This window comes from Mytilus trossulus, chromosome 3 (genome assembly GCF_036588685.1).
Source record: "Mytilus trossulus isolate FHL-02 chromosome 3, PNRI_Mtr1.1.1.hap1, whole genome shotgun sequence".
Classification (NCBI taxonomy): domain Eukaryota; kingdom Metazoa; phylum Mollusca; class Bivalvia; order Mytilida; family Mytilidae; genus Mytilus; species Mytilus trossulus.
The window spans coordinates 76,059,371-76,131,459 of NC_086375.1; the positions used below are offsets into that span (position 1 = coordinate 76,059,371).

The 72,089-nt window shown below is 31.4% G+C and overlaps 2 protein-coding genes across 6 annotated transcripts in view; both read left to right on the plus strand.

Moving 5' to 3' along the window:
* The first annotated feature begins 2,796 nt into the window (after nt 1-2,796).
* LOC134712444 (mitogen-activated protein kinase kinase kinase kinase 5-like) lies at nt 2,797-55,722 on the plus strand. Of its 4 annotated transcripts, XM_063573979.1 has the most exons (32): nt 2,797-3,022; nt 5,692-5,749; nt 6,402-6,492; nt 6,804-6,868; nt 7,596-7,699; nt 8,060-8,102; nt 10,388-10,460; nt 10,876-11,007; nt 11,824-11,886; nt 12,947-13,028; nt 13,319-13,423; nt 14,523-14,601; nt 15,038-15,066; nt 16,129-16,179; nt 16,433-16,476; nt 16,746-16,784; nt 19,021-19,077; nt 21,908-21,947; nt 22,445-22,711; nt 23,018-23,077; nt 23,641-23,725; nt 25,349-25,428; nt 26,637-26,697; nt 28,029-28,134; nt 28,948-29,110; nt 29,447-29,547; nt 30,572-30,648; nt 31,651-31,716; nt 32,900-32,992; nt 46,151-46,221; nt 47,781-47,836; nt 50,126-55,722. In XM_063573979.1, exons 1-32 carry the CDS (start codon nt 2,915-2,917, stop codon nt 50,211-50,213), a joined length of 2,637 nt encoding a protein of 878 aa, XP_063430049.1. In that variant the 5' UTR covers nt 2,797-2,914; the 3' UTR covers nt 50,214-55,722. The 4 variants fall into 4 exon arrangements, with proteins under 4 accessions (XP_063430049.1, XP_063430051.1, XP_063430050.1 ...); XM_063573981.1 differs by lacking the exon at nt 19,021-19,077; XM_063573980.1 differs by lacking the exon at nt 16,746-16,784.
* A 6,667-nt stretch (nt 55,723-62,389) lies between these two features.
* The window catches only part of LOC134712445 (cyclin-dependent kinase-like 1), a 24,521-nt gene continuing 14,821 nt past the window's right edge, over nt 62,390-72,089 (plus strand). The window contains exons 1-3 of one of the 2 annotated variants that reach the window (XM_063573983.1): nt 62,390-63,138; nt 70,746-70,867; nt 71,591-71,663. In XM_063573983.1, the coding sequence (XP_063430053.1) occupies nt 62,971-63,138; nt 70,746-70,867; nt 71,591-71,663 (363 nt within the window). In that variant the 5' untranslated portion in view covers nt 62,390-62,970. The remainder of the gene's footprint in view (nt 63,139-70,745; nt 70,868-71,590; nt 71,664-72,089) is intronic. The other variant, XM_063573984.1, reaches the window with a different exon arrangement.

Here is a 72,089-nt window from a genome sequence, read left to right on the forward strand (position 1 = left end):
CGGATAATAACGAAAATATTCTATTAGTCACATAACTACTATGATTTAACAATTCTAACCTATCAAAATATTAAAAAAAAATATATCGAATTTACGACAAATACTTTTGTAATTCATGCGTGAAATTATGCGCAGTCGAATAGTCCCGAGCCACCTTAATGATGCTAGTATCCGATATATGTGCATTGTATTGTCAAAAACAGACTAATATTTATGAAGCAAAAGCATTCAACTTTCCAATAAATAGCTAAAAGTTACTATTTCACAATTCTGTAAATATGCTATATTTTGGGGCCACAAAAGGGTCTTACTGAACCTACTCCTTTGGTTTTGTTTGTGTATTTTTATTTTTAAAAGAAATCCGTTTTCCCAAAAAAAACAAAGAGAAAAAAACTGCGATCGAAATTTTTGTAAAGCTTGTGAACAGAGTTCGAAATTAAACAGAAATATTAATTTTCAACCCAAATAATTTTATGTTCCTTATTTCTTTCTATTTCAACTTTCATGGAAGTTCGGAATCCCATCCATGCATATCCCATGCACGTAAATATATCAAAGTGATATCGACATGTTTACATAATTATGTTACGAAAGTTGTTTCGATATGAAAATATACGAATTATTAACAAATTCAATGCATATAATATACAGGTTTACATATATTATGAAATTTGTTTCGAAAACCAGGAACCACGGAAAGAATTCTGACGCACATTCAAGTAATTATAGATATGAAAATATATATACGAATTATAAATAATTCACTGCATAGAATTGAAATTTTCTAATTGTCTATATTCCCATATGTAGTCTGACATAGGACAAAATTGTTTTAAAAAAGTTATTTTAGTTGTCAGTTGGTTGAGATATTATGGTATTTGGTGTGGTTTCCTGTTACAGTGACTATTGATATATCTTTTCAAAAATAAGTGAACGGGGTATAGAGGGGACAAGGTCGTTGCAATAAACTTACTAGATTTTCCTTATTAACAACTAACAATGAATCGACGGATTAAACAAGTGACGCGTGATTACCTTAAACTGTTAAATATTTTTAATCACAATATATATCATATTTGGCTTGTCGTTGTATCAGTTTCAAGGTTGTTTAGATTTGATTTCGCCCTTTCATACGAAAAGCGTAAACAAAATGTTTACGGATGGATCAAATGATATACACGAGTGTATATATGTATGGTGAATAGTAGATCCATTCAACTAGATCTTGTTCTTCCGCATTCTTAAATTGTAAACTACCAGAAGTTTTATCTTATGAAATATAGAAATTTTGAGACATTATTGCTATGATCAAAGTTAAGGTTCAAGGGTGTCTACTCTTCAATATTGTGCTATGATTTAGGTTCAAAGTTTTACAAAATTGTCAAAGTCTAACTACTTCACAAAAAGAGCAGATATTAATAAAAAAAAACTGGGACCCCATGCACACCTTCAATTTATGATCTGGGACTATTGTAAAAGTCCTAATATAGAGGTACAAACAGTCAACAAGCTTCCTAGAATTCAAACTGAAGGAGGAGTTTTCTTCTTTTTAGTATTTAATGTTTACAACTATTTTAAAGCCAGATTTCACAGAAATACGGAAGATGACCATACTGGCGTGGGTATTTCTTATCGTTTATATATACAACAGTTGATACTACCATAATACACTGGAGACAGTAGCACCGAGATTTATGAAATAAAATACAATATGATTTTTTGTTGTTGTTCAATCATTAATGAAAGTGAAATAGTGAAATGATAAATGAATCGCTTTTAGCAGCCAATAAAGTTCAAATTTTCAAAATAAGCTAAGAAACGTGGGTGATGAATTATTCACTTGCAAGTGGATAATTCGACCTCATTGAATGATCAATCCATATTCATGTGACCTTTAATCTAATCCCTTTTTATCGCTAGAGATGGATTACGTATGAATTATGCATGTTCGGTTATCAATGAACGGAAAATAATGTCAACTTAAAAAGAGCCCGGAACAAAGGTAAATCATATTGTATTTTATTTAATAAACTGATTAGTTCGTTCACACCGTGAAAACTCATTCTTATTCAGATAAAAACGACGAGTAACAGATATTTTACACCTATAATATGAAATTATAAATATACCGTGCTAAAAAATCCAATTACAAGAGTTCATTATCTATTTTATATCTATAATTATGTTTATGTCGCTTTATATATGACCGTCGGTAGTCTTCGGAGGTCAGCTCGATAGTGAATTAGATGGCCGCGTGACCCGTCAACTAATTAAGATACAAACCAAAATACAAACAAACCGATTATAATTATTACCCGAGACTACTATGAGGGAGGGTAGGAGGAGTCCTGATCCCGAAATCCCGGGCTTAAAAACAACATAATCCCGAGGTCCCGAAATTCGAATAAAGAATTCCTGGATCCCGAAAGGATCAATCCCGAAACCCCGAGCTTAAAAACACCCGTTCCCGGAGTCCCGATAAAGGTCATATTCCCACTACTCAGGTACACTACTATATTATACTTAATAAAAATGGCTATATACACAAGGATCCTTGATCTATACAGAGACATATAATACAGTTATGTATTATATGTCTCTGATCTATATATTAAGCATGACTATGTGAACGGTTATCATAGTTATTCTATTAATGAAATATAAGAATGTGGATCAAATCGATGAAAATGATTTGACAGCAAATGCTTATTAGGCCTTATAATGGGAAGTTGGATATAAACTTGACAAAATAACCCGCGAAATTAAGTCCCTTTAAAAAAGAAAAAAAAAACATGAAAAAATTAACACTGCGCACGCACTCACCGGAACTAGAATACGATTTTTGGAATCGGAAAAATGACAGAAATGTTTTTATTTTAAATTTGAAGAAATACTATGTAGATAAAGAAGAATAATGGATTTTAACCGACAAGTGGATTCAGGCATCCTCCGTCGTAACCCACAGGATGATTTTGAGCTTATCCAGCGTGTGGGGAGCGGAACTTACGGCGATGTTTATAAGGTGAGATTCAGCGACAGTCCACTGTCAAGTGTTTCCGATTACAGATGTCCAATTTGTTTATGATGTATTTGTCCTCACAAATACCACGGAAACATTTTAGGAAATGAAAATATCAGATTTATAACAAGGCATATTTTGATTAAAAATGTACTAATTTTGACAGTGTTGATGAATCATAACCAATCTATCCAAAAGAATGTGTGAAACATGTAAAGAGGATAGTCATATAATAACAATACAGAGATATGCCAAGATAAAGATATACATTCAATATTTGTTTTCTTAATATTCTATTTATCCTTTTTTGTTGGGAAGTTTGAGTGTCTTGATTCTTATGTCAAAACATTGACACAACTTGTCTCTGACCATGCTGACATGGTGCATGTGTACATATACACCTTATCGCTATTTGTCCGCCATTACTTGATATCACACAGGTTCCCTTAAAATTTTGACGTCTTAAAACAAAATATCTGACGCCACAATGGAAAAGTGATTGTTGTTGACGTCAACAGTTCAGGCCGGGTCAGCCGGGAAAAGTGTTAAGGTGTATTATTTTCATCTAAATTTGGTGCTATAATTTCTCTTACTGATAATATTTTACAGTATATGTATAGTCGCCGTCACGTAAAATTGGTACCATTTTTTTATAAAAAAAAATTAAATTTCAGGCGAGTATACTTAATATGATGTTTTTTCATTCAACAGAAGTAAAATCCTGTCCAAAAGTCTACTAGGTACATACTGTCCCACCTTTTATTGTATTCTTTCTTGTTGGTTTTATGTGCAGTTGAATGAGTATTTTCCCACTTTTGTTCACCACAGTCAAAATACGGTGTCAGGGCTTTTCCTGGATTCATTTTCTTTTTCGCTACCACTTACTCCAAAACAATATGTATTTGCCCACTGTCAATTTTTGCTCTCCATCTAAAAAAAATATTACGTCTATATCAGATATTTTGTTTCCAAAAAATTTTCCTTCTTTCTTCATGTACAATAATGTATATGTATGCAATATAGACTTGCTATAATCTGAATTTAGTTAATTTAATATTGAAATGAATAAATAATTCTTGAATTGATTGATTGTTGGTTGTTTAACATCCAGTGGCAAATATTTCAGGATGAGAACAAATTAACAATGAATACAATATTTAGGTCTTCTAATTAAGGCCTTCAGGGGTAAGGTTGAGAAATTTTAACTGCCATTTGAAACAAGGGTTTATTAATTAGTTGGGGACAGAAATTTGGCCTTGCATCAGGTCACATAAGGACCCCTCTAGGTGTCTACAATGTAGGTTTGTTAACGTGCAAATAGCATGACACAATACATGTACATCAGATTAACCTACTTTGGCCAGGATTTCACTGCCTGTTGGAAGAAGACCTGAAGTGACCATATTCATATTATTCACCAGTCATAATCACCTTTGGGAATCTAAATTCTAAAAAAAACCTGTAAAATTGCTAAAAAATATCATGAAAGGTTAGCCCTGAGGCAAAACATGGGAACTTAATGTATCTACATTTTTATGTATAATAAGTATATATCAGATACTTTTATCTGGACCTCATAAAAAAAAAGCTTTATTTGATGAAAAAACTATGCCTATAACGTCTCAAACAACATTTGAAACAAGTGTGTTGCTTAAATGATTGTAAATTACCAACTTCAATACACTCATTCAAAACACTTATCTCTATAAAGGTTACAGGATAAAATTCAAAGTCAGAATTTCTTACTTTTTGAACATTTTTGGTCAAAACTAGTACAACAGTTTTCTTTTGAAGACCATCGATAAAAAAAAAGAAGAGTCGTAAACTAAGCATTAAAGTTAACATTGCATTGCTAAAACAATTGTGACGTATCCACTTCAAAAGAAATATTCCCATTAAAGATGTAAAAAAAATCCAAAAAGTGACATGCAAGCCACTCCATTTACAAATGTAGCCACACTATTAATTTTTCATTAAACAGTGCATTGAATCAGCTCCTTTATTATTTATAATCAATTGTTGCCCATACATGTAGCAATTAACAAGACTAAATTTTCTGTCAAAATTGTTATGATGTCAAGATTAGCTGAATTCCCAGTATTGTCTGATTAGGGGAAAAGTCCAAGAAACCCCATTGAAGTAAACAAGATGGACCAAGTCGACTGTTATACATGTATTTCTTTTGTCAATGAAGAATTCTAATCACCACAGTATTGATATTTTTGCAATTTGCTGTGGTTTAATGCATTGACTTACATGTATTTGACGGCAATACACATTTTCTCAATTCTGATACAATTTTTTCTATTTCATGACTTTGGAAATCAAGTTGTACAACCTTACCAATAGTTCGTTTTTTTGTAGGTACCACCTCATAAACATGTCTACCATTGTCACTTATATTCCATCTACTCTGCCATTTTATTTTTGTTGACATCCTGACATTGTTCAGCTGTTATAACATTGAATTAGTCATGTTTATACATGTAGTTATTTCAACCATGTACATGTACTTTCTGTTTTAGAATATTGTACATACTTGTATCATCAAAATATTGTGCACATTTTCATTTCATAAAGTCAGCAACATTGATCATGAGCTGCTTTTGAGCAGGTATAAAATAAGTCTGTAATAGCTCACAGTGCATCTTGTTATTTTTGTTTATTTTCAGGCAAGAAATCTCAATACAGATGATTTAGCAGCAATTAAGATGATAAAATTAGAACCAGGTAACAAATGTACAGTAGATTGTTTTGTAGGGTAGAATTACCAGGTTTGTTGTATAAACACTGTATCATCTAATAAATTATAATTATGTAAGTACATTTTACGTATAATTTCAGTTATAGAAAAAAGCTGGATACTGTGCTCCTGGGTCTTCTTCATACAGAATACATAGAATGTTTCTGAATTATTCCAGATGTGGTGTTGTTTTAATTCTTACCTCTACATGAATAGTGTACATGTTAACATGTATGCATACACTTCAATTAGGATGTGTAATAATGAATCTTTGTTTTTTTTGCCATTTCTCTTTAAGCTTTGACTGTATTTTAATGAAAAGATACAGATAATCTTAATTGCACAATGCCATTGTAATCTTACTTATAAATCCAAATAAGTTAGGAGTTTAGCTACCAAACAGAAGTTATACTCTTATAATGTCTACAAAAGAGCAAGGCATGCTGCTCCTTTAAAAGATCACATTCTATTTTTGTTAAAAGATCCACTTATTTTTTTTTTTTTATAAATAATGACCATTGTCATGATTGTTTTAACTATGATCCAATGATTCATGAAGACCAAGCATTTTGCCATATATTTACTAATATTTTGTGACCTATATATAGTGTGTTAATGTACTTATGTCATTTGTTTCAGGGGACGATTTTGCAATTATACAGCAAGAAATTGTTATGATGAAAGATTGCAAACATAAAAATATTGTGGCTTATTTTGGGAGCTATTTAAGGTAAGAGTTTAGCACTCTGTAGAAAGGAACTTTGGTGTTAAGATGAAATGGTTTCTTATAATAAAATCACATTACGAAATTACTTTGTATACTGTTACTACAAATGACTTCAAAAAAAGGCATATTATTCAGTGATACTAACTTTTAAAGGCAAATGAAATATTTCTGAATTTTTATTCTTGTCGATTTAACAATTACTTTAATTTCAATCAATTATCAATTTTTAGACATTAAAAAGTTTGCCATTATAGGGCATTATCGTTGATTACAGATCTGCAAACCATTTCTTCATCATGATATCTGTTTTTCAGGAGAGAAAAGTTATGGATTGCAATGGAGTATTGTGGAGGTGGATCTATGCAGGATATTTATCACAGTAAGTTTGTTGTAAATTTGATTTAGACATGGACAGGAAGACATACTTGCAAAATGTCAAAAATACATTTGTCTGGCAATATACCAAAGATAATTATCAATTTTACTAAGTCACATAATTCTGTTGTTCATGGACAACCAGCATACATCTTCACATACATTGGAAGTTTAGAAAATAATATAAGTTATGACAGTTATCAACATAACGTAAAAGCTCATTTAATACACTCACATAAAACAAAATATGTTACAAATGTTTAAAAATACAGTTATTCGGAGAAGGTTTTGTTACATAAAAAAGTTTCATCCCACTGCAAATGTTTGTACTTGTCCTAAGTCAGGAATCTGATGTACAGTAGTTGTCGTCTGTTTATGTAGTTCATATGTATTTATCGTTTCTCATTTTTATATAGCTTTAGTTAAGACCTTTGTTTTTTCTGTTTGGATGGTTTTACACTGGTAATTTTTGGGGCCCTTTATAGTTTGCTGTTCTATTAGGCAATGTTCCATGTCGAAGACTGTGCCTTAACCTTTCATGATTTACTTTTATAAAATTTTATTTGGATGGAGAGTTGTCTCATTGGCACTCATATCATATCTTCTTATATCTATATATTAAAAGATCTTCAGATATCATTTAGATGTTACAGTATTGCAGAGGCCCCATAACTTCTTTTAAATTATATATTTTTAAATATGTTAAAACAATTATATCCTCTATTTTACAGTCACTGGTCCACTGAACGAGTCACAGATAGCTTTTCTATGTAGAGAGACATTACAAGGATTGGGATATCTTCATAGCAAGGGTAAAATGCACAGAGATATAAAGGTGAGATCTAGGATCTAATATATTGCAGTGTTAAGGTGAGATGTATTGTAATGGATACTTTACAGCACATCTATTCAGATATAAGTTAATTCTACATTTTGGACATCATTTAGACAATTTAAGGCATCCAAATCTAAATCACATAATTATTTAGAAAGACCCAGGTGTATTATACAAATTAAAACTTCTGTTGAGGATTTTTATTGTTTTCCACCCTGGAATATAACATTGGTTAAGGAATTTGCACACTTCTTGATAATTTTTAAAGTGAAAAAGAGCTAAACATTATTTAAAAAAATGTATTTTAGTTTTTTTAGTAATTTGGATTCAGATATATATGTATGTTACATTTATTTTTAGGGTGCTAATATACTGTTAACAGATGATGGTGAAATCAAATTAGGTATGACATAAACAGTGTAAACATATAGAGCTGATCTGGTATGATCAAACTGTCTACAAAAAAATATGTAACTTATTGTTCATTTTACCACAAACTTAACTTGTAGTCCATTCAATCTAGCATAAATTTGACCCTAACCTTAAAGAGATTGCAAGAGAAGATTTTTCAGTTTTAATCTTTAGCATAAAGCCCCAAATATACACAGAATAAGTCCCATAAAACCTTACTTGAGGAAGACTAAAAAAAATCATGATTTTGAATTCCTATGAAGATTTGCATTGAAAAGGGAGAAAAATAAATAAAAATTGACACAAAATTATAATTTTACCGCTTCTATTCATCAGAATGTATTGATTCTTGATGTTTCAGTGGTCTTTAGAGTATAACAAACAACTCTACAGGTGTTTTCATATCTTTTATCAAGCTACAATCTAGATTTCATAATTCTATAGTTGACCAGTTATTGAATTTTTCAACATGTCAAGGTAAGAATCTCAAATTAATTTCAAAAATAATGAAGCATATATTCTTCTTTTTGTGGTTTAAAGTTTCTTTAAACTAGGTAGATGATGAACAAATATAAAATACAGATTTAATTAATACCAAATTTTCACATTATTTTTTCAAAATGGCCATCAAGCCACAAATTTGCAATTTCATGAAAAACACACACAAAATAATAAAAAAAGACATAACAATTTGAGTTTTTTTACATTTCTAGAGCAGAACATTATAAAATGTAGTCAAATACAAATTTATAACCCCATCAAAGTATCATACTTTACAACATTTTTTTAGAAAATAAACAAATAACTAAAAATCTCATTTTTTGACAGAATTATCTCCCCTTCCAATGTTAATTTTCAAAAATGATGATTTTAAGTTTTTCTGAAGTTAGATTTTATGGGACTTTTTTTCTGTGTATTTTTAGGGCTCAATGCTTTAGATTAGAACTTAAACATTTTCTGTGGCAATTAGTTTGAGGTTCAAACTTAGTTGACTGGACTATTGCACACTCACACTACAATGAGAAATTTTGTATGGCCTTATCAGTATAACTATCACAATGATTTCTTGAATTTTAATGTGATTCTGAGTGCAGATCTGAGGGATAGAGTTAACATCATATCTCAATAAAATGTTTGAGTGGACCAATTATTTTGTTTTTTCATAGTGAAACAAGTAATTCACTGTTGTTAATATCAGCACTAAACAACTTTTATTCACAATTCCTAATAGAAAATTAAATTTGCATAGACTTGTCAACAATCTAAACATTTATCCAAATTTTAGATAATTGTTTTTAGAAAATAAATAATATACCAGAATTGAGTTGGAATATATGTAGTCTTATTGTGTGTATTTTAATCTAGATGCCATCTAAGTAAATGTCGAGTTGACCTTCAATTAACCATTTGCCATATAATCAATATAAACATAAAAATAGATATCAGACTTGTGCATTTAGGTTTTTCATCATTAATGTTTCTTAGCTTATTTTGACAAAATTGAACCATACTGGCTGCTAAAAGTGTTATATAATTTCACTTTCATTAATGATTGAACAAAAAAATCACATATTTTATATTTTTTATATATCTCATAGCAAAGAGGGACGAAAGATACAAAAGGGACAGTCAAACTCATAATTCTAAAATAAACTGACAATGCCATGGTTAAAAATGAAAAAGACAAACAGGCAAACAATAGTGCACATGACACCACATGCATAGAAAACTAATGAATAAACAACACAAACCCCACCAAAAACTAGGGGTGATCTTAGGTGCTTTGGAAGGGTAAGCCTATCCTGCTCCACATGTGGCACCCGTCATGTTGCTTATGTGATAACAAATCTGGTAAATAGTTTTAATCGGTAGGTCACATTCATGAAAGGGAAGGGGTTATAGTTGCGACGTAAGGAACATATCCGATATCATTTGTTAAACGGTTATTCCATAATGGTCAACCAACTCAAGATGGAGCCCGTAAAATTTACGAAGGGATGATTTCAAGTTCACCATTTGGAACTCTTGGTTTAATAGCTTTCTTGAAAGCAGCAACCCTCTCTCAAGAAAATCATGATAGGAAATGCAAGCATGGGAATATCGTATCAATTGGGAGATATATACCCGTAGCAAATGGTACAAATGTATATACTTAATTTCCATGATATTAAATATTTTAAGAATTTCATATCAGCATTTTTGTATAAGAACAATTGTTTAAAAACTTAAAACAAATGAAATAAAGCAGACATAATTTAAGTTTGGTTGACATTTCAGCTGATTTTGGTGTGTCAGCACAGATAACAGTGACCATGTGTAAAAGAAAGTCTTTCATTGGTACGCCATACTGGTAAGTCTACAGGATAATTACACGTACTCATAATACAATCTCCCCTAATAGATATTATTGTGAACATATTATCCCACTTGCAAGAATTTAAAAAAAAAGGAATGGTTTATCACAGGTTGCATTTACACATGCTTAACACATGGTATAGCAGTTGTCCATTGTTGGGATGATATACATGTAGGGCCTTCATATGTTCTTTTGAACATGCTGTGTTGTTGTGGGTCGCTGTCTCAATAATGTATACACCATATATGTTCTGTTCAGTTAATGCATGTTGTGTTGATAGGTTCATGTTAAGTGTTACTGTTAATAGTTTAGGGGAAAAGATTGCACAGCAAACAAACCCAATGGTAAACTAGAAATATCTGTAAAATTAAACATTTAAAAATATTAATAAAAGTAATTATCTTTATAGGATGGCCCCAGAGGTAGCAGCAGTAGAAAGGAAGGGAGGCTACAATCAACAGTGTGATATATGGGCAGTGGGCATTACAGCAATAGAGTTTGCAGAATTACAACCTCCAATGTTTGATCTTCATCCAATGAGGTACAGTCATATTGTATGATGTGATTTAAGAGATTTTACAATGGTAGACATATAGCAATCAAAACGTTGACTAGTTCAATGGAGAAAAAATACAACAGAGAATAGGGATTTGAAAATATTTTATTTTTAAATTATTGCACCAATGGTTGGGAATAAAGGGATATGGTTCTTATACTATTACAAGAAATATTCAACAAGAACAATATCATTTTGTCTTGAGTATTACAGCTTCATTAACTCTAGAACTTTGAAATAAAAAAAATATTTATGCTGATACCTATCACATCCTAAAGAATAAAACCACAATTCTCATCAGGTTGTTGTAGGGATATGACAATTTGAGCATATATCTGCATCATGGGACCTTCTTGTTTATAAAAGATTTTTGTAATGTAATCTACTGATATTAAGTTTGTAATTCTGTTTGGCTCACCTTCACCTTGACAGGTGCTTCAGTAAATAAGGAAATATTTTATTACCTTTATTTTTCCTTAAATCTCTAAAGGACAGGTCATCTGTAAAAAGTTTAACTAATATGAGCCATGTAAAATATTGAAATTATGAAGATCCGATTAACAGATTGTAAATATTACACAGTATAAAAAGTTCTTGGTTTACAACAGTAATACATGTAACTATTTTTGATTGTATGTTTTTAGATAATAAGTAAAATATTTTAAATGAATCAGTAATTGTCATTAAGCCTATAGATAATTTACATGAAGGAAATAGAAATATGAGAAATAGAAAGGTATCTTCAATTTCCTGTAATTGATTCCCTGACTTGTACCACTAATATATCTGTTGTTATTTCAGAGCATTGTTTCTTATGTCTAAAAGTGGATTTAAACCCCCAACACTCAAAGATAAAACCAAATGGTAAGTAATGTGTGGGGTTTTATGGTGTTATTGTATCATAGTTGCGTTTCATTGCTCCTCAGTATTGTATTCTTTTCAACATTTACAATGACTTAAGGAAAACTTTAAAGCTATCAAATGAACAGTGGAAATATCAAGTGCAAAGTCTGTAATTTTATCTTGTAATTTGTATGATTTGTTCCTTCTGACCATTCATCTTTTCTTCCTTCCAATATCAGAAGACAGTTTTAGTTTCAGTTAGTTTGTGATCATATCAACTTTAATAATACACATGTTCATTGAGAAGTGCAATTTTAGGGGGAACAAAATCAAAATAAGATTTGTCCTATGAATACATATTCCTGCTTTTCTCTTTGCATAATTTAAAAAAAAACCATTCTACTTTTAGTTAAAGCATGTTATGAGTCATATTTTACATGATATACAAATACTTGACAATACAATTTAAAGACATCAAACCAACTTAACAATAAACAGCTAGCTTGCAAGAATTGCACATATGAGAGTGGTAATATATAGTACAATTTTCAAGGGGCATAACTCTTTGTTGTTATGCACTGATTATTTAACTTGTCTGAATACTGATATCAACCTTTATATAGATGATATATGCTTTAACAAAATTCAACAAGAATTGTACATTTAATATCGCTAACAAAACTGGAAGGACAAACAGAAGTTTTATTATGTTCTCTGCAGAATAGTCAATAAATCCAGATTTAAAAAAAAGAAGCAAACATTATCATCAAGAAAAGAACTGAAATTGTCAGTTGACTTAATATAGGAGTTAATGTCCTTTAATAATGATTTTTACCCTTATTTGTGTATTGGCAAAAACTTCAGTGAATATGTAGAAAAAAAACCAACAGAATAACAAAAAAAGAAATTTAAGTCGTGATTTTTATTCTATAGTCTACACTGTTATGGAGTGTTCATCGTTGAAGATTTTGTAGAGCTTCTAGTTTAGTAACTAATCCTTATCAAAACTGTAATGTGAAAACAAATATTTGAAGAGATATATACTTTTTTATGAAAATTAAAAGTTTACCTTATGTTGTAGGTCCCCAGTCTTTCATCATTTTATTAAAGTAGCTTTAACTAAAAATCCCAAGAAGAGACCCACAGCTGATAAACTTTTAGAGGTAAGATAGTTATTTACATGATATGCTTTGAGAGGAAGGAATAACTGAGCAATAAAATTTAATAAGTACAGTAAAAAAAAGAGAGCTCCAAGAGGCGTGTAGAAATTATACCAACCTTAACGAGAACAGTCAAACTTTGATGGCTCAAACTGCCAGGGATGTGCAGAAATTATTTGAATTATTATTGAAAGCCAACACAATTTATATACTAATGTGATTTTGAAATTAACTTCTCTGTTATAATTATCTGTGTCAGATCAATCTATTTATACTTTTAAATCTTATTACAGCATCCATTTTTCCAAGCAGACCTAAGTCGGAGGGTGACTAAAGAATTATTAGATAAATCACGGAATCCTACAAATACATTTGAGATTGGAGAAGATGATGAAGGGGTCTGTATCAATGATTGTATAACTTTATTTTGTTTTCATATACTGAAAAATTGTATTCAAATGAATGGCAGTGACTTATAGTTATTACTATGACTGGTCTTCACTCTTTCTTATTTCAGTATGTGTACTCTTACAAGTTATAAAGTTTAATAAAAAAATGAAGATTTTGACTGTATTTATTGGTTCATTGATCTGAATCACCTTTGGTTTAGATTATTTGTAAAGTTTGCAATAATCTCTTTGTTGTCAACAAAACATGTAATTATACCCCCGCTTTAAAAAAAGGGGGGGGGGTATACTGTTTTACCTCTGTCTGTCAGTCCGTCCGTCCCATGAAACTTTCGTCACATTTTTCTCAGGAACTACACATCCACCCTTTCTGTAATTTGGTATCAACATTTATATATGTCAGCCATACCGTGTGATGCGTTTTCAGATTCATCATTCATCGACTTCCTGTTTACCGAACACTTGTATGATTTTACACATGATAGCCAAGTTGAAAATTTTCGTCACATTTTTCTCAGGAACTACAATACAAGGATTTCTGAAATTTGGTTTCAGGGTTTATCTAAGTCAGCTATACTGTGTGATGCGTTTTCAGATTCACCACTTGACAACTTCCTGTTTACCGAACACTTGTATGATTTTACACTTAGCCAAGTTGAAAATTTTCGTTCGGGGGGGGGGGGGGGGGGGGGGGGGGGAGGGGGTATCATCAGTGAGCAGTAGCTCACAGTTTCACTTGTTTCATATGGAAACAATGCATTTTATTTATTTTTTTAAATATAAGGATGAGGATTTAATTGGATTATCATACAGTACCATAATTAACACATGAAAGTATTATCAGCATAAAATTTCATTCTTTGCTTGAACAGTTACCATGTTTTCCATATATACGTCAAAGGTTAAGGCTCTGCTATCACTTATGTATAGCAGATAACAATTTCATTGCCTGCAATAGGATAATACTTTTATCTTTCACTTACAAATAATTACTATCTTTGCTCTGTTCAGAAGAAATGAAACGCAATTCAATTCAATTCAATATTTTATTTATTGAATAAACACATGAATTTTTTATTTGTAATTACAGGTATTGAATGTTCCACAGAGAATACCTTCAAATAAAACACCTGGTAATGTTGCTGCTAGAAACAGTCTTGAATTGAAAGGTAACTTGAAGTTGAATAGAAATAGAGAAAGTAATTTTCTCACAAATAATGTTCATAAATAAAAGTCATATCAACACACCAAACTACTTTTACATTAAGTTACAATTATTTAAACATGTTACAAAAATAAGTGTATCTGAAAGTAATTAATATCATGACCACAATTAAATAAGACAAATTTAAAATGGAAATACAAAGAACAACAGATAAAGTTAGATTGAGCTGCCTGAAATTGATCATTTAGTAAAACTGGGAGGAATTCAGCTAATTTGGAATTTGGAAAAAAATATACAGCTGGAAAATATAGATAGTTTAAAATAAAACAAAACATTATTATCTTGGAAAACAGAACTTTCTGGTGTTGTGTGTTCTCTCTCTCACTCTCTCCACATATTGTATTCATATTATTCAAATGTTTTTTTTAATTTTATTTCAGTTAATATATCACCATCTTCATCAGGTTTGGTAAGTATTGACTTTATGTTCATTAAAAAAAAATGATATACTTGTTTTATATATGTTGTGTACAAGTTTTTGTACAAGTTAAAGTTTTTTGACACATACTTGCTTGTACCAGGTGATACAGTTTTATCTTCTAAAATGTACTAGTTTAATGTTTTAAATTCAAATTTATATACTTCAACCTAACATTTAGTACTATTCTACTTGTCATCCAACTGGACACGAGGATACCTGAATGGTTTAAATTCAAATCTTGTTTTTCTCCTGATACAATATGTATATCCATAAAAAGTCTTTTTGTGGTCTTATAATGATTTTTGTATCAATGCTCAGTATTAGATTGTATCATGTAGTTGTGAAAATATGACAGAAATATGCGAAACAAAAGACTGTGTGCTTGAATCGTCCATTTGTGTTGAGCAGTTTATAAAACACTGATATCTTTACAAAATATCTGTACAAATCATAATTTGTACAACATTACAACTTGTACACAACATATGTATCACATAACTTTCAACAAGAGTCCAAATGACACATAAATTAATAAACTAGTCACTGTATGGCCTTAAACAATGAGTAAAAACATATACCGCAAAGACAAGTAAAAGGGCTTTGAAATAACAAATATAAATCATATCAAAAGAGAAGACTAAAGGTCAAAGTGACCAAATATTTGAAAATTAGATCTTATGGATATTAATAATTGGATGGAACTAAACAAGTTAATATTTTATTCAAACAATTATTGAATGCCTAGAATCACTTTGGTAGCTACTTCAATTCTTTACCTTTCATTTGTACTTATTTTCTATACATTGTATGTTAATTTATTTGCAGTAAGTTTTCATGAAGTAAAAGCATGATATTTGGGCAAAATTATAAAGTTCAAAGAGAAAAAACAATAGATCAAAGGAAAATGCTGCCAAATAAACATAAAAATTCTACACTTGACAACCACATATTAGTGTATGGATCTATACTATTGTACTTGAGAATATAGATATATGGTATATGTGATTAATCACTGAAATAATCATAGACATTTTATATTTGTATTTACAGGGTCCTGATCAGTATGACAAAGCAAGACAGAACTGGGATAATGAAGATGGGGTAAGTCTGATCTCTATAAATAGGTTCTGGTCAATATAGGCAAGCAGCAGAACTCAGAATGTTGTGGGGTGGAGATAATCCCTGGTAACTGAGATAATGGAAGAATAAGTAGATTGTTAATGAGCTACTGTTTTAAATTAGTTTTACAGTTTAACTTTAGCTTTTGACAGCCACTTGTAGTAGATTTATCATTTGACTTTACATGCCCAATAATGCTCAGGACATATGATTTATTTCTATTCGTGTATTTCAGGAAGATCGATACAATACTGCCCAGCCAGACTGGCCAGACCAGAAGTAAGTTGTCATCAATGTAATAATTCTGAAACTATTTTTTCGGCCCAAATTTAATTTATATCTGGTTTCCAGAAATAGATTTTAAGAAAACTAAATTGACTAAACTGAAATATTTCTTCTGTAAATTTATTGTCTATGACTTTGTAAAAGACTCTTGCTGTATAAATGAGACAGATGTTAGAGGCAGCATGATAAACAATGCCTGTATAATTCCAATGGCTTATTAATAAGAGAAGATGAGAGTGGTTAATATGCTTTCTTTCTCTCAGGGGACTGTTGGAATCTGTTGGTGAGGAACTGTGGAACAGGTATAAAACTGTTCATACATTCTGTTTGTATATTGCCTCTTTGCTTTAATATTGAACATTATAAGGCAGATATAGGCTTTTCCAAAAAAAGTTCGACCACAACAATTTTTGTGATCCTTTAAGGATATGGTCCATTTGTTGTCTTTGTTGACATTGTTATTGAGGCACAAAATACGTTTAAATAACTGTTTTAAAACAACTTTCTCTTTTTAAGAAATTAAAAGATCATCCTTTAACTTTAATTCAGATATTGTGGACTTAACAGAGTTATGAATGCAAATAACCCTCTTGATGAACTTTTTTTTTTACAGAAATACAAAATTTGTCATTCATTCAGCAGAATGGGAAGATATTCTTACTGTCCTTACACATCTTTTTCTTTTTGAATGGTTTATTTAAATTCTTTATAAAGATATTTGGGAAATAAATTACCTTCTAATACCACAAAGACAAATCATTTAATCATCAGGAGGTGGCATCTTATGTATGATGTTAATTTATGAGAACCTAAATCTGCCTTTTGAATATAATAATTAACATTTATTTCATTAATTGTAAAAGTATCCTGTCCAGTTTCCAAATTTACATATGATATGCAGTTCATTATATATTTAAATTTCCGCCCACACATTTTATTGTACAGATCGTACCTTTCATTCATTATATTGTTTAGTACCTTAACATTTCATACAGGCCTTTTATTCCATTCATTACATTGTTTAGTACCTTGACATTTCATTCCATTATATTGTTTAGCATGGAATGTACTGTTGAGCATGTATACAATCTCTGAAACAGAGGTTTGCCCCAAACATTGTTTTACATTGAAATCTTTGACACAGAGACAAGTTCTCCATAAATTATCTACAATTATTTTGATATATGACCTAAAACAGAAGGAAAAAGATCACAACAATTTATCCACTTTGATGTATTGAATTGGCATGAAAATGTCTGAATTACAAATATTTAGTATCTGTGTCTAGGATTGGCCATCACATAAAAGTAATGTAGGATGTACCAATCAAATATTGATTAAACAAAACAATTTTAAATAGAGCACTAATGATTATATTATGTGTATTTATGTAATCTATTTCAAACAAACTGAATGTGATATAGCAGCATTAGTTTGAATAACACATACATGGTGGAGGACCACGCAGCTTCTTTTTCAGAGATGAGCTTTATGGCCTATATGCAAAATCACATTTCAAGCAATTCACAGTTAGTAAAGATAAGAGGTTTCTGTCCTGTGGAAATAATACATTTATTGATTTAGTGCAAATTTAAGTTACACTCTTATTGATGTTTTAATTTTGAGAAATAAAACATGAACAATTAGTCTTTACTGACTGTAGCTGGCTTTCATTTGTTAGTTAATAAGAGCTTTAACATAGAGGGATAATTTTGGTGTCTATAGAAATGTTTTTTTAGTTTTCTGTTAGGTCCATCTAGATATGTTGTATGCTTTGGATTTTACATTTAAATAGATTGGTAATTATGAAGACAAATTGTATTATCAAATTCAAAAATTTGATTTGTTAGTTTTCAAATATTTATTGAAATATAGCTGTTACTATGAAAAAAAAAAATTATAATGATCATATTTTATATAAAATTCAACAATATAATTTATTATACATAATCCAATGGTTATTTCCTGAATAACTTTTTATGCAAAACATTTGAATCATTATGTACATAAAAATTTAACTGATCTTGCTGAAGGAATTGAAAATGTTGTACCTAGTCCCAATTTGTAATTGCTATGTTGAAAGCTAATTAATTATAGTCTGGAATATTTGACAGCATTCAGAAGATATTAAAAAAATGGGGGCGTCATGCTTAATTTTCACAAATTCATTGTTACCTGGAAACCCCGAATTCAAATGGACAATGATTATAAATGTTCTATAAAAATGTATACAGACTTGACAAGACTATGAAATAAAATATCATCAAACAGTTTTCCTCAATCCGCCAAAATTGATACCCACGGAAATAAATGAATCCACAGTAATAAGGATAGATTAAAAGTTTGACAATGAGGAACATTGATTGCAAGTTGTGTGTAAATAAGAAATTTTTGATGATTTCAATTCCTTATATGCAAAACCTTAATTTGTGTGTTAAGTTGTTTGATTTCTAAGTTGATTGCTAATCCTCTTATGTTTTAGCTAATACTGCTTTATGTTGCTTATTTATTGAGTGTTTTATTTTAAATTTTCTACAGGGGTCATGATGGTAACTTCATCTTTAATAATGATGAAAATGTGCCAGTATCACAACAGTAAGCTACACAATATGTCTTCTTCCTATGGCATGCTCAGGATTCACAGACACATTAGTAGCATGATCTAGAATAACCTCGTTTTCATTGGACTAATCTCACTCTTCAGTAGAACATTTACATCAATAAACCTAATTTCAAAACTGATTTATGATAAGCACATTTAAATAAATTATTACTCAATTACAGGGGATAATTGCAATTTGATTTCATATAAACTATTAATGATCAGCAAATTTGGATCTGCATGATTAAAAGGAAATGCTTAAAAATAAAACAAATTAAAAGACTTACTACAGATCCACAAGGAGTTGGTTCACTTTTGTGTTAAATTGAAAATAGAATATGGTGTAAAAAAAGTTGAAATTGGTGACAAATGAGGGATAATATGAAGAGTATACATCTTGTTTCTGTTATTTTGTCTTTACATTTGATAATATTCAGGGTGTTTTATATGGTACTTTGGTTGTGGAACTTTCATTGAAATATGCATGGTTTCAGTAGCAAGAAAAATATTAAAAAAAAAATTAATGAAGACCTCTGGAAAAGAGATATAATTATGCAGACACAATTTTTCAAACAATAAATGTTGATGTTGAAAATATGTAAAATATACTCTTTTTTGAACACCATTTGAAATAACTGTTTATATCCTGTCCAAAATTCCAAAATCAAACATTAAGAACGAAACTTAAAATTAACATGTCTTGAAAAAACGTAGAATACTACCCTACGCCTTTCAATTGCAAAGTATGAAACAAATGGAAACTAAATCTGAGCATGTTGTTAGGTAGGGTGACAATTTGTGATGTTGTTTTGTTGACTTGTTTTGTACCTGCACCTGTAGTTACTATGTACTGTAAATACTCAAATCACAATCTTTTACCACTTTTATACTGACTTTGACAACAAAGCCTCACTTTCACATTAAAGCCTCACTTTCACTCTATTAACATCAGGTTCAAAATTAATAAATTGGAATAGTATTTAAGTTTATTGAAGGCAGCTTGTGCTTCTCCACTATCTGGGTCAAGCTTATGGCCTTTAAGCCATTTAAAGTATATTGACTTAGATTAACAATAATAGAATAAATGATATTTGATATTAGGATTCATCAAAGTGAGAATATTTCCATGCAGGTTGTTATATCTCAGTCATTGAGCATAAACATGCAAAAAAATATGCTGGGATCGGATCAAATTTGAAGTCAGTAAGGCAGCAACCAAACAATGAAACAATGCAAAACATATTGATTAGAATTTCAGGAATCAATCATTTTAGGAACAACTACAGAATACCACTATGAAATGTATTTACAGTACATTTAAAAGGGACCATATATGGTTTAATTTCTGCTAAGAAACCTTTTAAAGGAAATTTTGACCCTCACATATAGATATTAACTTTTGGTAAAATAATTTCAATTATTTAAGTAACCTCTTATTCCATAATGGCAAATACATGCCTAAACCTTTTTTAATGGGCTTTAAGCATATTTTAAAGTGTACTTAATTGGAATTTTAAGTTTTGAGTTTATTGATGTGTTTATTCTGACATTTACTTACAAAGTTGACAAGAAAGTCTGTTAGAATGATTAGGTATACGAGTCAGTTGGCAGAGTTTATCCATCAAAAGACATGAAAGATTTCTCAAAATAATCCAAAACATTCCTATAATGAATACACATCCATATATGGTCTCATTTAGTTGGCTTTGTTCCCTAGATCATAGATATCTTACTTTTTATTTTTGTAGATTAATAGATGAATAAAAGAAAGACATTGTTGTGTTTTCTTATTGATGAATATTTTGTAAAACAATGTTATTTTAACTACATTGGATTCATTATTATTCATTAAATACCAATTTTCGTGGCTTCTGTGGGTACAGTTGAACCACAAAATTAAAAGTTCAATAATTGACAAATTTTCTTAAGGCTTATACATGTTATATGCAGACTACGGTAAAACCATGAAATTGAATACCAACCAACATGTAAGTTTTCCTTCAACCACGAAAATTGGTACCCACAAAAATAAGTGAATACACAGTATACTGTACTGTAAATTCAGAAATTATTGCGTGCATTTATTATTGCGATTTTGTCAATTTAGACTTAAATGCGATTTTAATTTTTACGATTTCGAGAAAAATCATGTTAAATTCATATCAAATATTTCAAAATGCGAATTTAAATTATTGCGTTTACAACTCAGTCGCATTTTTCGCAATAATAAAAACCTCGCATTAATTTCTGAATTTACATTATTTGAAATCACCAGACAACCTAATCATAACTGAAATGAAATCTTGTTTTTTTTTAGTTAAAAAGTTTGTATTTGCAAAGTTTTGTTTAAAGTAAATCTTGCTCAAAAAGCATTTGGAAAATATGAAGATGGAGAAACACAGCAATGTTTCCTTTTACCTAACCCATTACACTATTGTGTATGGTTGTTTACATTCTTGTTTCCATGTATTTTGCATGTCTCTTTAAATTATTTTAATTTAGGGATTATAATATCTTTGTAAAACAGAGATTGTTACATGGGTTATATAATTAGATCAAAATTAATGTATCTTTGCTCAGGGAGTATTTTTATCTTTGAAATACAGAGAAATATGAGTATCAAGTATGAATCAATATCTAATGTCCATACTATATTCAAACAATTTTTGCAGTAGGAAATGTAAAAGGGAGTACATTACTATTCATGGGCATATTAGTAAATATAGTTATACATCATTACATGTACCAACTGTTTTTGCTACAGGGAGTTTCAACCTCGTACATGTATAGCATTTGTATAACAATATTATTTCTTTCTTCCAGATCTACCTTGCAAGTTAAACCTCCACCACTGCCACCTAAGGTATTGAACAATTTTTACTTATCATGCCTTTTATGGCTTTTTTTTTCATAATTTTTAGTGCAAATACTTTGAAGTGTTAAATGAACCAGGTTTGTATTTAATTGATATGTCATTTTTTGCTGCACATTATTTAAAAAAAAACATGTTTCTATGTTACCATAAAGTGATTGGCTATAATGAATATTTTGTTTTTAAAGTGTTGAAGCATTTTAAATGTTGACTGTCAGTCATTCATCCTAAACAAACAACTAGTGGACTACACTGAAAATCATCTAGATTTGTATGTATATCATATGTCATATCTAATTTTAGAAGTTTGTTGTGCATGACAAATGTTTTTCTCAGGAAAAAATAACAAAAGTTATATATTTAATATATATCTAAATTGCCTGAGGTCTTCTTTGTCTGTTATTTATTATTCCAATAATGACTTTTAATGAGTAAAAAAATGAACTTATACAATTAGATAATCAAAGACTATTATATTTACTATTTAGCCAAACATTAATGAGGGTTATCAAGACACTGACCAAGATGAAGATGATGAAGTAGATGAAGGTCCAGATCGTAAGTCATTAGAGGATGGTACAAAGACCTTAATTCCTAACACACAACTACAAACAGAAATGGACGACAGACCTCCAGACCTGCCACCTAAACAGAGCAGACGTTATCCTAATGGTGCTATTCCTGGGGTGGGAAATGGAAGTGCTGTATCAACGGAAGAAGTACCACCTGTATTACCAAGAAGGAAGAAAGAACAGGTATAGGGCTTGAATATTTATGGTCTGACAAGTCAGTGCATGTTGTTCACATTTTGTTCATGTTTTTTATACTTAGTTCTTCTGAACTTTTTTTTCCTGTGGAGTTGTATATGTTAAATGGTAAAAATGACAAGAATTACCAGTAGTTTAAGATGTGGATGGATTATAGTTCTTGAGCTGGCAATAACTTATAAATCTGAATTGAGCAAAGATTTCATCATCCTTATGAAATATTTAATTCTTATTTTATTATGCTTAGTATTCTATAACTTTAGTCTGTTTAAATAGATTTATCATGTTTTGCAGGATAAGACAGCATCTGGTCGACCTGTCAGCAACGGTCTCCCTCCTACACCTAAAGTACATGTAAGTGTTCAGCAACAGTCTCCCTCCTACACCTAAAGTACATGTAAGTGTTCAGCAATGGTCTCCCTCCTACACCTAAAGTACATGTAAGTGTTCAGCAACAGTCTCCCTCCTACACCTAAAGTACATGTAAGTGTTCAGCAATGGTCTCCCTCCTACACCTAAAGTACATGTAAGTGTTCAGCAATGGTCTCCCTCCTACACCTAAAGTACATGTAAGTGTATTATATTTTATAACCAGATGCAGTTCTAATTGATCTAGTTACATGGAATATTTCAAAAGATAATCCAATAATTTCCTCTTTTTACATTAAGACTAAAGAAGAACTATCTTATTAATTGGAAAAGTTAAAAGTGAATTTACACACTAATTCTCCTTTGACCACGATCATTCGAATTAATAATAATTTTCAAACCTAGAATACAATGACACATGATTGGTTGAATTTATATTGTTGAGTTTTTTGTTAGCCAATCTCATCGATTCGGTATAAGTTTTGAAAATATCCACCAGAGTTCCTGAAATCCTAAAATGTTTTTAGAATATTGTTTTATAATTCCAGATGGGAGCCTGTTTTTCCAAAGTGTTCAATGGATGTCCTCTCCGTATAAACTGTACAGCAAGCTGGGTACATCCTGATACAAGAGGTAAGACTTTATTTCAGTGTTTGTCATTTTCAGTATAATTATACTCAATGATGTGGAAGGGATGTCAGAGCTTTCTGAAATTTGGTATCGAGTTTCATCTGAGTCTGTTATACTGTATGGTGCATTTTCATTTCCATCACTCATCAGCCTCCTGTTAACGAAATACTTATAAACTCTTACAATTAATGGCCATATATGAAATGTTTATCTCATTTTTCTAAGGAAATAAGATTCAGAGCTCCTTTAAATCTATCAATGTTACTGTGTGATGTTTTTCCCATCCATTGTCCATCAGCTATCTGTTGTTCATCAAATACTTCTAGATATTTCTAGTGGGGGTGTCATTTGAAGCAATGGATTAGAGTACATCTTGTTATTGTCAGATAAGATTCTATAATTGGATGAAAACGTGGTCATTTTCTTGTGAAAAGGGTCCTGTCAATCCAATGGTGGTAAATTAGCTGTTTTTTTATGTGCATCTTTCTGTTAAAAATATCTCTTCCTCTAACTTTCACACCCCTTGAAATTAGGTAATGTAACTTTGAATGATTGTTCACCACTACTACTACTACTAGAAGGTGTTACAGTCAAGTTTCTTGTCAAAAAGTTCTTTCAATATTGTCAACCCCATGCAGGCTCGTAGCCAGGAATTTCCAAAGGGGGGTTCGTTGAACTCACAAACTCGACTTTAACAATCACAATTCGAACAGAACATTGACTTTAACAGTGCTTATTTGTTTTCAAGGGGGGGTTTGTCCGAACCCCCCTGGCTATGGGTATGCTATGATTATGCACAAAGAAATTTTCTGTTCTCTAAATTTGAAACCACTTATAGTTTTCTTCTGAAAATAGACTAGATTATTCACCATTTTCTTATACGAGAAAGAAAATGCCTACAGTAAAGTTCAAGGTCAAAAACTTAGTTAAACTTGGCCACCCCTGTGGTATGAAGAAGACTTGTTTCCACTCTTAACCCCCTTTAAGTTAAACTAAGCATGATTATTTACGACAAGTTGACAACTTAAAATGGTGTTGCATACGAGGAAGAAAAACATGCATTAAAAGTTTTGAACAAATACTTACTACAACTTACGATGGATATAAGATATGTTAAAAGCAAATTACCAATCACAATTAATTCCATTGGTATTAGACTTAACAATTCTCTAGTTCCTATTTATAAAGAAGCTAACATATTTAGATTACTACAAAATAAGTAATGCATGTCATTTTATGTAGAAAAGTAAAATAACAAAAATACTGATCTCTGAGGAAAATTCAGAACGTGAGTCCCAAATCAAATGACAAAATCAATAGGTCATAAACACATCAAATGAATGCATCACAACTGTCATATTCCTGACTTGGTACATGTTACTTGTATTATTACTGTGAATAGATCATGATATAGAGTCTAAAATATATGTAAATGTCGCTAAAGATTTTGAGTTTTGTCATGATGAATTCTGCATGGTTACTAGGACAACAATATTTAATTTTCCTTGTAAGGTACTATTGATTCAATGCCAAATTATGGAAATAATATGAAACAAAAGTTCATAGTGTCACTATGTTACCATTGCATTCTTGGCCATTTGTAATAAATAATTTGACTTTCTACAGATCAGTATCTATTACTTGGTGCTAATGAAGGCCTGTACACATTAAACCTGAATGAGATTCACGAATCATCACTAGAATTGGTGAGTTTTTACATTCATAACTCTGTAATGGGATATCCATGAATTATCACAACAGTTGGTGAGTTTAACATTAATAACTGTTTAACATGAACATGATTATCAACACTAGTAGAATACATCAACATGGGAATTTTACATTTATATATGTTAAACAGGATTCATAAATCATCACTAGAATCGGTGAGTTTGACATTAATAACTTTTTAATGGGATTTGTGAATCATCACTAGAATTGATTAGTTTTTACTATTATAGCTTTTTAATAAGTTTCGTCAATCATCACTAGAATTGATGATTTTTTACATTTATAGCTATTTAATAAGTTTCGTCAATCATCACTAGAATTGGTGAGTTTTAATGTTTGGATTCCTGAATCATCACTAGAAGTGGATTGATTTTACATTTATAACTGTTTGTTTAGGTACATGAATTTTTGCTAGAATTGTTGAGTGTTTACATTTATTACTGTTCAATGGGATTCATAATCATCACATAAATTAGTGTGTTTATATATTTATAACTGTTGAATGGGATTTATAAATCACTAGAATTGGTGAGGTATTACATTTATAAAATTTTAAATGAGATTCATGAATCGTAATGTCAATTGATAATTTGTATATTTATAACTGTTTACGAGAATGGAAATGAAATCAATGATCTCTTTCAATTATTTTACTTGTAGTGTACATATATACTCCTTTAACACCAAATACCAGTAGCTTTCTTCTGATTAAATTATGTAATTATTATCTGAAATGTCATCTAATTTGGTTAATAATCTAAATGGTGTAAATGAAAAGGGTTTTTTTCCCCAAAAGGCTCAAATGCAATTCAATAGGCCCTTTGTCCTTATCATATGATAGAACTATTTTAGAATAGAAATAAAATGTGATAGATTATTGTTATTTTTCATATTACGCTACTTGCTAGATGTTGAAAATCATTGTTGGAAACTAAAGGTGCATGTGGCATTGTCAATGAAAACATCAATGACATCATAGGCTAAATAGCGATAAACAGATTACCAATGGTACTTCAAACTTTAAGATGTTTTTGGGCCACATCTCATCTCAGGCCTGTTGCCCTTCGATGATAATATAGCTGGAAAACATCTTCTCGCAAGAAAACCATCAATAATTTATAGTTACCATATTAAACTTATATTGTAATAAGATAGATTTTAATTGATATTGTTTTATTTCCAGCTACATCCCAGGAAATGTATGTGGGTTTATGTGATAAAAGATATCTTGATGACAATATCAGGTAATTTAATACAATTTTATGGGTGTGTAATTGTATAAAGCCATCTCTGGTTATTTGTTTTAGATATTTTTATTATTATACATAACCCAGCTTTAAAAAAGAGGGGGTAAACTGTTTTACCTCTGTCTGTCCACCCATCAGTCTGTCTATGAGTCCGTCAGTCCGTCCTTCCCATGAATATTTTCATTAAAATTTTCTCAGGAACTCCTCAACAAAGATTTCTAAATTTTAGTTTCAGGGTTTATATAAGTCATACTGCAAACAATCACACATAATTTTAATTTATCACAGTTTAATTAGATGTTTTCAAACAGCTACAAATTTATTTTTTTCACCTGAATACTTGTGATAAGAAGGGGGTAAGGACAATGTACCAGTGCGAATTATTATACTTCAGTATGTTTTTTCTATATATAAAGTAATGAAAAAGTTGTGCTATTTCATTCCACAGAATCATTTGCCAGTCAATAGTTTCAAAGACTATTGCCCCGGTTAATAGTTTCATTATCATCTTTCCCGTACTTTTTCATGCTTATTTTTCATTGGATGATAATGATGTCATTGACTACTCTGCTTGGTTACGTATGATTTGCAACGTCAAACTCACTATAATATTGTAACCGGTGAAATCTGTATGTGTTGTTTGAAATTTCACTAACAGGAAGCAATTATAAAAGAGAAAGAAAATCTTCAAGGGAATTTTTATAAAAGATCTAAAACATAGAACCTTATTCATAATATTGGTTCGCTCTCCGTATATTAAAAGTGAATTTGCGTTCGTTGTACTTTAGCTAGGATTTATTATAAGCACAGAAAGATTAATGCTAGTATTTGTAGTCTTGATTGAAATTAATGAAATATTTATAAATACAAAACGAACTATAAAAAAAGTAAAGTTCATCATGTGCATGAAAAGTTATGTGACATTTTTTTTTCTTTCAGATGATATATATACACTTTTAGAAAATTAGTTATTTGGTATATAAAAACACTTAATGGCTGTGTTATTCAGTATAATAAAACACCTAATGACTGGTTGTGCGGGTAATAGCAAGTTTGTTGTCCCTTTGCATACCAACTATTGATCTCTGCTTTGCCTTGAGCAATAGTTGGTAACTCAGAGACAACAAACTTGCTATTACCCTCACACCCAGTCAAACGGTGTATACTATACAAGGCTGATAATGGTAGTTCCTCTTAACATATTGCATAGATTTCAGGTGAATGATACAGACACCTTAGAACCTTAATTTTCAAATATTTTGTGATGTAGGGAACATTGTATTTTAAAATGAATAATTGTGTATAACAATAATTTATTCCAATTATAGGTAAAACCCCTCACCTGTGGAGACATGATTTGATGATGATACATTCAAAACAGACAAATAGGTTCTCTTTACCTATGAACAGAATACCAGAAAAATTAGTTCCAAGGTAAACCTAACAATGTTAAATTGCCTTGTTATAAATGAGGCCTTGGCTTCCAGACATACCTTTGTCAATATACATGATGTTTGGTAGTTATGAAGCATTCAAGTTATAATTACCTATATTTCATACTTGAAGAATTTAACAATGTGGTTTTCAGTTTGAACCCTGCAGATGGCAGGTGCATTTAACTCTGTGAAAAAATGGTTTTCAACACCAACAATCAATCAATCTTAAATGACTGTAATGATGTTTGTGTTTAGGTTCATTCAAAACTCATAAACTGACAGCTCCATGATAAAAATTGAAAGACAACTAAAAGAACCAATAAAATACTACATAACAAAAACTAAAGACTGAGCAACATGAACCCTACCAAAAACTGGCTGTGATCTAGGGTGCTTAAGGTTAAAAATATTCTGCTCTAATAACTGCATCCCTCAATGTTGCTCAAAGGAAATAAATATTTGGTGATAAGTGGCATTTGATGATGTCAAAATTGATGACCAGAAGACTTGAATGCGGTTTACACAATTGAAACATATCTGTGGTCATCTATTCATTAATGCTCATCCAATGATATGCTGAGTTCTACATTGCTGCAGCTTGTCTAAAAAGACATTGTTTCAATGGAGCCAAATTGAAAACAGGTTTGAGTTGGATTGTGGAATTCTATAGCCAGAGCACGATGCACGTTATTAATAATCCTGAAATAATAGCTTTTTTCTAGCAACTCTCAGTAAAAGTGACTTTCCCAGGAGAACCTCATGCATATTTTGTATTCATATTAGTTTCTATGTATTTTGGGATTTTTTTCAGACGGTTTACACCAACGACAAAAGTTCCTGATACAAAAGGCTGTAGTAAGTGTTGTGTAGGAAGAAATCCCTACAATGGATACAAGTACCTGTGTGGAGCTTTACCAACTGGTATCATACTCATGCAGTGGTATGAACCACTCAATAAATTTATGTTGTTAAAGGTAAGTTGAAAAATAAAATATCTGGGTATAGCAATAACCTTCAGAACCAAAGCAAGAAAGTTCAAAAATAAAATCTGAAATGATTCACAACAATGATTTCCCAATCTGTTTGCATTAAAACATCTTGGATGCATACATACTGTGGATTCATTTGCATACAAGTTTAATATAGAAAATTTGTCGTTAGTTGAACATTTAATTTCGTGGTTCACCTTGACTCAAGAAATCAATGAAAATTAACATCCATCGAATAATAATGAATCCACAGTAGTAAAGTTGCTGATAATAATTTGCCATTCTGTTATTTTCCTGCATTGACTTTGTTTTTATTTTCAGACATTTGATTTTGACGAAATGCCACTGGATTTAACGGTGTTTGAAATGTTTATCTCCCCTGAGTTGGAATACCCAATGATTTGTACGGGTATAAGGAGAGGGTTAGTATATATTTATTCAACTTGAACATGCCAATAGCATAGTTAGTACCAATTTTTCTGCACGAGATGAGCATTGGACAATCAATGTCTATTAAGTGATGCAAAAATGACATAAAAAGTATATCCTAAAAGAGGGACGAAAGATACCAAATGGACAGTAAAACTCATAAATTGATAATAAACTGACAACGCCATGGCTAAAAATGAAAAGACAAACAGACAAACAATAGTACACATGACACAACATAGAAAACTAAAGAATAAACAACACGAACCCCACCAAAAACTAGGGGTGATCTCAGTTGCTCCGGAAGGATAAGCAGATCCTGCTCCACATGTAGCACCTGTCGTGTTGCTCATACTATAACAAATCCGGTAAATAGTCTAACTCGGTAGGTCACATTCATGAAAAGGAAGGGGATTGTAGTTAACTATGCAAGGAATGGGAGTAAATGCATGAGGGAGATAAATACCTTAATTTTTTTTTAATTTCCAAAATTTTGTTACAAATATAGATAACACAAAATCTGTATTTTCATGCCAGAATCGAAGTACTGGCTACTGAGCTGGTTACCATTAGTCAATCAAACAGTAATTAATATCTCAGAAATAACAGCTTTTATGAACTGAAAATATTTTAATTTAGATTTTTTTGTAAAACCAAAGAGGGCACAAATAGAAATTAAATATATAAAGCCCATTTATGGACCAGTTAAATAATTATCTCCAGGGTTCTTAAACATCTGAGATCATGGCTTACATCAAACATCGGGAATTTGATTTAACCACCACATTTGTCCAACCAGAAAAAGACTTCTTACTTACATACTTACTTGGCACAACCGAAGAGGCATGAGTGTTACAGTGCCACATAGGCCATGTCCAGAATGTAACTTCCCAAGATACCCATATAGTCATTGTTGTTCTGTGATGCATTTCATGGGATAGCAACTATAGATCATCTATTGGTGATACAGTGTATGAGAAAAAAATCATTTTAAAAACTTATTTTCTATATTTACAGACAAGATAGAAACCATGTACAGTTTGATGTGATAAATTTGAATTCTAATTCCAGTTGGTTTATGGAATGTAATGAAGGTATGTTTACTATTTATGCATATAGTGAAATATAACACACACACAACATAAATGATGCAAATTTTGCACTTGTTTGATGACTTCGTAATCCATGGAATCAGAAAAGATGACATGAAAATAACAGAATAATCAAGCAAATAAAACTAGTGGTTTACAGCCGTTTTCATTGAGTTAAGCTAAAGGTAATATCTTTGGTTAGCTTGCTTGCTAGCTGAACTGTGAAATCATCTAATGAATGGCTATTATTTATTTTGAATTTATTGAACCATAAAAAAATAAATTATTGCCATTCATTCTAAATAAATTTCTATCAAAAATAAGGCTTAAAGAACTTTTTATATTATTTACATTAACAATTTCAACGTACACACATGTTGGTGTATGAATACACAACTTCAGAGTGAGAGTAAAAGTGGGTGTGTTGCCATAAAAATTGACAACATTGAAAATACAAGTAACACTTTTAACCAATCAGAAGATAGTATATTCACCAAATTTACTTTATTATTATGTAAAGTATACTGCCCTCTTTTTGAAGTAGCCTAGTCCTACAGACAGATAGATTGGTTTTTTTGTTGGACTGAAGGATGGTAGTTTACCTAACCTAAAAATGACTTCAATGTTCAGCTTACAAGTAATCTAACGAAAGCTATTAACTATAGCTACACACTCAATGAAATTGACTGTAATACATTTCACAATAACACGCTTCAAGTTATAACTCTCAGTTTAATTGCTTTAAGTATTATACAGTAAATATTTGAATGTTTCTAGTCTTGTTATATTTGGTATTTGAGGTCTTTTAATTTCAAGCATAAATTCATATAATCATAATTTAAGAGAAAATATTTTTAATATAAATGTGGCCTTATATGAAGGAAAATTAGATTTGAGATTTAATTATGATCAAATACTGTATAACTTTTTCTCCACTGAAGTCAAATTTCCCTTTGTTTTCTATTTTTAGTCAGACCATTAATATTTTTGTTCTATTGGTTTTAGGTGAAGCGTTACCTGTAGTTAATGTTACCCAGTTAGAGAAAGATACAATTCTAGTCTGTTATGATAGTAAGTATACATAATATAATCTTTTTGTCACTGTGAACATTTGTTCTATGTAGCCAATATCTATCAAGAGATTTTGTTAGAATGGTTCCATTTATAAACCCCTGTAGGTGTCAAGCTAATTATTCAGAACAGATCTTTTTATTCTATGATTGAACCCCTACTTTTACCAGTATTGGTCTCGTCATAGCTTAAAGTGTGACATACTGTATAATGCAGTTTATCTGTAATTCATATATTTTTCCTTTGATCTTACTGCTTAATATTTTCGAGTATCGACGTACTGGCGGTATCACTGAAAATATTAGGCAATACATTGCACGACGTCATAATTACCGATAAACAGAATAATAGGTAGTTTCATTTTTGATACTGACTATATCATGTGGAATATCTTAACTCGCCCTAACAGGCTCGTCTAGATATTCCACATGATATAGTCAGTATCAAAAACGAAACTACCTATTATTCTATATATGTCATAATGGTTTGTCTGCGGCTATAATGTTTAGAATGCAAGAGTAACATATTAACTTGCGGATTGCTGATTGTGAATGTTCTAACAATAGGCAATCCTTGAGTTAGAACAGAATCCACATAGTAAAGAGATTGATTCTGTTCAAGACCTCTGCAAAGTTCAACAATCAGGACCTTAATTGACTAGTATAAAATCGCTAACTGCTAATATTTTCACGTTCAACTGGTGTTCTGAGTGAAGTTGGATTTCAAACATGTCCTCAAAATTAATCTATATGAGATTGTGACAAACTTGATGATGATGAAGAAGTTGATGATAACACAATATAATTAGCATGGCTAGAGAAATAAACTGTTCATTGATAGTTACAAGAAAAAACTGTTCAAATTACATCTTTAGTATTTGAAAGTCTCAAGTCCATCCGTATGTCCCAAATTTGGTTTCCATTCCGTGACTTAGGTTGTCTTTACCAAACGTTATGAAACTTATACACACTGCTTATAACCACATAATACAGATCAATTTAAAATTTTGGTGGCGTCACCTTAATTGTTTTTAGTTTCTCTTTCCTTAGTTTGCCTCAACTATAAAACTTTTTCACAATACTTATGACCACAAAACTCAGATTTTGTTATTGTCACTTTTATCGTTGAACTTTAAGATATACAGATTAAATTTTAGATTTTCAAATGTTTGTTTTTATTTCAGAATTTGTTAAAGTTGTAAATATGTCGGGAAAGTTAAAGTCAAGTAGAAAACAAGCAGCAGAGTTACATTTTGATTCTACTGTGCAATCATTAGGTAAGTGTATTTAATATTCCCCTGTTAAAAGGTGGGGGTATACTGTTTTACATCTGTCTGTCTGTCAGTCCATCTGTTCGTCCATCCCATGAATATTTTTTTGCTCATCTTTCTCAGGAACTACATAACAAGGATTTGGTTTCAGGGTTTATTATAAGTCAGCAATACTGTGTGATGTGTATCTAGATTTATCACTCCACAACTTCCTGTTTACCGAACACTTGTATCATTTTACACAAAATTGCCCAGTTGAAAATTTTTGGTATATATTTCTCTGATACTACAATATAAGGCCACACCAATTTGATTCCTTGTTCAACGGACCCGCCCGCACCTTTTTTTTTCAAAACAGAATTTTTTATTTTTTTTATATTCCCGCTTCCCGCATCCGGAAATGAAATCATGTACATTTCCCGCACCGTTTTTTTGTAAATATTATATAAAGATCTCAACATTTGTTTTTTAAAATTACAGTCTAGCCTTTATATAACGATTTTAAACCTATCAGCACCCCACAACACTGTAAATATCTGCGAGAATATTTGTTTCAGCATGAAACCAATTTATTCCAAGCGGGAGTGCTCCGATATAAATAGAAATACCAGTACAGAACAAAACGTTGGTTTCTTTCCCCCTAACTTATATTCCCTATAAAAAAAATGTTCGTTGTTAAAATAAAGTACAAAGAACATCTGAAGGATTTGCCTTCAACTGCAATTATAATGTATGGTGACGGTCATACCCGCTGCAGGTTTGTGCACCTATCCTGGTTGATTCAGAGACCTGTCGTTCAGCAGTTATTATTTGTTGATGTGGTTCATTGGTATTTTCCCGTTTGGAAATATAATTTAGATCGTTGGTTTTCCTGTTCGAATTGTGTACAATACTAAGTTGTGGTCCCTTATAGCTTGCTGGTTGGTCTTGATCAAAGCACTGTGTAAAAGGCCGTTCTTTGACCTATATATTTGTTATTATCAGGTTGGGACCAACCCTCCCTCAGACAAGGGCCTTGAAGGGGTCATTTTACCATACTATACAAAACCTTTGACAACTTAAAATTTTTTACTCAAAAAGAGGAGAAATACATTATATTTTAAACAACTTTTCTAAAAGAGGGATAGGTCCACTTATTTTGAAACATATTAAACTGTTAAAGTAAATGTGTTAACATGGTTAAAGTCCAGAAATATTACAAAATTCTTGGACATGTTTTGACCATTTAGTACCAAATATTATAGTTCTTTTGGAAAATATAAGCCCTTTTGTACTTAAAGTGTTTTTACAAAAAAAATATAACTTTAATATTTTGACCTCTCATAAAAGGGATATTCATAACCATGATAACATTAAGGGGTTGTTCTGAACCTGATTATGACTTGGATGGAGAATTGTCTCATTGTCAGTCACACATACATAGACCAGATTTAATTATTCAATTATTTCTTGTTGAACAGGGAAAAAATACTTCTTAAAATGAAAAGAAATGTCAAGGTACAAGTGATAAATCAAGTATTGTTTTAATAAAGTCAAAACCTACTATTTTATGTTTACAAAAAAAAATTATAATCGCTCGCCTTTACTTTTTAAGCTTCGCCTCAAAAATTTGCAAATTAAATATTTTTTTATTAAAATTTTCAAATCGCTCGCTCGCCCCAATTTTTGGAGTCCAATTATTAAATTGGTGTGGCCTAAGGATTTCTGAAATTTGGTTTCAGGGTTAAAATTATTAAGTGTGATGGGTTTTCCGATTCATCACTCAACAACTTCCTGTGTTTAGGCGGGGGATCATCAGTGTGCAGTAGCTGGCTGTTTCACTTGTTCTACCTTTATTCACAGAAAGGATGGTTTACTGCAATCTTCTTGTTCATCAGCCGATCTTTCTGTCCATTCTTTGTTGGTTTGTTTATCTATCTGTATATTTGGCTGTCTGTTACTTATGGTAATATTACTGAGCTTCTATATAGATAAGTAAGAAATTGATATTTTTTGTGGAAATGTATGACTATAAGATGTACCATGGCAAAATTGGATCCACACAGTAATTATTTCCTGACTGACAATACTTTGAATTGTTATTGAGCACTGAGCATGGAATTTTTGGTAAATGTCTTATAAACAAGTAGAGGTATCAAGTATTTATAATATGATACAGTCATGAAGTTTTTATACGACCACATTAAGTTTTTATATCATATAGACAATGATAGTGCATTCACTTGACATATCAACAATATAAGGATGAGGCTTAGAAACTGGGAAATGCGAGGCTTTGCCAAGTTTTTTTCCCGTTTCGGGCCGAATCCTTATATCGTTGACATGTCAAGTCAATGCACTATTAATGTCTTTATACTGCAATCTAAAAAAAAAAACATTTTCAATTGTTGATAAATGATTTATAGGTTGAAAAATAACAAGTCTGAGCTTTAAACGCATCGTTGTTTACATTGGAAACATGAACAGGTTGAAGAGGTCGTATGAATAATTTAATATAATTACGGCAACTTCTATTAATATATTCATGTGGAAAAGGGATATCGGGTCAGTGACTGTTTATGACAAAGAAATTTGACTGCTCAAATAGAACGAGTGCAGTATAGATATTGGTATCAGGTTGTCATCTGCGTCGTCCAAAGACATTTGGTTTCTGGACAGTAACTTAAATTTAAATAAATACAATTCAATGAAATTTAAACTCAAGGTTTATATCCACAAAAGGAAGCTTTGGATTGATTTTTAACCGGATTTTTGTGACAAAAATGTCGGTTATTAATTTGGGGATGCTAGGCGGGCGGTCGGGCAGGCGGCAATCAAATGTTGTCCGTGCATTAACTCGTGAACTGTTCAACCAAAGCTTTTAAAATTTTAATATGTTGTTCCTGACAACTAAATGAAGGTCAAGTTCAATAATGACTTTTACCGTTCAGGAGTTATGGTTCTTGAAAGATTGAAAAATGGCGTTTCCAGTCATGTCCGTGCATTTACGCATGAACTGTTCTACCAAAGCTTCCCAAATTTTAATATGATGTTACTGGTGACAAAATGGAGGTCAAGTTCAATAATGACGATTTTGACTTTTACCGTTCCTGAAGCCCCTTTGAACTTTAAAGTCATATGAAACTTCAAATTAAAAAAAAAATATGGCTTCATTTTTGTCGAGCCTTCGACTTTAGTCGTAAAAGCGAGACTAAGCGATCCTACATTCCGTCGTCTTTGTCGGCGGCGGCGTCCACAAATATTCACTCTGTGGTTAAAGTTTTTGAAATTTGAATAACTTTCTTAAACTGTACTGGATTTCTACCAAACTTGGATAGAAGCTTGTTTATGAGCATAAAATAGTATCCAGAAGTAAATTTTGTAAAAATAAATTCCATTTTTCCATATTTTACTTATAAATGGACTTAGTTTTTCTGTGGGGAAACATTACATTCACTCGGTGGTTAAAGTTTTTAAAATTTTAATAACTTTCTTAAACTATTCTGGATTTCTACCAAACTTGGACAGAAGCTTGTTTATGATGATTAAATAGTATCCAGAAGTAAATTTTGTAAAAATAAAATCTCATTTTTTCCATATTTTACTTTTTAATGGACTTAGTTTTTCTGCAGGGAAACATAACATTCACTCTGTGGTTAAAGTTTTTAAAATTTTAATAACTTTCTTAAACTATTCTGGGTTTGTACCAAAATTGGACAAAAGCTTATTTAGGATCATAAGATAGTATCCAGAAGTAAATTTTGAAAGAAAAAAAAATCCACTTTTTCCGTATTTTACTTTTAAATGGACGTGGATTTTCTTTCAGTGAACATTACACACGTGTAAAGTCTGCAGTTAAAGTTTTTAAAGCATTTATTAGATTCATAAACTATGCTGGATTTTTACCAAACTTGGACAGTAGCTTCTTACAATCAAAAGATTGTATCAAGAGGAATATTTTTATTGACTTTCTTCCTCATTTTTGTTGAGCCTGCGATTTACAGCAAAAGTAGGCGAGACACTGGGTTCCGCGGAACCCTTACAAATTTTTTTTAAATAATTGGCTAGTTTTTATTATAAAACTGATGTATATGTACTTTTTTTTAAAGAAAATTCTATAACTAGAAATTTCCTTTTTTTTTTTCTTCCTTTTTTGCTTCCAGTAAACAATTTGCTGACATGTTTTCCATATGCAGTGAACACAGGGTAACCTTTCTCGTATAAATCATGTGATCGCTAAATGCATAGATCTGTCATTGAAATAAACTATTATCTTATTGTACATGTTATACACATGTATCTGCCATATTTTCACATCATACATGCAGTCAGGGGTACTGCAAATGAGACCAAGATAAAAAAAAATTGACGATTATATGGATGCATGAAAAATGATAAAATTGAACTTTAAGATATATACATGTATTGGTTCAAGAATCGGATAAACATTATTTTTCCCCAGTCACTTGTTTCATTTGACTTTAATAACTAAAAAGTTCCAAGAAAATAATTGAGTTACAGTCCTTTGATTGAAATGAAACTTATTCTCCATATTCACCTATTAATGGTCCATCTTCCTAGACATTCATGGTTCCAGATAAGTTAATGTTATTGCTCCAATGATTAAGTGTCAAACAAAGTTTATTATTTATTGTTTCCTGAAAAAGAAATATAAATCAACAAAGCATTATTATAGCCGTCATTAATCACCTTGTCTTAAAAACAGGACAGGAAATGTCAGGTGATCAACAAATAGTATCAATTAATAAATGTAGGATAACATCTCTGTATCAATAAATAATAATTATCAAAAGTTCAGGTCAATGTCCAATATACTTTATATGGTCATCGATACAATTCTTATAAATATTTGATGGAATAATGTGTTTAATTATTGGAAATTAAGTCTTAAGCATATTGCTTTTTATAATGCTGATGAAAAGAATATTGTTTAGTTTGTATCCCCATCAAAACTGTTCAAGGCTCATCTTTTCAGATAGGTCCTGTTGAAAAGGCTTTGGTTTATTTAAAAACATTACCCTCATGGATATGATAATAGCGGGCTATATGTTTGTTTGTGAGCCAAGGCTCTGTGTTGAAGACCGTACCTTGACCTATAATGGTTTACTTTTACAAATTGTGACTTGGATGAAGAGTTGTCTCATTGGCACTCACATCACTTCTTCCTATATCTATTTGACTCGTGATCACTTATTGTAATGTCCTTTTGATTTCATCACTAGAACTGCTTTTCTACTTCATTAATTTCCTAAACTTTTATCTTTAGTGTTCCTGATTAATGTAATTATGCTTTAAAACTCTAAAATTGACCTAGTAGACCAACTGCTAGTGGTTCCCCATAAATTGACTTGAACATTATACATTGTCATTGTTCATGACAACTTCTAATATGAAATAGGTGTTATTTCATATTAGATGTTGTCATAAACAATGACAATTTTTAATGTTCAAGTCAGTATATTGGGAACCACTAGCAGTTGGTCTACTCGGTCTGGTGTTATTTCATATTAGAAGTTGTCATGAACAATGACAATGTATAATGTTCAAGTCAATTTATGGGGAACCACTAGCAGTTGGTCTACTCGGTCAAATATTTGCAGTTCAATGCAGTTGTATAAGCACTGGCACATCTCATTTCTTTGGAGATTATTTGCCCCCTGCCCCGTAAGTCATGGTCTATTGACCTTAATATTTTTGCACAAGCTTGTGATTAGGTCAGTTTATGGGGAACCTCTAGTGGTAGGTCAATGATATTTGCAGTTTCAGTGCAGTTGTATTAGCACTGGCACATCTCATTTCTATGGAGATTATTTGGCCCTTGCTCTGTAATTCATGGTCTATTGACCTTAAATATTTTGAATTAGCTTGTGATTAGGTCAGTTAATGGGGAACCTCTAGTGGTAGGTCAATGATATTTGCAGTTCAATGCAGTTGTATTAGCACTGGCACATCTCATTTCTATGGAGATTATTTGCCCCCTGCCCCGTAAGTCATGGTCTATTGACCTTAATTTTTTTGCACAAGCTTGTGATTAGGTCAGTTTATGGGGAACCTCTAGTGGTAGGTCAATGATATTTGCAGTTTCAGTGCAGTTGTATTAGCACTGGCACATCTCATTTCTTTGGAGATTATTTGGCCCTTGCTCTGTAATTCATGGTCTATCGACTTTTAATCTTTTGCTTAGTTTACATGTATTAGTTTCTGTTTAGGTCAGTCTATTGGGAAGCATATAGTGGTAGGTCAATGGTATTTGATATGCATATTATTAGCATTGGCACATCTCATTTCCTTTGTTTGGCCCTGTAATGTCAGTCATGGTTCATTGACTTTGAATATTTTGCATAGCTTACATGTTTAAGTATTGCTATATATTTTGCATAGCTTACATGTATAAGTATTGCTATATATTTTGCATAGCTTACATGTATAAGTATTGCTATATTAATTTCATCATTTGCATTTTCTATCAAATTAACAAGAAGGTGAGACATCTCTCTGTGTCAACAGCTTATTATAATGAAATTCAATATTGAAAATCAATATATTTTATAGAACATTTACAAAAATGGTATTTTTATGATATCATCTATAATATATTTTTATACGATATTTTGTCACTTTTGCTGAATTAGAATATTAAATTTTCACATAAAACATAATATCTGTAACTTTTTACTACCTTCTCATATTGAATTTCTGAACATTACACTTTATGTGTATTGGAATATCAATGTAAATAGAAAGCCAATGCAATTATAGTAGATTTTAAAATAAGAATGAATCATTGAGGTCATAAATGACATGACATTGCACAAATGGTATTATCCATTTGACAGAAGCTGAAGATTGCTTCCCCTTTTTTTGACATTGATTGATTGTTGCACAAGTGTAGCAACATTGACCTTTTTTTGGTTCATGGAGGATGTCAGTGTACCTGGTGATAACCCTGACCTTCAGCAGGATTCTTATTAAGACTTTAACAATAAATATATCAGTGACTGATCCAGAATTTACAATCAGGGGGGTTGGGGACTGACTGGGATAAGAGCTGCTTCAGTAATTCCCTATATAATCAACCAAAATTTCTGACTAAAAAGGGGGTAGCACCCCCTCCCCCTTTTCCCCCCTTCTGGATCCACTTACGTTTATGAGATAAAAGTGTTCTTAAAATTATCACTCTACCACAAATATATTGGTTGATGAATTATACTGGACCCTTATAGAAACTGGAAGATGAACACACATTTACAACATTAAAATAATTAATGATGAGTAATGTGGGTCAGAGTGACCTATTTCTTGTGGATAACTTGCAAACAATGTTAAATGGTTGCATGTTACCTAGTATCATCAATTAAATCACATCGACTGCAGATATTTCTTAATCAAAACATGGCATTTGTCTTTTGTTGCACTGTAATGCACCATTTAGTAAATAGCTCTGTCAGGTAATGTGCATGACCAGATATTTATTCTTTTGATCTTTAATTAACTAAACTTGTATTCAGTCCACTGAAACAAATGATATAGAAATGTTTTATAAAAGCCTTTTAAAAATTCTGTTCACACCCCACTGTCATTAAAGCAATATAATAGAAATTAGGATCAGTTTCTGTTGAAATTCTTACATCTCTTAATGAGAAATTAGTTTAATTTTTTGCATGACTTTTCATTAACTATGTATGGTATCTTAGGAAAATAATAAACAAATAAAAACAAAGCAACAGTAACCACCTCCAAAAAAAGTTCTATATTTATGAGCCTTGAATCTTACAATAAATAGAAACTGTTTAGTCATTGTCATTAAGAAGATTCACCTGCATGAAAATCAATTTAATAATTCTGGTATAAAGTTAATAAACCTCAGGGGTCACCAGATTCTGTGTTTACCATCACTGCGCCATAACACCATTATACAATTGATTTTATGTAATGCTTAGTTAATGAAATTATGGTCCATATAAAATCAAGTTAGAAAGTAATAAATAAAATATTTTTTCTCAATCTAAATTATTTCTAAAATTGGTTCATAAGAGTGCTAAAAAGTTTTTTTTTTTTTTTGTAGCATTCATATTTAAAGTCATGAAATGGAAAATATATAATTTTCATCCTAATTATTTATAAGGTAAAAATGACATATACAAGTTCAGAAAACTTCTGTTGAATAACTTTCACTTTGGATACACATTTCCAAACAAAAAGAAAACCACTATTTTAAATATATATTACAAGATATGATCAAATGGAATAAAAAGTTACAAACAAATTTGCAAATATCAATAAGGTCAGAATGTATCAAAAACCTGTTCCCAAACTCATAGAGTTTCATTAATTATACCTGTTCTTTAACTCAAAGAATATTATTATACTTGTTCTGATAGGCGAGCGCCAAAACAAGGATTCGGAGGTTTTTAATGCACCTACCTAACACACGGCTATATGATATATCACTTGAAAGGTCTGTTATCGTACATTCAGAATTGCCTGGTCGTCAAACTGGGAAATGGTCACATTTTTCTAAAAACGGCAAAAAAGGAGGAAATAATATAAGTCATAATTTGACGATATTGTTCGAAAAATGCAGTTTAAGAACAAATTCATCTGCAATATAAAATGAAATATATCATTTGACAAACTAAAGTCTATCTAATTTTTGTTTCTGAAATAAAAAAAAATTCAAAAAGTGTTTAAAATGAAAAAAATCTCGTATTTTTGTGAAAATCATAATTTTTAGGGATATTGAAGCAAAACTCTCGGTAATATTTAATTTTGCATCTAAAAACACACAAATTCTATTGGTTTTATATTAGAAACATATATAACTAGTTTTTTAAGTTCTAATGTCTCGCCTAGCTTGTTTTTTATACCGACAAAATATTGATAAAACTATATTAAAACATATCTTAAAACTGCTCTAAAGCGCATATTTACCATGTTTACAGCACAGTTAAAAATAAATGTTATTTTGGTCTCCTGTTAGTTCGACAGTTATAAATACAATATGATTTAATTGTCTTAAGCTTGCCAACCACGTCAAGGCCGAAGATCACTAGCAAGGTGTTGTTTTTTTGTTGTTTTTTGTTTTGTTTAGATCACTTGCAAGGTTTTGTTTCTTTTGGTTTTTTTTCTTAACTACCACTATCATCGCATACAGAACTTAAGTACACAACCATTTGGTAGAGTTATTACAAAACACAAAATTAATAATAATATACATATTTACATTGAATAACAGTGAGGCAACTTAAACTTTATATTGCCCCATTGCTCAAATACTCTTTCGCTATTAGTCAATGGTATCGTTTTCATCTTTATCATCGTCAATCATTTGATCTTTTTTAGAGGTTGATGTTCTCTTTAGAATAAATATTTTGGCAAGTATCACTGCCCTGACATGGACAAAGCTCCGTGCAAGACATTTGCTGCTCTCGGCAAATACATTTCTTGCTACGTATTTATTCCCTCTTGCAAGAACATACTAGATCTTGCAGGAAATCGGACTTCATCATGCCTAAAAAGTAGAATGGATCTGGGCCATGTAAATTCTTTTCCATCCGTATTCATAAGGAGACAAAGGATTTGGATGATCAAGATGTGAGGACATCCAAATTGTCGTTTGTTGAAATGACCGCAAAATATGTTCTTTGAATGCAGGTTCAGTTGAGTCTTTGCATGTTACAAGTTTAACACGTAACTTGTTTAAGTCAACATGTGATGCAACGAATTTTTCTTTAAAGTCATACAAGCTTGAAATAAGCTCTATGGCAGCTGACAACGATGTGGAAAAAGCAATCTTGTCAAAGTTTTGGAGATTTGTAAACTTACTCGGAGATTTTCTTATCAAATTGAAAACAGTCTTTTTGCCAATCCCAATTATAGCAGAAGTGGTATCACAACCAGTTCAAGCATGAACTACAGGGAGAATGTTAGCTAGTAAAGGTGAAAAAGATTTACTTAACTCATGGATGGGTATGTACCTTCTACAGTCCTTAAGACAATTAGTTGACCCCGTCAAAAACCACATTTGTTCAGTCGACACAAGAATCTTGAAATAATGAACACAGAGCACAAGAACATCTGTATCGGAACACTTGACTATGATTGGTCGCCTTATATTCAACTGCTAAAAGATTTTATGAGAGTATAACATGAAGCAAGATTCTGGTGTCTGTGTCTTCATACGAACAGGACAGATCTGAAGATCGATTACATGCTCTCATTGAGTGTTGTCGCTCTATTCTGGATTGGAAAATGCGCCGTCAAGAACTAAACATTTGTTTTCATCCTGGAACATATCAGACAAATTGCTGCTCAGATAATCTCAAAGGAAAGTTATCAGAGCTTGCTTGTTTTTGTTGCTTGATAGACATTTTTTCCAGTCTGGAACAGTTCGGCCTTCAGCGATATGAAACTTTTCGTAGTTGTTGCCGATCGTCTATGTCGCTCTGCTGATTTTATGGAATGTTCAGTACTAGTGTCATAGCGATCGAAGACATCAACAATCGTGTCTGTGAATCGGAAGCATGATTGTAAAAGATGGACGAAAGATACCAAAAGGGACAGTCAAACTCATAAATCAAAAATAAACTGACAACGCCATGGCTAAAAATGAGTGCCTGCATAATGTAAGATTTGGCTAAGTCTCCAATTGTGGACATCCTTTTAACATCAAATGACTGAATTCATGCCATTTCTTATTGGTACGGTAGCACTGTGATTGATTGGAGGAATGTTAGGGACTGATCCTACCTTAATTTTCAAATTCATGGGAAGATCAGACTTATTTGTCTTCCTCATAATTCCATCGTCATAATATATGCAGTGGGAATGGGACAAATTAGATAGGACGAAACAGTTTCCACAGAAACGGCATCTCTACATTTAGTTAGAGATAGTGCACGGGTAAACACAAGCTCGGGAATCAAATGACCTTTTACAACTTGCCCAGATTTGCATTTTAGTTGTACTTTGGGGTTCATATCCTCAAATGTCTTCAGTCCTGATCTTTGTCTGTTGATAGTAATGACTCAACAAATATCTTCCTTTTTGACGTTTTTGTTTTTCAAGTTTCAACTGATTTTAACAGTGAATCTTCAATGTCGTGACTTGCATGGAGACCAGTTGAAATGTTCATATGCTGACGGGAGAGATTATCAACGTCAAATGGATTTGTCATATTTTCTGTTATATAAACAGTTAGATCGTCTACAAATGTTTTATCCCTTTTCATTGCAGCTGGTTTTTCTTCATCGTGACATTGGTCACCAACCTGGACAAGACACGCACGTGCTCTCATTGCCGATGTTATCTGACTAAGCACATGCCTTGTAAGATTCCATCTTATCAATGAAGCCTTCCTCTTTGTTAAACCAACAATGCCTCTAACAACCTTAACACATACTCATGTATTTGCATTAAGCTAACAGCATTCATTAAGGTTGTGAAACCTCTATTTGTTGTCATACTAAGAGTCTCTTGTGTGATATTTTGACATATTATACAGCATTGCTAATTATGGACATGCGGCAGCGCTTCATTGGAAGTGGCGCACATTTCACAGGACTTGGACACTCATCAATGATGAGTAATTATAATAATGTTCAAGAATATACTATTATACAAAATGCAGTCTGCTGCTTACATAGCACATGCTAATATCATTAGTAATGGTTAAAGTGGTCTTTTGGTTACACATATACGAATATTTATCTAGTAATATGTTGAAACACGACTTGTGTTTTGGAAACTCAAGTGTTACCTATGCATATTAGATACTAGATTTATATAAATGTTTAGCGTCTGGGATAAACACGATACAGATCCGGAATACCGTTTAATAATGCAGATTTTAGAAAAGTCGTCAAACGTTTATTATCCATCATTGAGCTTCGATGTGTGTCGCAATCTTTTCAGGGTATATGGAATTTATAAAAACAAAACATATAAGAGTTTTAATAAGTCATTGACACTGACAATCTAAAAAAATATGGTATTTTTTTTTACATTTTAGGGTTGGTCTTACAGATGCCTCAGAATCAACTATTTTTTCATAAAATCTTCTTTTTATTGGATTCCATGTCTTTTTAGAATGTATTCCAAGCTATCTTAGATAAAAACGAATAATATATTTACAGCAATGCCGATATATGCAATGTTAAGTATCACCGTATAATCCAAAGTAATTCGACATGTCTGTGTTCTCGTGAGATTTGCAAAAAACGTGACCATAGGGAACTTTGACGACCACCCAAATCGTATGCTCTAGAAGTTTTTCTTTCGATTGATACCAAAATTAGCTGTGTGTTCGATAGGTGCATTAAAAACCTTAACGAGAGGCTTTTTCTCAAATCGGCGCTCGCCTATGAATAGTTCATTGCAGTCAAGGTAGTTAAATGCTTCCATGATATAATTTGTGGCTCTTGTCTGTTTGTCAATTAACATGTTGATTAAACAATTGATTCCTTCATATTTCTCTTTTGAATGTAACAATGTGTTGAATAAACTGAAAATTTTAGCCACACATTATTACAAAAAATTTTAATAGATGCCTTTATATTTAGTCAAATGCTTGGTAGTAACATGAAAGTGCTCTCTGATTCATGAACAGTATGTGGAACTTCTTGTAATACCTGTACCCAATCTCAATGAGTGTAAAGTATAGATTATAAATGGTCATTTAAAGGAGAGGGTGTTTCTCACAACAATCTCAAGGAAGGGTGATAGCTCTGCTTAGATGTGGCAGTGAGACTTGGCTCTGTTTATGATAACGTTGTTTTGCCTATGACAGTGTTGTTTTGCCTATGACAGCATTGATGTATATATTGACACCAACATGTGCGCCTTTACTTTCTAGCAATAATTTTATAAATCTCAATCAATAAGCATGAAAAATAATCTAAAAAAGGGATTTAAAAAAAGGGAATAATACATAAAATAACTATAATTAGCTATGTCATAGAACATCGAAAGCTAACTTTTAGTTATGTTCTTAGGGATATATATATATTTTACTATACAATAATTCCCCATTTCCATTCTCAATTTTATATCATAATACTAGTTCCTCGACTCATTGAGTGTTATTATAGTTTAGCTGACCCATTCTACACACTTTACAGTATGTTAAATCATATCTCATTAGTTTTCATCTTTTTTGTTTTGTAGTATGTTTACAAGACAGTGTGTTAGCCTTTCACAAGCATGGGATGCAAGGAAGAAGTTTTAAGGCCAATGAGGTAGGTTTTATATTATTATGTGTAATCATATATCTTGAAAAATGTCATTGTGTATCGTTTTTAGCTCACCTGGCCCAAACAGCCACAATCATATTTGGGTATCTAGTTTAAAAAAAATGTGTCCTGGCCAAACAACAAAGATGGCCGCCATGGCTAGGTGTAAAATATAGATTTCGGCTCATATCTTTGAAAAAATAAGTCTGTTAAATCAAGTCAAGAACCATCTGCCCTGAAATTTTCAGATGGATCGGACAACCTGTTGATAGGTTGCTGTCCCTGAAATGGTAATTCTAAGGAAATTTTGCTGTGTTTGGTTATAATCTTGAATATTATTATAGATAGAGATAAACTGTAAACAGCAATAATGTTCAGCAAAGTAAGATCTACAAATAATTCAACATGACCAAAATGGTAAGTTGACCCTTTAAGGAGTTATTGCTCTTTATAGCCCATTTTTAACAATTAAGGAAATTTTACAAAAACCTTCTCTGAAACTACTCAGACAAATTTAACCAAACTTTGCTGCAATCATCATTAGGGTATTTAGTTTTAGAAATGTGTCCAATGACCCCGCCCGCCTACCAAGATGGACGACATAGCTAAAAATAGTACATATTGTAAAATGCAGTTGTTTGCTTATATCTCTGAAACCATAGAAGTTAGAGCAATTCTGACAAGATAAAATTGTTCATTATGGTCAAGATCTATCTGCCCTGAAATTTTCAGACCATTCATGCAACCGGTTGTTGGGTTGCTGCCCCTGAATTGGTAATTTTAAGAAAAATTTTCAGCTTTTGGTTATTATCTTGAATATTATTATTAATAGAGATAAACTGTGAACAGCAATAATGTACAGCAAAGAAAGACCTTAAAATAAGTTAAGAAGACCAAAATGGTCAATTGACCTCTTAAGGAATTATTGCCCTTTATATTCATTTTTTAACAATTTTCATAAATTTTGTAAATTTTTACAAAATATTTTACACTGTAACTACTGGGCCAAGTTCATTATAGATAGAGATAATTGTAAGCAGCAAGAATGTTCAGTAAAGTAAGATCTACGAATACATCACCATCACCAAAACACAATTTTGTCATGAATCCATCTGTGTCCTTTGTAAATATGTACATTGCCTAAGGTGAGCAACACAGGCTCTTTAGAGCATCTAGTTAAACATTTCTATTGAAGGAATGTCATTAATATTAATGTTTCTCAAAGATATAATTGATGAACTAATCATCTATTAGTTTAAGATTTGTGCGTTGGAGGGGGAGGAGGAAATACCAAACCCATTCCATATCATGTTGTTTCAGTAAGAGCTGTTTACATCACGGAAGTTGAACTATACTGTATTACCTAAATATGATAGTCTTTTTTATATATTTGGAAATTAGAACATTTATGTTGATTTCATAATCAATTTTGTAATTTTTGTATAGGTCAAATAGTCCATGAGTTATATTTAGGAAAATGTAATTGAGTTGACCTGAGTATTAGCGGTATATACATAAAGATTTGATATTAACAATTAGTTTAGACTATTGGGTTCATTTTACAGGTAACTCAAGAGATCTGTGATAAAAGTAGAACATTTAGATTGCTTGGTTCAGACAGGTATGTAAACTAGAAAACCTCTTATAGTATGTACAAAAATGATGTAATTACCAACAAAACAACTACCGTATCCACAAAACGGTAAAGGATGTAAACAATGCTAGGTTCCTTAACTAATTCAGTGCAGATAGTTCAAATTTAATATTTTGTGAGATATGTTGACTTATCAAACCATTGTCTCTTAACACTTCTGTTTAAACATGAATGTCCAGTGTCAAATATTACATGCATAGTGTTATATGTGTCCTTGTGTGCCTGAAATATAACAAAAAAAGGAAAGAAAGACTAAGCTAAAGTTGTGCAAATAGACTTGTTATTTTAGGAGCAAGGATTTGTTATGTTTGCAGAATTCCAATTAAGGAAATATTGGGACAAAAAGCAGACTGGCAGTGTCATCTTCATATGGTAAAAGACACTGAAAATTTCGTTTTCAACTTTTGAAGAAAGAAATACAAGTCTCTTATCATTGATTTCACATTTATATAATATTTTTATCTTTGATATCTAATATTATTGTTTATTTATAACCTTGACAACCAAGAGTCATCTTTCAGAATATACTGACAAAGATTAAACATAAAAATGCCCACATAATGAAATATTCAACATTACAAGTTATTCTGGGAAATCTATTGGAAATTAACACATTCACATTGAAATATGCTGATTTATTAGTTGATCATGATGAAAAATTGTATTAAAAAATCATATCCCAAGTATAGCAACATGAACTATTTTTATTTTCTTGACTTCAAACAGTGTTTATTTCAAGACTTACCTTTTTTGTTTGAGCATAAGGTTTTTTGCACTTAATCAATAACATAAAAAATATTCCTTTTTATTATGCATTAGATTTCTCTTCCTTTAGGACATCTCACATGAAATGGTAAAATCCATCATTTCCATCAAACATGCAAAACTTCTCTTTGGTATAAGAAGAAATTGGAAATTTAATAACTTGCACACAGATTTCAAATGATACAAATATACATGCTTCAAAGAATTACAGTTGGTTTCCCCACCATCAAACACAACTGTCATGTTAATAATAGATAATTTTACAGAACTTTTATCACAACAAAAAAATAAATAAAAAGCCAGTTGCTACCAAACTTTAGGGAAATAATACATTTATAATCCTATTGGAGAGTGGTGGTTGATAAGCTCAACCGCCCCCAAAAATGACTGCCTCTCTTTGTAACCATTTATGGGACCAATAAGTACACATTTCTAGATTTGTGGTATGTCTATAGACACAAAGTCCATTCTGCAAACAAACACACTGTTATTATTAAAAACAAAAATATTGAAAGAAATTTTTTGGACAAACTGTAAAAATTGTATGCAAATGAAAGGGTTTATGTGTGTCTAGCATGTATTGTCTTACCTTCACCTCATATTCATGGTTTATTGGTCAGTGATACCTACCAACCTACCTATCCTCTTCGCTTCTGGTGGAGCATAAGGTCACATTGGTCAGTGATAAGTTTTAGTATTGTTGTCAGTCTATCAGATACTATGAGCAACATGTCAACTATATTTGGTTAGTTGAATGATTATAAGGTGCACATGTCAACTATATTTGGTTAGTTGAATGATTATAAGGTGCACATGTCAACTATATTTGGTTAGTTGAATGATTATAAGGTGCACATGTCAACTATATTTGGTTAGTTGAATGATTATAAGGTGCACATGTCAACTATATTTGGTGAGTTGAATGATTATAAGGTGCACATGTCAACTATATTTGGTGAGTTGAATGATTATAAGGTGCACATGTCAACTATATTTGGTTAGTTGAATGATTATAAGGTGCACATGTCAACTATATTTGGTTAGTTGAATGATTGTAAGGTGCACATGTCTGTTTTGGCTGGTTCATCTGACCATGACTTCAAAACCATAGAACGTTGATAATGTTAAGTTTATATGATACCTAGGTTCAATGTTACAGGCTTCTAGCATAAATTCAAAGTAAAGCAGGCAAGACATGTCAGCTTGTGCACTGTTGTTCGATTTCAACACTTGCATTATTAAAATTACAAAAAAGTGAGGCATATATCTGTGTTAATATAAAAAAGAAGATGTGGTATGATTGCCAATGAGACAACTATCCACAAAAGACCAAAATGACACAGACATTAACAACATTAGGTCACCGTACGGCCTTCAACAATGAGCAAAGCCCATACCACATAGTCAGCTATAAAAGGCTCCTGTTTATTTACTTTTACCTTTGTTCGGACTTCACAACTAGGTATCTTAAACATTCTTTATGTTTTGTAGGGTTATTGTATTACAGAGCAGACCAACAGACGATCTTAATGCAAATTCCAATCTATATGTACTGGCAGGACACGAAAATAATTTCTGATTGTATAATTTATTCCTTTTTGTTCATATACATATCTGTGTCAATCACTTTTATTGCTGCAATTTTACTTTTGCCTGTAATGATGACATTGACTCTATTTTATTGCTCACAGGATTTTACAGTTCTAACCAGTATAGTTATTCAATTCAATTTTCAACTTTAGTTTCAGTTTTATAGTCTGTTTACAAATGAGGAATAGTCAAGACTATGAAAATATATAAAGTTTAGCTATGGAGGTTTTAATATGTTTAAGGGCAGTCCATACAGTTTCAAGTAATTTTGTCATTTAATTCATTTATAGATATATTGTACAAAGAGATTAAATTTTAAAGATTTGCAGAATAAACCAATAAAATAACCCATGCTAAAAATTGAGGCTTAGAATAAGGATTTTTTTCGTAGTTTCTTGAATCTTTAAAATCTTTATAAATAATTATAAAAGGCAATAACTAGTTTAGTTCATGTGACAGCTTCCAAATTGTCAACTCATATTTTAAAGGAAAATCATTTGAGCACATTTAGAATAGGTTGATGATTTATCCTCCAAAATCCAACATGTCATGCAAAAAATCCAACATGACAGAATTCAAAAGTTTTCTCCAGGTATAGCATGTAATATATAACTTGTAACTTATTTGATGCATAATTTTGTGCTATGTATTGTTTCTAAAATTCAATTTCGTAATTAGACATCATGACGAACAATCATAAAAACTTGAAAACCCTGAACATTTATTGTTTATCTCTTGTTGTCCAGTTATCTCCCTAGATTCTGTTACTATTCCACTTTATATAAGTTGCTGAAATCATTATTGTGTATACTATATTATTGAATGAACTTGTACTGTTGATTCATTTATTTTTCATGGGTACTAGTTTTAGTAGATTGAGGGAAATCTGTAGTTTGGCTGATATTTGATTTAATGGTTTTGCCAAAGTCTGCATACACACTTATAAAAAAATTCTACTTTACTGATCAATTATAAATTTGTTGGTTACAGCTACCCATGAAATCCACCAAAATTGGTATCCTACAAATGATAATGAATCCACAGTATTGCATATTAAATCCACCATTTTTCATCATAATTATGTGAATGTTTGTTCTTGCTCAAAGTGTAACAGACCTTAGTACTCATTTAACATTTTGTGACATTTTTTATGCTGCCTGGTACTTTCATCGCATATTTTAATTAGTTTACAATTTATAGAACTACACAATGAATGATTAGTTAAAATATAGTTTGCCATCATAACCTGATTTAAGGGAAGTTTAACCATGGGATCTGGATATCCTTTAAAATATATCAGACTTTGTTTTTATCAGTATTATGAAGATATTGATTAGGATTTTGATGCCCATAGACTTTTCAAGACAACAAACTGTACTTTTTTATTTATATAAGTTCAGTTTAAACTACTATGCTCTCTCATTCACCTGTCACACATTTTAATTTGTTTCCATCATCACATATATTTTAATATTGCTAGTCTCTAGAATTTTCATACATTAATATAGGCACCTTTTTTCTGTCAAAATCAATGAAAAAAAGAAGAGTAGCGAACATCTTTGTTAATTGTTCAATATTAAAGCTTGGTTACATCCTGTCAGGGACGTATATAGACGTCTATTTAAGTCCTTGATCCTGTCAATGTTTTACTAGTTCAGAACTTGATCTATTATTGTTACGGTAGTGTTATAATATGATAAGATTTTAATTTTAGACCTGTAATATAGTTTTTTGTTTGATTAAAAAGAATCATGCTTTTGGCCCATTTTTTTAATCGTTAATTTACCATGTTTAGGAGTTATTGCCCTTTAAAAAAAAAACATATTTTTTGCAGTAATTTATTAATAAAGAGATAGATTGTTTAGAAAAATGTTAACCCAAATAAGTAAGTCAAAATTGGTAAATGAAAGAGTTATTTCCCTTGCAAAATGATTTTTGTCCATTTCTGCAAAAACCATCTCCAGACTAGAGAGGAATATTATAGTGAATAGTGAAAAAGTTCAGCAAACAGAAACAAATTGTTGATTATATGCTATGGATTCAAATTAAATGTAGAATAATGTGCACACATGACTTAGCTTAGTATATATACATGCATTGGTTCAGTTCATTTTCTCAACATTATTATAATTTGACTGGTTTCAAATAACTAATGATTTGCACCTCTTTCTATGGAAACAAACTGGGACTGTTGCATCAGATATTTTTTTAATTCTGCTCTTCTTTTATATCTACACACATGACATTGTATCCTTGTTGTGCCATACTTCATAAATTTTATTGTAAATAATACCTTTATCTGTTACTATTCTGTAAGGTTATAGTAATTCTTTGTAAATAATAGCAACTTCCTAATTACCAACAAATACCATTGCGTCGCAAATGATACTTATGCCTGTAAATGTACAATTAAATGTGTGGCAGAATTTTTATTCGGTTTAACGGATCAAAGGTTTCCCCACACAGTGGTCAGTAGCTTAAGAATTTTCTCAGCTTCAGAGGTGCAGGAAAAGTGGTATTAAACATTCCACTTATTCACTTGGTTTTTTTTATTCAGATTTTCTTGCATTGATGGTAATAATTTCTCACTTTAAGAGGATGAAACAAAACCTCAGAGCTTATTTTTTCCTTAAAAAAGTATTGGCTTAAAATTGTATAATACCATAAGCTGTTACATAAAACCATAGCATCATTAGATAAAACCACAATGATTATGTACAATGTGTTAATGTTTGACAATCACACTGTCAAATACCCAGTTTTCTACCTTGTCATACCTCCTATAAAGATGAATTGGATGGCAATCATAGAAATAGACATCAATCTGTAGGACTGCAGTTATATTTAATCAGCATTATCACTGTTAATCAGAGTCATTAGATTATTGTTCATGAAAATTTTATCAATATGTAAGCTATAAAGATGATTACCCCTAAAATATACTAACATGTATGATCGATCGATTGATTGTTATATGTTTAATGTCCAGTGTTAATATATGACTTGAAAAAAATGTTTCACATAAAAACCATAGACGTCTACAATGTATTGTGATTGCAAATAAAAAAAAAAACATTTTCTTTCTGTTCAATATAAAAGTTGCTGAAGTTGAAACATTGGTTTAATTTTTCTTGCTATTGGATCCAAATTCACAATTCACCTTTATTTTTAAAAGGCCAGTTTCTAGTTTAGTGTCCTCACAAACAACCTACTTGACTATACCAATGTTATCATCAATGATATTTTTGTCATTGTAGGTATCATTTGTCAATCTGTTCATTTGGTATGTCATACTTAGTAGTTCAAGATTACCATAGGAACTCATAGTGCTGTAAAAAAAATGGTCGTGCAGCTCTTGCCCATAAACCACTAAAATGTTCATCGCTCATATACCACCAAATTTTTTCTCAGCCATTAACCTCTGAAGAAATAATCATACAGCTTCTCCATTAATCTATTCCTACAGATCTCAAATATTGTTCACTGTTATTAAAATGTATTGCCACAGTGCACACCTTATATGTGTATGACAAATGGGATAATTCGAAATGGTCTTGTTTGTTCAGTATTATTAATAGTATTTATCACTATTTGTGTGTTTTTCCTTTCATCTTTTTTTGTGATAATTTTTCATTTCCACGCTTTTCGCTTTTTACAGAAAAATTATCGCTAGAAAAGAAGGGCACATGTGCCGTGGTCAATATAAACATCAACTATGTCATAGGCAAAACAGCGATAAACAGATTGTCAATGTTATTTCATACTCTATGATGATTATCTGCCACATCTCATCTCAGGGTTGTCACCCTTTGATGAGATTGTAGCTGGAAAACATCTTCTGCTCTCTATCTAATTACTGTTATAGGACTATGCTAGGAAAACTAACAGAAGCTTAAAGGGAAAATACACAATAAACAGAACAAATTCCAATTCTTGATAAACAAAACTCGGAAATTTGAAAGTAGTATACTTTTCCTGAAATTAGAATAATATGTTTGGTTCAATGAGTGTATTGCTACTTTGTAAATACTTGCGGCTTTTTTAATTGTACATGACATTTCAGAATTCATTTCATTTCAGTAATATTTTCACAATGAAATACTTCATATTTGCTTTACAATTGAAAATGGGTTGATTTTCACAAAATTGTTCCCATCAGCTAATTATCAATATTTATTTAACATTTTTGAAACTCAAAACTTATAACCCTTTCATTTGATCATTTGCAGATTGATTTGTGAAAATGACACTACTGATTAAACATGCCTCAAGGTTCTGAAATAAATCAATGTTACTGACTTTGAACAGTTATAAATTTCCAATTAGAATAATTTAAATGGATTTTATTTGATTATTTTTTATGTAACAATGAATGTGCAATATTTTGAGAGATACATATTATTATAACAATGATTTAATTTGTTTATGGTTAACATTTTACATTGCATGCTGTACTTATGTATCATTTATATGATTAAAAGTTCTCATTTTAAAAACACTAATATTTCCATGAAAGAAGGGGCACACAGCAAAAAAGGTGGCACTTAAGTTTTAAAAAAAAGGTGGCAGTGGAAGAGATTAGTAGCAGACATCTTCTTAGGAGAAAAATAAAATGACTGAAAACCCTTAAAATAACAAACTAACTATTTGTAGGAAAAAAGTTGTAATGTTTTTACTAATTTTTCAAATGGGCATTACCTGAGAATATATGTATGGATAAATAGATGAACAAATAGTGATTGAAACACTACACACTGTACAGAAACATTTTATTTATTTTATTTTATCTTTGTTTTTTTAATGTCAAGTTTCTTAGGTTTTAAACATCAGACTACATGTACCTGGTACATAGACAAATAATAACAAGAATTAGCCAATTTCTTTCATGGATCATGCTGTTTATTTGCACAAATTCATGACATTTATAATCTATTGATAATAAAAGATGTGAACATGAAACATGTATAAATCTAATATTTATTTATCTCTTAATCTAATGGAATAATCCCTAACATTTTTGTTATGTACATAACATGTATAAATTGAATGTGCACACATTATTACCAGCTTCCTGTTTTGAGATAGTGCTTCTGTAAATCATTGCTAGAACGCAAATGTCAGTAATATAACACACTGTCCTTACTCCTTCTGGGGGAGAAGTGTAGTAAATCATTGCTAGAACGTAAATGTCAGTAATAACACTGTCCTTACTCCTTTTGGGAGAGCAGTGAAGTAAATGATTGTTAGAATGACACTATAAGTAGCAACTCAACCCTTACTCCATCTAGTGGCAGAGTAAGGTAAGATGTAGTATTTGTCTGCAAAATTGTCAGAATTATAAAAATTATTGTTAAACAAAATTCATCCTTGTTCAAATTGTATAAACTTTTTCTTTTTTGTTCATTGTTACTTGGCGAGTTGTAATACCAAACATTCTACATGCCTGAATGCATATGTCTGATTTTCACATTAAAACCATTTACTTTAAATGCACTTTTTGTTTGTTGTTTTTGTATCATTTGTTGTATAACTGTTTTGTTTTTCAAAGTCAAACAAAGATAGTTGGTCTAGATTGGAATCTTAAAATGGGTTGATGTTTACATTCTAACCAAAACATGATGTGTTGTGGGACAATAAGATAATTACATCATAGCCAAATCAAGGAACAGATTTCTCTTAGGTAAAGAATTATAGACAAACAAATTTTAGCAAAAGCTAGAAAATTCATCAGCAGATTTTGAAAAACTACAATTTTACCTCCTTTTTTTCTGAATTATTCAATGACATGCAATAGCCAAACAGATATTTTCTATATTACTTCAAATTGTAAAAGGAGCAACAAATAAAACCACTATAAACAAAATAATTAATTGCCTATGAGCATCTTCAGCCTGACTTAGTATACACATTTCCAAAATGAAAAAGGCAAGTTAATGTTGCAGTATGTTACAGAGTGTGGCTCACAGTATCTGAGGATCTCACTTCAAATGTTAAAACCTATTGATTCAGCACAGACAGGTGAATTATAATTAGAAAATAATTAAAGCCACCACTGCAGGTTACCTCTGTTAAAAGGTATGGCCAATTTCCTTCATATTTGTTTTGCAAACAAAAGGGGGGGGCATAAGAGATGCCAAATCTACCAAAAAATTTAAAACTAAAGAGTTAATATGTAGTTAAAATGATTGTTTAAAAATTGCTATTAAGCACTACATATTGCTGTTGAAAGCATTTTTATTCAAAATTGAAAATTTTGCATAGTGCTCTTTACAGAAGAAAACCCTTTCTAGAATAAACCTAATTCCATGACAAGTTGACATGGTCAGTACAGCATGCTCAACTTGTCATTTGAATACTCTTTCAGTCTTTTATTGATAAAGATTGCTGGTTCTCAAAGAAATATTTCATTTTATGTTTTATACATTAGCACTATAGACTAGGGGGGGAATCATTTTAAAAGAATTTTAAGAACGAACATATGACATTTTGATACAAAACATCAAATGTTTTAAGTCTCAAGTCATATTTAGTAGGTGGAACAGCTGAATTATCCACACTTTTATACAGATGGTCTGAAGTTTCTGTCTAGAATATGACCTTTATAAGAGAAATAGGAAGATGTGGTATGAGTGCAAATGAGACAACTCTCCATCCAAATAAAAATTAAAAGTAAACCATTATAGGTCAAGGTACGGTCTTCATCACAGAGCCTTGGCTCCTACCAAACAAAAATCTATAAAGGGCCCAAAAATTACTAGTGTAAAACCATTCAAATGGGAAAATCAACGAGGGCCTAATCTATATAAAAAAAAATTGGGGTATTATTTTTTGACTGCTTAAAAAAATTACATTATGTTACCACATTATTTTTTCAGTTTCCCTAAACTACTATATTTGTCTGGGAGCTACCTATTTATTTTTGTAGGGTGAGAGGAGGGGCAGGATGACAATTTATGTGAAAAAGTCAGGTTAAATAATTTAAAAAAAAAAGGCAAAACAGAGTTTAAAAAATAAAAATAAATTCTCATCATAGCCCCCTAAAAATCAAATGGAAGCTCCCTTGTATAGAATTTCCAGGTACATATATTTCTGTCAGCCAGGCAGTTTGTGCCTAATCTTGACTTCATTTTTGGGTTAAACTGATGCAACCAAAACCCTATGGTACTGGCTTGATCACTTGCTTGATCTAACTCTAGATCTTCCAAGTTTCATCACTATATTTGAGACACACAAAATATAGTGCATTAATCATAATATTTTCATGTCCCATGTCAGAAATATGGTTTGTGGTTTGTCCTTCCTTAATATGTTATGCTTAGAATAAAAGGTGCCAATGGCAGATGTTTCTATACCCCACTTAGGAGCATTATATGTGTTTCACGTCTGTTCGTTCATATGTCTTTTCCACTCCATGGTAAAGTTTTTGGTCAAGGTAGTTTTTGAAAGTTGAATTTCAATCAACTTGAGACTTAGTACACGTGTTTCCTATGATGTGATCTTTCAAATTTTAATGGCCAATTATAGTTCTGGCCCCCAATTACAGGGTTCACTGAACATAGAAAATGAAATTGCGATTGGGGCATCCGTGTACTATGGACAAATTCTTGTTTTTATTAATTTACGGGACCGATATTAAGTCAAATTTGACCTCAATCATTATTAGACAATATCTGTTATTATTTTGATAAGTAAAAGCAATCTTTACCATTCAGTGCTTACAAGCACTTTATTTATATAACACTTTTAAGATCGATTTCTCAAATACTGATAGTTAAAGGACAAAAACTCATCAATTCATCATCTCCTGAGCTTTTAGTCCATAGTCATATGACGCAATTTTCAATTTACTTATGAATGAATTAGTATTTATTTCGACATTAAAAGTTGTATTTCCGTATAATTCTATATTCTAAGCTGGTGTTGTCTTGCATTATACATAACAAAAATGTTAAAGGCAGTATGTCAACAGTTGACTTTTGTTGGTTCTATTTGTAGCAGAATAAAGATTGCATCACTGGTATCCCTTGCGTCTGTCATCATATTTGCAGTTGAAGTATCTCCAATTTTAAAACATAAACTTTTGTAATATTCAGGACCTCAATGTCATACAAACTCTTGAATTATCAGAGTTTTGCTGTGAGACTCCCTTTCGTGACGCCTAGTCAACGACTTCGTTATTGAATTGATCGATTGCCGGATACAAATTTCTTGTAAGACATATCATAAAATGTAGACCCAAAGTCCATACTCCAAGCTAGAAAGTCGAGCAATGTCATTTGCACAACTAGTCATAGCTGGCTATTCTCGCACCTATGTTTGACATCTCTAAGCCTCCAAGGGCGTCGAGATTAACAAATAAAGCTTAGCTATTCTTATTCTTCTATGTATTGATCCTGCTATATAGATGCAAGAATATTTGTATTGACCCGAGACTCGTTAGAGGGCAAATACAGCTGATCAAAGTAAAATACAAAATCACCGAACTCCGAGGATAATTCAAATGCTCAAACACACCAATCGAATACTGATTACAACAGCCATAATCCCAGCGAAGATAACATTTGCTTTCAGCATATTATTAGAATTTCGTATTTGTTTTTTTTTTTGTAACTGAGTTGTCCACAATAGCTTCGTACATATGAGGAGTGTTTGCATGTTCCTGTAACATATGTACAGCCGTTGGAGGAAGAAATAGTGGTTGGTCCAGTAGGATCCGAACTTGTTCATAGCAAAGAGCACATACGGATTTGATACCAAAACCGTTTTTCTCGTCGAGCCAGAAAATGATAAAAATAATAAAACCCTTTTTCCTGTTATTGTATCCCCTCTCACTATTTACGGTAAATTACAAGAGCATTGTTGTCATCTCATATCATTGCTGTATAATAATGCGTTAAACGCTGAAGAGTATAACTCAACATATACCCTCACGACACACTACAAAAGAGGAAACTCTAGGTATGTTCTATATTCCTTTGGATTTTCAATCAAAGATGAAGAACTGTTTTTTTCAAACCCTGCATTGGATACCTAAACTATATAAGTGTCCTTACAAATAACGTTATATTGCTGGGTGCTCCACGAAACCTCTTTCTAAATTATTAACATCTATTTTATCAGCAATCAAAGCATGGCTTCAAAGTTATTGTGAAACTGCCTATTCTAAAGGTGGCGTGAATCAGATGTGAATACTAAAATATTCCAAACATCTTTTAGAGTACTGTACATACAATCTAACTCTCTTTCATCTTGCATTGAATAGTATTAAAACATTTGACTTTTCTACACTTTACACAAATATTCCACATTCTAAACTTTAAGACAAATTGAAAGAGTTGGTATTGCTTTGTTTCATAAAAAAATTGTAAGGGTTCCGCGGAACCAAGTGTCTCGCCTACTTTTGCTGTTAATAACACACTCAACAAAAATGATGAAAGAAATCAATAAAATCATTCCTCTTGATACTATCTTTGGATTGTCGGAAGCTTCTGTCCAAGTTTGGTAAAAATCGAGGCTAGTTTAAGAATCTTAAAAATGTTTTAAAAACTTTAACTGCAGACGTAATGTAACTGGAAGAAAAGCTAAGTCCATTTATAAGAAAATGCGGGAAAACTGGAATTTTATTTTAAAAAATTTACTTCTGGATACTATTTTATGATCATAAACAAGCTTCTGGACAAGTTTCGTACAATTCCAGAATAGTTTAAGAAAGTTATTAAAATTTTAAAAACTTTAACCACAGAGTGAATGTAATGTTTCCTGGCAGAAAAAAAACTAAGTCTATTTATAAGTAAAATACGGAAAAAATAGAATTTTATTTTTACAAAATTTACTTCTGGATACTATCTTCTGATCATAAACAAGCTTCTGGCTAAGTTTCGTACAATTTCAGGATTGTTTAAGAAAGTTATAAAAATTCAAAAAAACTTTAATCACAGAGTGCATGTAATGGTTTCTGGCACTGAGAAAAACTAAGTCCATTTATAAGTAAAATATGGAAAAATGGAATTTTACTTTTACAAAATTTACTTCTGGATACTATCTTATGAACATAAAAAAGCTTCTGTCCAATTTTGGTAGACATCCAGGGTATTTCAAGAAAGTTATTAAAATTTCAAAAACTTTAACCATGCACAGAGTGAATATTTGTGGACGCCGCCGACGACGACGCCGACGGAATGTATACAAGTCTCGCTTTTTCGACTTAAGTCGAAGACTAGACAAAAAGAATGGCCAACGTAGATACAAATATCTTGTCTTCGGGAGGGATAGATCCTACTTTGTAAAGGATCACTCTGATTCAAACAAAAAACTCTCTGAATCTGACATTATCAAGATGCTTGAATTCTTGATTGACAACATATTTGTTACGTTCGCCGTTCGGGGGTCATGTCATATTTTTCAACAGACTGTCGGCTTTCCAATGGGAACCTATTGTGCCCCTTTTCTTGCCGACTTGTTTTTTTTATTATTATGAGACTGACTTCATACAGGAACTTTTTAGGAAGAAAATTAAGAAGTTAGCAATATCTTGATTTTCTTGTAAGTTCAGTATTTTTGTGATTTTTAATACTTTTAATTGTACTTTCTGCTATATATAGCTGATTATCTTGCTAAATAATTCAATATTTGGTGACTATGTTGAATGCATCTGTCCAATCGAACTAGAGATAAAGGATACACCAGATACAGTTAAGTCGGTCAATTTCTAGATGTGAGTCAAGATTACTCGTATAAACTTCGTCGATCCCGTTCCTACATAGAGGGCGAGTAGCGGATTCAACCGAGGATTGTCGATCATATGCAACTGTACGACCTTCAACAATTCTGAGAAAACATCGTACCGTATATATGTCTTCTTCAAATGAATAGGAGAACAAGTTTGAAGAAGAAGAGTACAGTTGGTTCCCATCAGAATGCCGATGATTTGCTTGTTGAAAAACACGTTTGCACAACGATACAATTCGGTAATTTTGTCAAGAAATAAAGTACTTGATTACTCTCATTTTCAGTCTTTAGTTTTCTATGTTGTGTCGTCTTTACTATTATTTGTCTGTTTGTCTTTTTATTTTTAGCCATGGCGTTGTCAGTTTATTTTCTATCTACAAATTTTACTGTCCCTTTGGTATCGTTCGTCCCCCCTTCAGAATAACTTTGTTTCATTAATTTTGAAATCAAGACTGATATCGTTGGCAATGTCAAAGACCTCGGTAAACGAGTTTGCGTAATTGAATAAGATGTGTTCAGCTTCATCTGAAATTGAATGAAAGGGAAACTCCGCAAAAAAATCAAAAATTAATATTATGTCCATACTGTATAAAAATGATCAAATTCATAGATATTAAAGGTTTATTGCTGAAATAATTTTCATTCGAACTTCTTGATACAGGTGCATTAAAAATCACAGTTAAAATTGTTAAAAAAGGGGGGAATTATCAAACTAGCATTACCGTTACACCCACCCTTTAATCTTTCTAGAATGGCGACGTTTTGTTACAATTTCATGATATGTATCATGAAGTGTACTACATTTTCATGTCGGGCCTTATATGACTTATATGATGACTTTTATATATCAGACTGATTGTTACAGTAATGATGGGGTTTTCTAATGTTTGTAAGCATTACACTGATTCATATGTGTTTACTACAGTACCACTTCATTTGAACTACGGACTTGTGGATAGTTGTCACATTTGCAATCATGCCACATCTCGGACAAGATAAAAATTATCAGGCATAGACATGTTTCTAAATTTATGATAGAGCTTTATTCAATAGTAATTGTTTCAAAATAATCTAAATCATTAGTTTTTCTCATATTTTCGCCTCTCTTTGTACACTATTCAGATATTAGACAAAATATGTTTTTCTTATCTGAAATATTTAATCTTTTCTAAATTAAACATATTAAATCAAATTGACTTGGATATAAATAAATTATTGTACAGTTTAACAGTGTTATGTTTGGGAAAAAATAAGAAAAAACATAATTGTTAGTGATAATATGGTAAATTATATCAAATCAATAATTCGAATAGCTATTTTTAACTAATTTAGCGGGTATTTCTAAGGGAAATGTAAATGAACTAGCAGGTGCTTTTAGCATGTTTGATCACGTGGTTTAGTTACTATGGTCATAACCTCTGCTCCAAAACAATGACTGTTTACATCAGGGATACACAAAATGTAGTTCAAATGAACATGCTGTAAAATATCATCAATGAAGAAAAAACTGCAAGCATTAAGTTATTTTTAACTCTTTAAACACTGCATTCTATCCGTTTTCGATAATATGCAAATTTCTAGCAATATTAATCGCTAAACTTGTGCATTCGGCGGAAGAATTTTTCACAAAAAAGAAAACCATCATGGCGACGTCTTTTTCTACACTTCATAATGGATAATGAAAAACGAAGAAAAAAGTCAAAGAGAAAATAATTACAATGTTATAACCATATGTAGAATAAAATGGCAGACAAGGAACAATTCAGTGAACTAATTTGTTTGGTAACATAGCACATTGTAGTGAAGTAAGACGTAAAAAACTTGACGTGCCAGTGCGATTTTGCAGTGTTGTTAGTTTTATTTCATTCACCCGATCGCACATGCATTTACCTCCATCGCACATAATTGTTTAATACTATTAGGCATAACAGCCGTATGCTAAAAAGTGTCCCATCTTATCTAGTCACACCAAAAAAAGCCAGTGATAACAGCTTGCATTAACTATTCTCTATGACAATATGGAGAAATACGAGAAAATTAGCAAAATTGGAGAAGGATCCTACGGTGTTGTGTTCAAATGTCGGAACAGAGAAACAGGAGCACTTGTTGCTATCAAAAAGTTCATGGAATCAGAGGACGATATGCTTATTAAAAAGATAGCAATGAGGGAAATAAGAATGCTAAAGGTTTGTATCATGGAAATAAAATTATCTTGCTTTCAATTCAAAGGTAAAATGGAAAGACTATTACTAATATTATATAGAGGGGGGTGGGACCTTTATCAGGACTCCAAGATCGGGTGTTTTAAAGCTGAGGATTTCATGATTTATACTTTCGGGATCCGGGAATTCTTTTTTTTGGAATTACGGGACCTCAGGGATCACGTTTTTAAGCTCCGGATTTTGAAATCAGGACCCCTCCTACCCCCTCTCTATATACACACATGCTTGACTCTTCTTCTACTTCAGTTTTTAATATTTCAATTGTTATCTTACTGTTAAAGTGTTAGGTGCGCTTATTTGGAAAAACTTGTCAGAACATTGAACAAAGGGATGAATATTGTTGTAAACCTGGAGATATAAAGGTAGTCTAACTAGTTGAGTTAGGGAAGATCTTCTTTGGCTCAATTGGTAAGAGCGTTGCCTTTAGATCTCGAGATTGGGGGTTCGAATCCCGCTGGTACCATCCATGGATTTTCACAACAATGGCGCTATGAGCATCTGCTACGGGTACAAAAATTGTATATAGAATATTGCCTGGCAGTGAGATGTTAGAATTGGTCATGAGGTTTGACCAGCCAGTCATAGGATACCATTGCAATTCTAGGTGGCATCTAGGGTCTGGCCAGAGGGTTTACGAGTAGAATCCTCGGGTTTTACAGTAGTGGACCGTCTGAGTTGCTCGGATGGATGGTACGCAGTCCGAAAAAAGAAAAGGGGGAAGAGTGTTGTAGATCTGGAGATATAAAGATAGTCTCTCTAGTTGAGTCAGGGGAGATCTTCTTCTCTTTGGCTCAATTGGTTAGAGCGCTGCCTTTAGATCCCGAGATTGAGTGTTCGGATGGTACCATCCATGGATTTTCACAACAATATATTAAGTTTAAACATATTTATTTATTGTGGATTGGGAAACAAGTTATACCAACTTATATAAATCCCTTTCCAGCATCAGCCTGTTTTTTTTCAAAATCTACAGGGGTGTCATTTACATGCTACAGATATTGCTCTCTTTTAACATGGGACAGACATTTATTTTCCCCGTCCGACAGACTATCCTGGTTTCTCGCAAATTGTGTCAAGGGAGAGCTGATGTGCTAATCATTACACCACCGCTTTAATTTCATAAACATATTAATGGACATGACTCTGATGACTGCTAATAAGTTATATAACCACTTCAAATAATAGAATTTATCAATTTCTATAAGGAGGGTTGAATTTAGTTCATAAGAATAAATATGAATCAGAATGTTTCTTCTTCTTCCAAGTAAAGAACCAACTTCATATTGCTTGTGTATGGTCCTGCAAAAACTTTGAATTATGCAGTGTCGCAACACAGCAGTTCTCCTCAAAGTTATTTAAAATTTAAAACGGTTTCTAATTAACAATTAAAATATATATGTTTGAAAATATATATTGAAAATTTGTCAAATCAAAGATGCAGGAATCTAATATCTCATGAAACATTTAAATGAAGAAAGGAATTCAAAATGTACATAGTAAAAGAGCTCTTCTGGTAATGTAAATAAATCCTACATATATATATGGTCATCACAAAAAAGCTGTTCGCTAAATATTTTGATGTCACAAAAAAAAAGGGATTATTGATTTACACCATTAGCTGAAGTGATGTCAAATAGCGATAATTCAGTTATGATAAGATCATAGCATTATTTTTTTGGTCTTGGTGGCCAAGTGGTTGAAGTCCAACAGTTTAAACTGTAAATTTGACAGGTGCACTGTGACAACTCTATAATCATGCTAATCTCAATTAATAGGTTTGTCAGTTTTCCTACCAAAGGTCAGTTGTTCTCTTAGGGCACTCCAGCTTCTTTCACCAATAAAAAAATGTCACTACAAAATACAACAAAAGAGCTAAAAGTTACATTTGACATCAATTAATTAGTGTCATACTAGGGCAAGACATCAGAATTTTTTTAAAACTGTTGTCTTGTCCTTACCCATGTTAACAAGATATTTATAAACATGTGATTCTCTTCCAGTTTCCTATCTGTGAATTTTGCTTCATTAACAAGGTGTATAACCTCAATGGAGCATGCATGAAAACTCTTTTTCAAAGTTGACATTTCTGTAAAATCTTTCAATAAGACTTCCATGTGGATAAATAATATATATCTAATTATTTTTTTTTGTTATTCTATTTGTTCTATTACTCACTACAAAATGTTTAATCTAATGGGAGCAGTTCATGGTTCAGAGTTCACACTTAGGATTTTAGATTTTATTTATTGACGAGTCCAAGGAGTTCTTTGTTTCCTGCCGTAATGAGTCAAAAAAAGACACAAAGCTCAAATCTGAGACTACTTAAAGGATTTGACGGCGAGCTACAATGTAGCTCAAAGCCAATACCAACTAATATAAAAAATCTGTATCTAAGACCAGAATATCAATAAGTACATTACTCTTGCAACATTCAATGGATTTAGTGTAAAGGCGTGATGAATAGTCAAAGAAAAAACCATGACCTTGTGTGATGCCATTACAAAGATATTGACATTGTATATCAGGGTTTAATTTGTCTAAACATATTTTATAACTGTTTTTTGTTGGTAGTATGTGCTGCTAGGTTGCTGTCTCATTTAAAATCACATTAAAAATCTTCATGATCAATTTTTCAGTGATTGTATTGCAAGCCATTATCACATTTGTTTCTAGAATATAAGACAAGTTTTAGAAAATATACTTGCTTGCATATATTATTCAAATTACATGTACATATAAAAAAGAAGATGTGGTATGATTGCCAATGAGACAATTCTCCACAAGAGACCAAATGACACAGAATTTACAACTATACATGTAAAATGTAAGTCACTGTAACACCTTCATCAATTAGAAAGTCCATGCCACATAGTCACTCAGCTTTAATTAAAGTCCCTGAAATGACACATGCAATACAATTCAAACGAGAGTTTACGTTTAAATAAAAGAACAAATATGTAACACATCAACAAACGACAACCACTGAATTACAGTCTCCTGAATTGACACAGGCACATGCACATACATACGGAATGTGATAGGGTTAAACATGTTAGACTGATCCCAACCCTCCCCTAACTGGGACAGTGGTGTAACAGTGCAACATAAGAATGAACTACCGTATAAAAAAACAGTTGAAATAGGCTTAACAAATCAGATGGATACAAACATCTAACAAAAATAGAGTGGACAGGTACTTTTATATCCCATGTACAGTACTACATGCAGAGTTTAGAAAATACATTGTACATGTACATAATATAAAAAAAATGAAAAAAGAATTTTGACTTTATTCTCAAGGGACTCTTGCTTACTTTCTGTAGTTTTAAAGACAAGTTCCAAGGGGCCTGTAGTTTTAGATTGTAATACTGCAATTTACACATGTTACCTGTACATGTACATGTAGCTCAGTTGTGTCTAAAAAAAATCCCTTAAGTTAAAACAAGTTTTTTATTTTGTCAAAAAGACTTCCATTTAGAAATCAATTTTATCTTATGTGCGATTGAAACAATCAGAGTATAATTATTTGCTATAGAAAAGTGTTTATCTGAGTAAAAAAATCATGTACATGTAGAAACTTATTTTGGAGCTGCATATGTTTATATATCATTATACATGTGTATGCATACATGTATATATATAGATTCTTACATTGGTACCAGTGGATTATCGGATTTATCCAATCGAGATAGTTAAATTATCAATTTTAAAGTCCGAGCCGCCTCGGCGAGGACTTTAAAATTTTTAATTTAACCATCGAGATTGGATAAATCCGATAATCCACGAGTAACTATGTAAGAATCTGTTTCTCTAATGATTAAAATCATTTTCTTGTTTTGTTAATCGAAAAACCCCTTCGGGTGCCTTTCACATTGCACGAAGTTGTCAATTTCATTAACACCTGTTATAGCATATTGTGAATCATCCAGTTAGCTAAAAAGGTCATGACCCTTAAAATCATCCAATGATCTGTTGAGATCACAGTTAACCACACGTTGATTACATTTTTTTATACAATGGGTTCGGAAAGGGATAAATTTCCATAGAATTAGAGAAATATATTTATATATTGAATTGTTAAAAAAGTCTTGAGAATAGACAAATATACATGTATATGTATCTAATTAAAAAAGTCCAATAATGTACATGATGTATATATTATTTAAAATAGTACATAGGGTAAAATGCAGTTTTTGGCTCATATCTCTTAAACTAAAGCATTTAGAGCAAATCTGATGGTCTTAAAATTGTTCATTTGGTGAAGACCTATCTGCTTTAAAATTTCAGACCAATCAGGCAACTCATTGTTTGGTTGCTACCCCTGAATTGGTAATTTTAAGAAATTTTGCAGCTTTTGTTTATTCTTGAATATTTATACAGATAGAGATAAACTGTGAACAGTAATAATGTCATGAATGTACAGCAAAGTAAGACCTTCGAATAAGTCAACATGACCAAAATGCTAAATTGACCCCTGAAGGAGTTATTGCCCTTTATTATGAAATTTAAACAAATTTCAAAAATTTTGTAAATTTTTGGTTCAGTAAAGTAAGATCTAAAAACACATCACCATCACTAAAACACAATTTTGTGATGAATCCATCTGTGTCCTTTGTTTAGTATGCACATAGACCCAGTTAAGACCAAGGTGAGCAACACTGACTCTTTAGAGCCTCTGGTATAATAAATATAAATTGGACAAAACAGATGATTTTGACATTGCCATTACCAACTTCCTGGTTTTTTATACTAAATGACTTCTTTGTTATGAAATTCTTCAGTTTTTACTGCTTTTCTTAATCTATGGTAAAATATCATATATCATAGTATGTCATGCATTTAAAACTAAAAATAGAAATGTCCTCTTTGTTCCTCATGTCAGAAGTCAATATAAAGCAAATTATTTTGTTGTTGCATGCATGGCTAAACAACATTAAATAAACTTTGTGATACACCTTGCCTGGTAAAGGTACATTATAAAAACTCATCAAAAAGTAGACTGTTTTCCAAGTCACACCCTTATGTCATAAACCCACTTGATTAAAATGATCTATGGTCTTGAATACATGTAGGCTTTGTTATTGTATTGATCTAGGTGTTAACAATTGACCATTTCACTTGCTACACGTAATTTGATAAGATTCAGAATGGTACCTACAAATACCATTTTTCATTGTTTGAATTCTATACAGAATATCAGTTTTGTTTGTTCTGTGTTACTTCTTTACTAAGTTTTATAACTATGCTACAAAGTGGTTAAGACATGCAGCAGGTGGTGCATGCTATAAAGTGCTATGGAGGGACTGAAGCTACCATAAGCAAATCCAAAAGAGGCCCCCCTTTCATTGGAAAAATTTGGTTGATAATATAGGGTATCACTAACGTATGACTGGAGCTGGCGCCCCCTTAGGTCAGTCAGTGCCCCCCTCCCTTATGAAAAGCTCTGTATTTGCCACTGGCTACATGTAAGTATATGTAGCTATGAGGGCTCCAGTCATGATTCAGTGATTCCCTATATAAATAACAAAAAAAATCCACAAAAAGGGATGTGTGTCCTGTGCCCCCTGGATCTGTCTGTTATTCTGTAATATTTATCATTAAGTTTAAGATACTTAAATTATTTGGCAGTCAACATACTCTTTTCACGTTCCAGCAGAAGTCCCATCAGCGATGGAGGTTCTTCATTTTTATATGCATATACCACAGAAACTTGGAATTTAAGTCACATGTCTATCAGATATGCATAAATTGATCTCATTTTCAAGGAATTTTAGAGGCTTCTTATTTTGCCCCAAACATTTTGAAGCCCTCATATATTGTGATGGGGATTTTTGTTTATCTGCTAATACAGAACAACTTGATCTGGATGACAATGTGATCCAAGTTGTGACAATGTGATCTAAGTTGTGACAATGTGGTCTGGGTTGTGACAATGTGATCTAAGTTGTGACAATGTGGTCTAAGTTGTTTATCTTCAGTGTTTACTAGCCTGTCATTGCTAAGGTTTTGAATGTGAAAGTGGCTGATTTGTCTTGATTGCCTTGAATTGACAGCTGTTTTTTCTGCAGAAGCTGATGATCTTTCTGGCTCCCTCTACCAATAAAAACAAGTTGCCACAAGTTAAACTATAACACTCAATCAAATTGCTGTGTATTTTATATTTTTATAAATAACTGGCAAAATAAGTTTGAAAACTGAAATTTTATTGTAACTTTGCTTATACCTCTGTAATAATTGTATCATATCATATATCGTCTAGTAATGGGAGAAAAATAGAAGTTGCATGCACTTTCTAGCTAAAACTAATCAAGTTTATCATAATCTCATTCACAAACCCTTTCATCTTTTAAAGCAGTTCTTTAATCTATATAGACTTATAAAAATATACTCTGTTTTAATGAAAGTCACAATTATATCTTATTTTAAAATACATTTCATGACAGAAAAACAGTAAATTTGAATTACTGTAGCGTTTAAAGACTGGTCTATTCTTTGAAAAAAATAAATGAAACATTCTTTGAATTATAATTCATTAAAAACAGTCACACTTGTTATTCTTATGAAATATATGAAAACAGATAATTTGAATAGAATTATTTTCTGGATGTCATGAATTTAATAGAAAAAGTTCACAAAGTAGACACATTATAAAATATTGTTTTTCTTTCCAATAATACATTGATAAAAGATTTAAACTCTGTAGACATTTGCTCAATGAAAAAAAATAAGTTCATGCAAATTATAGTCTGCTCAATTTTCATATATACCTTGCATGATTTGACTACCTGTATGTTTAGAACTGAAATTTGTGATATGCAAGACAGTCATACATTACCTTAGGCGGTTAAACATTAGAGTTGATACATGCAGTTGTTGGTTATGTGTCTATTGCAAGCTTTTCACCATGAATACAGAAGAAGTTCCAGAACAGAGTTATAAGGAAAACAAAATTGAATATTTATTATTTCCATGGAAGTGTGTTTGCTAGTACACAGTTATAATATAACCTTTCTACCAATATTTTTTTCAAACTTGAAAAAAAACTACTTTCATAATTTAAGGAGGCAAATGCTGGCTCTTATTATACAACCTCCTTCTGTAATCTCTGGTAAAATTTCTTTCTATGATGTAACACTATGATATAAACATCTCAAACATCTAAACTACTTGTCATAATCGTCAGACAACATTCTATTGGTTCTTAAGTCAAATTTCTTCTTCAAACATTACCAAATTCTTCTTTTAGAGTTTGATGTATGATTCATTTATATACGCTTATAATTAACTGTGCTTATTATTTGTGGACTTTAAGATTTCTATTTTGTTTGAGAGTTATCTTAATGATATATGTTCATAGTAGTTGTTCTTTTACCATGACCTTCAACCCCTTGTATCCTTCAGTCCAATGCATCATAAACATGATAAAAGATTGGGGAATATAATATATTAATTTTGCAGATTTTATTTTATTTTCTGGGAATTAACAAACCAGACTTGCAGGTTAGATTTTATTTTGATGAACCATTCCTTTGAATTGAAGAAAACTTAAACATGGTTTCTTTTTTTTTCAGCAATTGAAGCATCAGAATTTGGTAAATTTAATAGAAGTATTCCGACGGAAGAAAAAGCTTCATTTAGTGTTTGAATATGTAGATCATACGGTGCTAACAGAGCTTGACAGAAATCCACGAGGGTAAGTTGTCAATAAAATAATTTCAATCCATGAAACTAGATACCCATGATAACAAAAAAATCCACAGTAACTTTTAAAAACATTGCAGATTATAGCAAATAGAATATGTGATTTTGAGTAATTACATTAATCAATTTACTTATGTCAAAATGACATAATAAACGCATTATCAGGATCAAATTTTTATAATTATGCCAGACAGGCATTTCTTCTAAAAAAATCATCAGTGATGCTCAAATCAAAACATGTTTACAGCTAAGGTTATCTATTCCTAAGGTAGAAAAACCTTAGTTTTTCAAAAATTCAAAGTTTTGTTAACAGTTTATTTATAATAATGAACATCAATGATAACAGCAATTTTGCTGTAAAAAATAAGTTTTATAAAATTAATAATTTTAATTGTCGAAAACATGTCTGGTACATGTATCTCTGTTATGCAAAGATTTGGCTGTCGATTGGGGAAAATAGTTCTCCATAGATATATAAAACTATGGAAGTAGGATTTTTTTCTCTGTGTTGAAGATCTGTTGGTGGCCTTGGGTTGTTTTCTGCTCTTTGGGTAGGTTGTTGTCTCTTTGACATATTCCTTATTTTTCATACCACTAAATTGTTTTACACTATAAGGTTGTCAGTGTACAACATGTATATATAACTTGTAAGAGTAACACACTCTTTACACCCTTTTGTGATAATTCATAATTTATATGATGATTTATTTTTCAGAGTTCCAGAACATTTTACCAAAAAGATAATATACCAAACAATACAAGCTATAAAGTTTTGTCATCAACATAATGTAAGTATGACATTTGAATGTTTAGATATAATGTTTTATGGTGATACTTATATTAAAAACTGGATAGTAACCAAGGAAAATTAGTGAAAGTAAAGTACAGTTTGTATACATTTATAATTTAATTTATAGGCTTAGACTCAAATCATCAAATATATAGTCATATAACTGTTAAAATTGTAAAAAAATATCAATTTGAAGCCATGGCCAATATATCTCTGCATTCTTCAGGAACAATTGCTCCTTCATAAGTAGTTCTGTTTTTTCATACTTGACAAAGAAATGTGACTTTTTATTACTTCAAACCATAATTTATAGAATAAAGCTTTTGTAGGCTCTTTTGTGGTTGTTAAGTTTCTCAACAATAAATGTAAATTGTAATGAAATAACAGAAATTGATAGTGAAGAGCTGTAATTGGTTGTCTCCAG

Excerpts from the sequence above, each read along its gene's own strand:
- LOC134712444 (XM_063573979.1), top strand. The coding sequence starts at position 2,915 with ATGGATTTTAACCGACAAGTGGATTCAGGCATCCTCCGTCGTAACCCA. Across the intron at positions 10,461-10,875 it reads TTCATTGGTACGCCATACTG|GATGGCCCCAGAGGTAGCAG; the intron begins GTAAGTCTACAG and ends TTATCTTTATAG. Across the intron at positions 19,078-21,907 it reads AATGTGCCAGTATCACAACA|ATCTACCTTGCAAGTTAAAC; the intron begins GTAAGCTACACA and ends TCTTTCTTCCAG.